This window comes from Loxodonta africana, unplaced genomic scaffold, assembly GCF_030014295.1.
Source record: "Loxodonta africana isolate mLoxAfr1 unplaced genomic scaffold, mLoxAfr1.hap2 scaffold_40, whole genome shotgun sequence".
Lineage (NCBI taxonomy): Eukaryota > Metazoa > Chordata > Mammalia > Proboscidea > Elephantidae > Loxodonta > Loxodonta africana.
In genome coordinates, this window is record NW_026975113.1 from 2,298,242 (window position 1) to 2,370,330 (window position 72,089).

Consider the following 72,089-nt stretch of genomic DNA (forward strand, 5'->3'; position numbering starts at 1 on the left):
GGACGTCATGCTTGGCAGAGTACAGGGTCAGTGGAAAAGAGGAAGACCCTCAGCGAGGTGGATTGACACAGTGGCTGCAACAATGAGCTCAAGCACAACACCTGTTATAAGGATGGCGCAGGACCAACTCTGTTTCATTCTTTTGTGCATAGGGTCTCTATGAGTCGGAACCGACTTGACAGCACCTAACAACAACAATATTCTATATTATTCTTATTCTGTATTATTCTATATTTACCTATATTGTAAATTATAAATTCTATTTTCTATATTCTACATTATATACACTCTATATTCTATATTCTTCTGTATTCTATTTTCTTCTATATTCTATATTCCTTATTCAATATTCTATGTTTTATATTCTGTATTCTATCTACATTCTAAATTCTATATTCTGTATTCTATACTCTATAATCTATGTTTTGTGTTCTATGTTCTATGTTCAATCCTCTTCTATCATCTGCTTTCTTCTATCTACTATCTTCAATCTATCTTCTATCGTCAATTTTCTTCTATATCGTATATTCTGTTCTATATTATATTTTCTATATTCTTGTGTCCTATATTCTATTATCTTCTATATTCTTCTATATTCCGTATTCTACTTTCTATATTCTATATTCCATATTGTATACCCTTCTGTATTCTTCTACATTCTATACTCTACATCGTATAATCTTCTGTATATTTTTCTTCTGTATTTAATAATCACCATTCTATTTTCTATATTCAATATTCTATCTTCTATGTTCTATATTCTGTATTCTTCTACATGCTCTATTCTATATCACATGCTGTAATCTATATTCTACAGTCTATATTTTTCTGCATTCTATATTCTTCTATATTCTATAACCTATATTCTTCAATATTCTAAATTCTATGTTCTGTATTCTGTGTTTTATATTGTATATTCTACATTCTACAGTATATATTCCATATTCTTCTGTATTTTATAATCTATATACTTCTACATTGTTTTCTATATTCTTCTACATTGTATATTTTATGTCTTATAGTCTATACTCATCAATATTCTATTTTCTATATTCTTTTATAAACTATATTCTTCTATATTCTATATTCCATATTCAACATTCTCTACTATATTCTATATACTTCTGTATTCTACTTTCCATAATCTATATTCTTCTGTATTCTATATTCTATGTTCTATAATTTATATTCATTCTACATTCTGTATTCTATATTCTTCTATATTCTGTAATTTATATACGTTTACACTCTATAGTCTCTATTCTATGTTCTGTATTGTATTATCTGTATTCTACATTCTTTATTCTATATTCTTCTATATTGTATATTTTATGTTTTATAGTCTATATTCCATTTTCCTGAATATCCTCTATTCTATATTCTTCTATATTCTATGTTCTATCCTCTATGTTCTATATTCTCTTCTCTATATTCTTCTATATTCTACAGTCTACATTATGTATTCTAAATATTTCTATATTCTTTAACTTCTCTCTTTTATATTCTGTATTCTATATCCTACATTCTATATTCTATTTTCTTGTATGTTCTGTATTCTATATCCTATGTTCTCCACTCTACATTCTATATTCTAAATTTTCCTATAGTCCGTATTCTTCTATATTCTATATTCCACGTTCTGTATTCTATAATCTATATTCTCTATCCTATGTTCCATATTCTGCATTCTAAATTCTATATTCAATATTCTTCTATATTCTTTAATCTATATTCTTCTACATTCTATATTCTGTTTTGTATATTCTATATTCTTCTATATTGTACATTTTATATATCATAGTCTACATTCCATATTCATCAATATTCTATATTCTGTATTCCATATTCTCTATCCTATATTCTATATTTTTCTATATTCTATGTTCTATATTCTGTTCTGTATATTCTATATTAGATATTCATCAATATTCTATATTCTTCTATATACTCTATTCTATATTCCATGTTCTATATTCTGCATTCTATATTCTTCTTATTCTGTATTCTATATTCTTCTATATATTATATTCTACATTCTATATCTTCTATATTCTATAATCTATGTACTTCTACATTCTATATTCTGTAATATTCTATATTGTATATTTTATATCTTACATTCTATATTCCATTTTTGTCAATATCCTGTATTCTGTATTCTATATCCTTCTATCTTCTATGTTCTATATTCTCTATTTTATATTCTATATTCTGTTCTCTATATTCTATATTCTTCTATATTCTATAATCTATAGTCTACATTCTATACTCTATATTTCATTTTCTGTATTCTGTATTTTACTGTCTACATTCTGTACTCTAAACACTTTTCTATTCTTTATTCTTCTCTATTCTTCATATTCTATGTTCTATATTGTATATAACTCTATATTCTATATTCTACTTTCTATAATCTAAATTTTTCTTTATTCTATATTCTACACTCTAAACTCTATATTCTTTTATATTCTATATTCTTCTATATTCTACATTCCTCAATAATCTATAAACTATATTCTTCTATATTGTATATCCAATATTCTTTATTCTATATTGTATATACCATAATTGTCAATGTTCTTTATTCTTCTGTATTCTATCTTCTATATTCTCTAGTCTATATTCTTCTATATTCTATATTCCAAATCCTATAATCCATATTCTTCAATATTCCTTATTCTATATTCTATCTTCTATATTTTATCTTCTATATTCTCTACTCTATATTCTTCTATATTCTCTATTCTATGTTCTTCTATATGCTATATTCTATATTCTTCTATATTCTATATTTTGTACTCTATATTCTATGCCCTATATTCTGTATTCTATATTCTTCGAAATACTGTATGCTTCTATGTTCTGTATTCCGTATTCCACATTCTGTATTCTACGTTCTATATTCAATATTCTTTTTTCTATATTTTTCCATATTCTATATTCTACGTTTTACATTCTAAACTCTACATTCTATATTCTTCTATTTCTATATTGCATATACTAAATTTTATATTCTATACTCTGTATTCTACATTCTATATCCTACTTTCAACATTCTATATTCTTCTTTATTCTATATTCTACATTCTATATTCAATATTCTGTTTGCTGTTCTATATTCTTCTGTATACCATATTCTTCTCTATTCTATATTCTGTATTCTTCTATATTCTATGGTCTTCTATAGTCTATATTTTATATTCTACATTTACTTTCTATATTCTATAATCTATATTCTGCTATATTCTCTATTCTATGTACTGTATTCTATATTCTACATTCTGCATTCTATTTTCTATAATCTATATACTTGTACATTCTGTATTCTGTATTCTATATTCTTCTATATTGTATATTTTATGTCTTATATTCTTTTTGCCATATTCATCAATATTCTATATTCTTCTAAATACTATGTTCTTCTATGTTCCATATTCTATATTCCATGTTCTATTTTTACTTTCTATATTTTATATTCTTCTATATTCTATAATCTACATTCTATATTTATCTATATTCTATAATCTATATACTTCTATATTCTATATTCTTCTATATTGTATATTTTATGTCTTATATTCTATATTCATCAATATTCTATATTCTATACTCTTCTGTATTCTATCTTCTATCCTCTACGTTCTTTATTCTATATTCTGTACTCTATATTCCATATTATATAAACTATACTGTCCTATTTTATATATTCTACATTCCATATTTTATATCCAATATTGTACATTCTATATTCTGTACACTTCTATTTTTTATATTTTATATTCTTCCACATTGTGTATACTATATTCCACACTCTACATGCCATATTCTGTATGCCTCTATGTGCTATAATCTATATTCTTCTATATTCTACATTCTATATTCTTCAGTTCACATTCTGTATTCTATATTCTGTATTCCTCTTATTTTATATTCTACATTCTAAATACTATAGTCTTTATATTTTATACTCTACATTCTAAATTCTATATTCTTCAAAAATCTATATTCTTCTATACATTCTACATTCTGTAGTCTATATTCTGCTTTATTCTATATCATGTATCCTATATTATTCTATATTCCATATTCTTGTATATTCTATATCCTCCTATATTCTATACTCTTCTATATTCTATATTCTTCTATATTCTATATACCTCTATATTCTTTTTTCCTCTATATTCTACATCCCACATTCCATATTCTATATTCAATATTCTTCTATATATTATATTCTTCTATATCTATATTCCATATTCTTTATTCCATTTTCTATATTCTTCTGTATTCTATATTCTATACTCTGCAGTCTATATTCTACATTCTTTATTCTGTATTCTATATTCTAAAATCTGTATTCTAAAATATATTTTATATTCTACATTCTATGTTATATATTCTATATTCTTCTATTTTCTATATACTGTACATATATTCTGTATTCCACATTCTACATTCTTCTATATGCTATAATCTACATTCTTATATATTTTATATTCTAGATTTTATGTTCTATATTCTCCTTTATTCTATATCATTCTATATTCTTTATTAATATTCTACATTCTATATTTTACATTCTTCTATATTCTATGTTCTATATTCTATACTCTATATTATTATATATTCTGTATCCTACATTCTGTATTCTTTATTCCGTATTCTTCAATATTCTATCTTCTATATTCTGTACTCTATATTCTTCTATAGTCTACATTCTAAATTCTGTATTTAATATTCTTCTATATTAAATATTCTGTGCTGTATAGTCTATATTCTTCTATATTTGGTATTCTTTGTACTGTGTTCTATGTTCAATCTGTCTCCTATCATCTTGTGTCTTCTATCTACTATCTTCTATTGTCTTCTATATTTGATATTATATGTTCTTCTGTTTTCTATATTCTTTTGTGTCCTGTATTCTATTGCCTTCTATATTCTCCTCTATTCTATGTTCTTCTATACTGCATATTCTGCTATATTCTATGTACTTCTATATTCTGTATTCTATATTCCATATTCTACATCTATTTTCTGTATCCTTCTATAGTCTATTCTATATTCTATATTCTTCTGTATTTTTTATTCTTCTATATTCTACATTTTATACTTTATAATCAATATTCTATGTTTTATGTCATGTGTTCTATATTCTTTTATATACTATATTCTTGTATATTCTGTATTCCATAATCTATATTCCATATTCTTCTATATTCTAAATTCTCTGTTCTTTGTTCTATATTCCTTATTCTACCTTCTATGTTGTATACTCTATATTCTTCTATATTCTATAATCTATATACTTCTACAGTCTGTATTCTGTATTCTATTTTTTATTCTTCTAAATTGTGTATTTTATATCTTAAATTCTATATTTGTCAATATTCCATATTCTTCTATATACTATATTGTATATTCCATATTCTACATTCTATATTCTACTATATTTAATATTCTATATTCTTTTTTCTTTAATCTATATTCTTCTATATTCTATATTCTACATTCTATATTCTTTATATTCCTCTATATTGTATATTTTATGACTTATATTCCATGCTCTATATTCCATTTTTGTGAATATCCTATATTCTATATTCTTCTATATTCTATTTTCTAACTTCTATGTTCTGTATTCTATATTGTATGTTCTGTGCTCTATATTCTATGCTCTTTTATATTCTATTATCTATATTCTACAGTCTGTATTATATATTCTAAATTCTTCTATATTCTTTATTCTTCTCTATTCTGTATTATATGTTTTGTGTTCCACATTCTACATTCTTCTATATTCCATATTCTACATTCTGTATTCTATATTTTTTATTCTATATTCAACATGGTAAACTCTATATTCTGTGTTCTATAATCTATATTCTTTTATATTCTATAATCTACATTCTACATTCTTCAATAATCTTATAATCTATATTCTTCTATATTGTATATTCTATATACCATATTCTTCTATATTTTATCTTCTACATTCTGTAGTCTATATTCCTCTATATGCTATATTCCACATTCTATATTTTATATGCTATGTTCTTCTACATTCTGTATTGTATATTCTTCTATAATGTATCTTCTATATTCTTTTATATTCTATAATTTTCTATATTGTATATTCCTTTATATTCAGTATTCTATATTCTTCTACATTCTATACTCTATATTCCATATTCTGTACAATTCTGTATTCAATATCTATATTCTTTTATATTCTATTTTCTTCTATATAATATATTCTTCAGTATTCTATATTCTACATTCTGTATTCTTCTATATTCTATATTTTTCTATAATCTATGTTCTATATTTATATTCTTCCATATTCTATAATCTGTATTTCTCTAATTTGTATATTCTACATTCTATATTCTAATTTCTTCTATACATTCTATATTTTGTATTCTACATTCCACATTCTACTTTGTAAATTCTATATTCTATACTCTTCTATATTCTATGTTCTATATTCTACTATATGCTATATTCTAGTATCTAGATTCTTGATCCTACATTCTATATTCTGTTTTCTGTATTCTATATTCCACATTCTACATTCTATATTCTTCTATATTCTGTATACTATAATCTTCTATATTCTATATTCTTCTATAATGTATATTCTATATCCCATATTCTTCTATATTTTATATTCTTCTATTTTCTTTATTCTATATTTTGTATTCTATATTCTATACACTATATTCCTCTGTATTCTATATTTCTCTATAGTCTATATCCTTCTATATTCTAGATTTTATTTTCTACATTATTCTATATTCTATTTTCTTTTATATTCTATATTCTATCTTCTGTGTTCTGTTCTATATTCTATATTCTTCTATATACTATATTCTTCAATATTCTATATCCCATATTCTGTATTCTATATTCTTCTATATTCTACATTCTATATTTTTGATATTATTTAATCTATATTCTTGTATATTCTATATGCTACATTCTATATTCTAAATTCTATATTCTTTGATATTCTATATACTACATTCTATATTCTTCTATTTTCTATACTATATTATTCTATATTCTGTATTGTATATTCCATATTATGCATTCTATATTCTATGTTTTTCTATATTCTACATTCTTCTATATTCTGTATTCTATACTCTATATTCTACACTCAACATTATACATTCAGAAATTTTCTATATTCTATATTCTTCTGTACGCTATATTCTGTGTTCTGTGTTCTACATTCTACACTCTATATTCTGTATTCTCTTATATTCTATAATCTATATTCTTCTGTATTCCCTTCTACATTCTAAATTCTTCTATATTCTATAATCTATGTATTTCTCCATTCTGTATTCTGTGTTCTGTATTCTATAGAACATTCTACATTTTATATATTTTATTTTGTATTCCATATATGTCATAATTCTGTATTCTATATTCTTCTATATACTATATTCTTCTACATCCTATAATTCATATTTCTTAAACTGTATTCCATATTCTATACTCTACGTTCTATATTCTGTAATCTATATTCTTCTATATTCTAAATTCTGTATTCCTCAATCTATATTCTTCTATATTCTACGTTGTGTATTCTACATTCTATGTTATATATTTTATAATCTACTACATTGTATATTTTATATTCTTCTATACTGATTATTTTATATCTTATATTGTATATTCCATTTTCGTGAATAGCCAATATTTATGTTCTATATTCTTTTATCTTTTGTGTTCTATATTCTATAATCTATATTCTATGTTCTGTTCTCTATATTCCACGATTTTATATTGTATAATCTGTATTATTCTGTATTCTATATTAAATATTCTATATACTATATTTTATATTCAACAGTCTACATTCTATATTCTTCTATGTTCTTTATTCTTCTCTATTTTATATACTATATTCTATACGATCGTTTATACTCTATATTCTTCTGTAATCTATACTCTTCTATATTCTGTATCTTATATTCTGTGCTCTATATTCCACATTCTATATTCTACGTTCTATGTCTTCTATGTTCTAACTGTATATTCTGTATTCTTCTATATACTATATTCTTCTATGTTCTGTATTTTTCTATATTCTGTATTCTATATTGTATACTCTACATTCTACACTCTATTCTAGAATCTATATTCTTCTATATTCTATAATCAATATACTTCTACATTTTATATTCTGTATTCTTTTATTTTGTATATTTTATATCTTATATTCCATATTCTATATTCTATGTTGTGTGTTCCAGACTCTGTATTCTATATCCTATATTCTACATTCTTCATTCTGTATTCTATATTCTTCTATATTGTATATTCTACATTCTATATCACCCTGTATTCTATAATCTATATTTTTCTATATTCTAGATTCTTCATTGTGCATTCAATATTCTATATTCCTTGATATTCTATAATCTATATACCTCTAAACTCTATATTCTATATTCTTGTATATTGTATATTTTTTATTCCATTTTCATCAATGTTCTATAATCTATATTTTCTGTTTTCTTTCTTCTATGATCCATGTTCTATGTTCTGTACTCTATATTCTTCTATATTCTATAATCCACATTCTGTTCTATATTCTTTATTCTATATTGTATATTCTATATACTACATTTTACATTCTAAATTCTGTTTTCTATATTCTACATTCTTCTATATTCTATATTCTCCACTCTACATTCTATATTCTAAATTTTTCTATATTCTATATTCTTCTATATTCTGTATCCTATATTTTACATTCTACATTCTTCTATATTCTAAAATCTATATTCTTCTGTATTCTATATTCTCTATTCTATGTTCTATATTCTACATTCTAAATTCTATTTTCTATATACTTCTATATGCTATAATCTATGTACTTCTACAGTCTATGTTCTGTGTTGTATATACTGTAGAGTATATACAATATTCTACGTTCTTCTATGTTGTACATTTTATATATTATATTCTATATTCCATTTTTATCGATAGTCTATATTTTTGTATGTAAGACATTCTTCTGTAATCTGTATTCCATATTCTGTATTCCATTTTTGTCAATATCCTATATTCTGTATTCTTCTATATCCCATCTTCTACGTTCTAAATTCTACATTCTATATTCTGTTCTCTATACTGTATATTCTTCTGTGTTCTAAATCTATATTCTTCTATATTCAATATTCGTCAATATTCTGTATTCTATATTCTTGTATGTACTCTATTCAATATACTATATTTCTTAGTCCATATTCTGTATTCTATATTCTTCTATATACCATATTCTATATTCTTCTATATTCTACTTTCTTCATTCTATATTCTTCTATGTTCTATAATCTGTATATTCTATATTCAATATTCTATATTCTAAATACTGTGTTCTATTTTCTATGTTTTACATATTATATTCTGTATTCTTCTATATTGTGTGTTCATAGTCTACATTCTGTATTCTACATTTTTCTGTATTCTATATCCCTCTATATTCTATATTCTGAATTCTATATTCTTTGTTTTATATTCTACATGCTAAACTCTATATTCTATTTTCTTCTATATTCTGTATTACATATTCTACATTCTCCATACTACATTCTATTTTCTATATTCCTCTGTATTCTATAATCTGTATTCTACATTCTTTATTCTATATTCCATATCCTATATTCTATATACCATATTCATCACTATTCTATATTCTTCTATAATCTATTTTCTATGTTCTGTCATCTTCTATATTCTACATTCTATTATCTTCTATATTCTGTAGTCTATATTCTTTTATAATGTACATTCTCTATTCTATATTGTTCTATATTTTATATTCTTCCATATTTTATATCCTTCTCTATACTATATTCTTCTATATTCTATAATTTATCTTCCAAATTCTATATTCTACATTCTATATTCTTCTATATTCTATATTGCATATTCTTCTATATTTTATATTCTACATTCTATAATCTACATTCTTCTATATTCTGTATTCTACAGTCTGCATTCTATATTCTAAATTCTTGTACATTTTTTATATTCTATATTTTTTGTTCTAAATTCTATATTCTAATTCTATACTCATCTATATTCTACATTCTATATTCTGTACTCTATATTCTGCTTTGTGCATTCTATATTCTATAATCTTTATTCTTCTATATGCTATATTCTACATTCTTCATTGTATATTCTAATGTTTTCTATATTCTCACTCTACATTCTATATTCTAAATTTTCTGTATTCTATATACTTCTATATTCTATAATCTATATTCTTCTGAATTCTATATTCTCTCTTGTATGCTCTGTATTCTCTATTCTATATGCTTCTGTATTGTATAATCTATATACCTCTACATTCCATATTCTGTATTCTATATTCTATGTTCTTCTATTTCACATTTTACACATTATATTCTATATTCCATATTTGTCAGTATTCTATATTTTCTATATACTATATTCTTCTTTATTTTATATTCTTTATTCCATATACTACATTCCGTATTCTGTATTGCGCAATCTATAGTCTGCATTCTATATTCTAAATTCTTCTATATTCTTTATTCCTCTCTCATTTATATTCTGTGTTCTGTATTCTATATTCTGTATTATTCTATATTCTAAATTTTTCTATACTCTATATTTATTCTATATCCTGAACTGTATATTCTGTACTGTACATTCTAAACTCTATATTCTGTATTCTTGTATATTCTATGTTCTTCTATATTCTATGCTCTACATTCTATATTCTTCTATATTCTTTAATCTATATTCTTCTACTTTCTATATCCTATTTTCTTCTATATTGTATGTCCTATATCCTGTATTCTATATTCAATATACTGTATTCATCAATATTCTATATTCTTCGATGTTCTATATTCTTCTGTATTCTGTGTTCTACATTCTCCTATAATCTATATTCTTTTATATTCTGTATTCTATCTTCTATGTTCTATATTCTTCTATATATCATATTCTTCTATATTCTATATTATTTATTCCATATTCCATATTCTACATTCAACATTCTATATTCTAAATTCTTCTATATTCTACATTCTAAAATCTATATTCTATGTTCATCTCTATTCTGTATTCTTCTATATTCTATATTCCATACTCTATTCTATATTTGATATTCTGTGTTCTATATTTTATATTCTATATTCTACTATATACTGTATTCTTCTATAGTCTGTATTCCATATTCTATAGTCTACATTCTATATTCTTCTATATTCTATATACCATATTCTTCAGTATCCTATAATCTATTTTCTATAATCTGTAGTCTATATTCTTCTATATTCTATACTCTACTTTGTATGTTCTATATTCTATATTTGATTTTTTATATTCTATATTCCTCTACATTCTCTACTCTATACTTTTCTATATTCTGTATTTATCTATATTCTGTTTTTTTATATTTCGTATTCTATATTCTACATTCAACAGTCTATATTCTGTACTCTATATTCTGTATTCTACATTCTATATTCTCTTTGTTCTATGTTCTATATACTATGTTTCTCTATATTCTGTATTTTTTATTCTCTTATATTCTATTTCCTATATTCTACATTCTATATTCTTCTGTATTCAATAATTTATATTCTTGTGTATTCTATAATCAATATACTTCTACATTCTATATTCTTTATTCTGTGTTCTTTTATTTTCCATATTTTATATCTTGTTTTATATTCATCAATATTCTATGTAGTTTATTCTTCTGTATTTATATATTCTATATTCTTCTATGTTCCATAATCTGTATTCTTCTATATTCTGTATTCTATGTTCTTTGTTCTATATACTATATTCTACATTCTGTATTCTTCTATATTCTATAATCGATGTACTTTTATTTTCTATATTCTATATTTTGTATCTTCCATTCTATATTCCATTTTCATCTTTGTTCTATGTTCTTCTATATTCTACATTCCATATTCTATATCCTATATTTTACATTCTATATTCTTCTATAGTGTACATTTTATAGGTTATATTCTATATGTCATATTCATCAATGTTCTATATTCTATATTCTTCTATATAGTATATTCTTCTATATTCTATATTGCATTTTCATCAATATCCTATATTCTGTATTCTTCTATATTCTATGTTCTATTTTCTACATTCTATGTATTACGTTCTGCTCTGTGTATTCTATATTTTTCTATATATTCTTGTATATTCTATATTCTGTATTCTATGGTCTACATTCTATATTTTAAATTCTTGTATATTCTTTATTCTTCTCTATTCTGTATTCCATGTTCTACTTTCTAAACTGTATATTCTATATTCTTCTATAATCTATATTCTCTATCCTTCTATATACTATATTCTTCTACATTCTAAATTTTATATTCCATATTCTTCTATATTATATATTCTGCATTCTAAATTCTTTATTCTATATTCTCCTACATTCTATATTCTATATAATTCTATATTGTGTATTCTATATCCTATATTCTATATACCATATTCATCACTATTCTATTTTCTTCTATGTTCTATCTTCTATATTCCCCTGTATTCTCTATTCTTCTATATTCTATATTTTTATTCTATATTCTCCTACATTCTGTATCTATGTTCTTCTATATTCTTCAATAATGTATGTTCTATATTCTACATTCTGTATTCAATATTCTGTATTCTTCAATATTCTATAATCTGTATTCTTCTACATTCTATATTCTTCTATATTGTATATTCTATACCATTTATTCTATATTCTTTATACCATATTCATCAATATTCTATATTCTGTGTTTTATCTTCTATATTCTATATTTCATATTCTATATTCTACAGCAAAGCATTATCTATATTCTACTTTCTTCTACATTGTATATTGTATATCATATGTTCTATATTCTATATACCATATTCATCAATAGTCTACATTCTATATTCTTCTATATTCTATATTCTCCTGTATTCTATATTTGAAATTCTCCTATACTCTATATTCCTCTACTTTCTTTATTCTATGCTCTGTATTGTATATTTTCCAATAATGTATATTCTATATTCTTCTATATTCAATAATCTTCTGTATTCTATAACCTTCTATATTCTATATCCTTCTTCTATGTTCTTCTATATTCAGTATATATATTCTTTTATATTCTATATTCTATGTCCTATGTTGTATATTTTTCTATATGATGTATTCTTCTATACTCTATATTCCGTATTCTGTATTCTACATTCTTCTATATTCTATATTCCATGTTATTGTATATTCTACATTCTTCTTTTTACTATCTACTATATTTTTTTATATTCTATATTCTCTTTTCTATATTATTCTATGTTCTATATTCTTCTTTATTCTGTATTTTTCTATATTCCATACTCTGTATTCTATATTCCATATTTGGTGTTCTATGTTCTATATTCTGTATTCTATATTTTTCTATATACTATATACTTCTGTATTCTATATTCCATAGTCCATATTCTATATTCTTTATTTTCTGTTCTACAGTCTGCATTCTACATTCTAAATTCTTCTATAGTCTTTATTCTTCTCTATTCTGTATTCCATATTCTATGTTCTACATTCTGCATTCTATATTCCGTTTTCTTCTATATTCTAAATTTTTCTAAGTTCTATGCCAGGCGCTCCTTGGAAACTCTATGGGGCAGTTCTACTCTGTCCTATAGGGTTGCTATGAGTCGGAATCGACTCTACGGCACTGGGTTTGTATACTTCTGTATTCTATATTCTGAGTTCTATATTCCTTATTCTATATCCTACCTTCTAAACTCTATATTCTATATTCCTCTGTAATCTATTTTCTATGTTCTTGTATATTCTATATTCCATATTCCACATTCTTCTATACTCTGTATTCTTCTATAATGTATATTCTATATTCTCGTATATTCCATATTCTTCTATAATCTATATTCTTCTATGTTCTGTATTCTCTTCTAAGTTCTATATTCTAGAGTTCTCTATATACTATATTCTTCTATATTCCATATTCCATACTCTATATTCTACATTCTGTATTCTAAATTCTTCTATATTCTGTATTCTATATTCTACATTCTAAATTGTATATTCTATGTTCTTCTATATTCTTTTATATTCTATATTTTTCTATATTCTATGTTCCATCCTCTGTATTCTATATTTGATGTTCCATGTTCTATGTTGAATATCCTATATTTCTCTATGTACTATATTTTTCTGTATTCTATATTCCATATTCTACACTCTACGTTCTATATCCTTCTATATTCCATATTCTTCTATACTCCATAATCTTCTATACTATATTCTGTAGTCTAAATTTTATATTCTATACTCTTCTCTATTCTGTATTTTTCTATATTCTCTATTCCATATTCTATATTCTACATTTTATGTTTAGTATTCTATATTCTGCATTTTAATTCTATATTCTTCTATATTCTATATTCTTTTATATTCTACTTCTATATTTTTCTATATTCTATGTACTATATTCCATGCCATGTATTCTATATTGTATATTCAATGTTCTATCTTCTAAATTTTTGTATATACTATATTTTTCTGTATGCTATATTCTATGTTCCATATTCTATACTCTGTATTCTATATGCTATATTCCTCTATGTTCCGTATTCTATATTCTGTATTTTGTGTTCTACATTCTATATTCCCTCATCTTCTATACTCTATAATCTGTATTCTTCTATATTCTATATCTTTATTTTATATTTTATATTCTATGTTCTAAATTCTATATTCTGTATTGTATAGTCTTCTATTGTCTATATTCTTCTATAACGTATATTCTATATTCTTCTGTATTCAATATTCTAATTCTATATTCTTCCATATTCTGCATTCTTCAGTTTCCTGTATTTTATATTCTTCTATATTCTAAATTCTTCTATATTCTATATTATCTATTCCTCTATATTCTATATTCTTTTTTATTCTGTGTTCTATGTTCTGTATTCTTCTATGTACTATATTCTTGTGTATTCTCTATTCCACATTCTATATTCTACATTGTATATACTATATTTTTCTATATTCTATAATCTATATTCTTCTATATTCTATATACTTTATTCTATATTTTGTATAATAAATTCTACATTCTATATTCTACAGTCTACATTCTATATTCTAAATTATTCAATATTCTTTATTCTTCTCTCTTGTATATTCTGTGTTCTATATTCTATATTCTGCACTCCACAATCTATATTCTGTATTCCATATTATATATTCTACATTCTATTTTCTATATTCTTCTATATTATATAATCTATATTCTTCTGTAGTCTGTATTCTCTATTCTATTTTCTATATTCTAAATTCTATGTTTTCTGTATTCCATATTGTATATACTTCCACATTCTATATTCTGTACACTATATTCTGTATTCTACTATATTGTACATTTTACATATTATATTCTATATTCTACGTTCCATATTGGTCAATATTGTATATTCTATATTCCATATTCTATACTTTTCTATATTTTATATTTTACATTCTATATTCCATAATCTTCTAAATTCTGTAATCTATGTTTATTATTATATACTCTGTAGTCTACATTCTACACTCTATATTCTATATACTATATTCTTATACATTTTTATTCTATATTTTTCTATATTCTATATTCCATACTCTGTATTCTATATTCCATATTTGATGTTCTATGCTCTATATTTTTGTATATGCTATATTGTTCTTTATTTCATATTTCATATTCTATATTCTATATTGCCCATTCTACATTCTCTTTTCTTCTGCATTCCTTATTCTATATTTTACATTCTGTATTCTATAATCTTATATCATCTATATTTTTGTATATTCTTTAGTCTATATTTTATATTCTGTATTTTTTATTCTACATTCTACATTCTATATTCTATATTCTATATTCTACAGTCTACATTCTAAATTCTTGTATATTTTTTGTTCTCTATTCTTTATTCTGTATTCTATTTTATAATCTACATTCTATCTTCTAAATTTGTCTATATTCTATATTATTTTCTATATTCTATATGCTTTATTCTATTTTCTACTGTCTAAATTCTATAGTCTATATTTTGCTATATTGTATATTTTTGTATATTCCACATTCTATAATCCATATTTTTCTACATTCTATGTTTTGTATTCTTCTATACCATATATTCTATATCTTATTTCCTGTATTCTATAGACCATATTTTTCAACATTCTATATTCCATATTCAATTTTCTGCATTTTATATTCATATTCTTCTACATTCTATATTCTAAATTTATATTCTATATTCTGTATTGTATAGTCTTCTATCATCTATATTCTATAATGTATGTTCTTTTTTCTTTATACTTGTATATAATATATTCTAATTCTTCTATATTCTATATCATTCTATATTCTTCAATATTCTGTATTCTATATTCTATTTTCTTTTATATCCTTCTATATTCTTATATAGTCTGCATTCTATATTCATCTATATTCTATATTCTTTTATTTTCTGTGTTCTATGTTCTATATTCTTCCATATACTCTATTTTTTTGTGTTCTATATTCTATCTTCCATATTCTATATTCTACATTCTATATTCTTCCATGTTCTGTATTCTATATTCCTCTATATTTTATATTTTACACTCTACATTCTGTATTCTACATTCTTCTATGTTCTATAATCTATATTGTTCTATATTCTATATTCTGTATTGTGTAATCTATATTCTACAGTCTACATTCGATAATCTAAATTCTTTATATTCTTTATTCTTCTCTATTCTGTAATCTATATTCTACATTATATATTCTATATTTCATTTTCTTCTATAGTCTATACTCCAAATTTTGCTATATTCTATTTTCTTCTATATTCTATGTTCTGAATTCTGTATTCTTTATTCTACATTCTAAACTCGATATTCTATACTGTTCTATAATCTACATTCTATATTCTATGTTTTATATTCCATATTCTACCGTCTATATTCTTTTATATTCTATAATCTATATTCTTCTACATTCTAAATTCTTCTATATTGTATATCCTATATATGATATTTGTCAATATTCTGTATTCTATCTTCTGTCTATAGTCTACATTCTATTGTCTGTCATCTATATTCTATGTTCTTCTATGTTCTATATTCTAAATTTATATTCTATATTCTGTATTCTATATTCTTCTGTAATGTATATTCTATAATCTGTATTCTTCTATATTCTATATTCTACTATTTTCTATATTCTTTTATGTTTTGTATTCTATCTTCCATGTTCTGTGTTCTATAATATAAATTTATTCTATAATTTATCCTATAAATACTATATTCTTCTATATTCTATATTCTTCTATTTTCTACATTCTATATTCTATGTTCTTCTATAATCTATATTTTCCTATATTCTATACTCCATACTCTGTATTCTATACTCGATGTTCTATATTATATATTTTTCTATATACTGTATTTTTCTGTATTCTATATTCTGTATTCCATTTTTCATATTCCCTTCTCTACATTCTACATTCTATATTCTATATTCTATATTTCCCTGTATTCTATATTCCATACGCTGTATTCTATATTTGATGTTCTATGTTCTATATATTATATTCTTCTGTATTCTATATTCCATATTGTATATTCTACATTCTATATTCAACATTCTGTATTCTCTATTCTATGTTCTTCTATATTCTATATTCTTCTATATTCCATATTCTTCAATGTTTTATATTCTGTATTTTACATTCTATGTTCCATAATCGTATATATTCTATAATCTATATTCTTCTGTATTCTATATTGTGAATTCTGTATTTTACATTCTCATAGTGACCCTGCAGGACAGAGTAGAACTGCCCCACAGAGTTACCAAGGAGCGCCTGGCAGATTCAAACTGCTGACCTCTTGGTCACTTAACCACTATGCCATCCGGGTTGCTATGAGCCGGAATCGACTCGACGGCAGCAGGTTTGGTGTGGTTTTGGTTTATTCTACATTCTACATTCTATACTGTATGTTCTTCTATATTCTATATTCTTCTATGTCATTATATTCTATCTTTTTCTATATTCTATATTCCATACTCCAAATTGTATACTCGATGTTCTATGGTCTATATTTTTCTATATACTGTATTTTTCTGTATTCTATATTCTGTATTCCATTTTTCATATTCCCTATACTATATTCTACATTCTATTTTCTATGTTCTTCTATATTCTATAATTTCCTCTATTCTATATTCTATGTTCTATATTCAATCTATATTTTTACATATACTATATTTTTGTGTATTTTATATTTCATATTCTATATACCATATTCAACATTTTATGTTCTTCTATATTCCATATTCTATATTCTCCTATATTTTATATTTTACATTCTACATTCTGTATTCCATAATCTTCTATATTGTATAATTTATAATCTTTTATATTCTATAACCTATATTCTTCTATGTTCTTCATTTTATATTTTACATTCTATATTCTGTATTCTATATTATACATTTTATATTCTTCTGTATTCTATATTCTAAATTTATATTCTATTTTCTTCTATGTTCTGTATTCTTTATGCTATGTTCTTCTATAATGTATATTCTATATTCTTCTTTATTCCAAATCCCTTATATACTATATTCTGCTATTTTCAAATTTCTTTAATATTCTGTAGTCTATCTTCAGTGTTCTATGTTCCATATTCTATATTTTGAATTCTCTATATTCTATAATCTATATTTTTGTATATTCTACATTCCATGGAAGAATATACACAATAGAAGACTATATAATACAGAATATGGATTATACAAGAACATATAATACAGAATTTAGAACATAGAATGTTGAGTGTAGAATACAGAATATAAAATATAGGATAAAGACTATACAATACAGATTATAGAATATAGAAAATTATGGAATGTAGAATGTAAAATATAGAAGAATACACTATATTTTATTTTCAAAATTCTTTTATATTCTGTATTCTATCTTCAGTGTTCTATGTTCCATACTCTATACTTTAAATTCTCTATATTCTATAATGTATGTTCTTCTATATTCTATATTTTTTACATTCTATATTCCGTACTGTGTATTTTATATTTGATGTTCTATATTCTATATTTTCTACCTACAATATGCTTCTATATTCTATATTGCATATTTCATATTCCATATTCAATATTCTGCATTCTATATTTTAAATTCTTCTATATTCTATGTTCTGTATTCTATATTCTGCATTCTAAATTCTATATTCTTCCATATTCTATATTCTATATTTTTCTATAGACTATATTTTTCTGTATTCTATATTTCATATTCTTCCTTCTATATTCTATATTTTCTATAATCTGTATTCTATATTCTTTTATATTGTATATTCTGTATTTTACATTCTATTTTGACTTCTATTTTCTATATTCTGTGTTTTTATACTTCATTTTATATTCTATATTTTGTATTCTATATTCTTCTATAGTCTATATTTTCTATATACTATATTCCATACTCGGTGTTCTATATTCAATGTTCTTTTTCTATATTCTATATTTTTGTATGTAATTTTCTGTATTCTGTATTCTACATTCTATACACTATGTTCTTCCATAGTCTGTATCATATATTCTTCTATATTGTATATTCTTTATATTCTATATTCCATAATCTTCTATATGCTATAATGTATATTCTATATATTATGTATTTTTTATTCTATATTTTATATTCTAAATTCTGTATTTTTCTATATTCCATTTTCTGTATTCTATATTCAATGTTTCTTTCTATGGTTTATATTTTTATAATTTCCTGTGTTCTATATTCCAAATTGCATATTCTGTATACTACATTCTACATTCTATATTCTCTTACATTCCATCTTCTATATTCTATATTCTGTATTTAATTCTACATTCTATATTAGAGAATCTTCTATATTCTGTAATCTATATTCTTCTATATTCTATGTTCCTTATTCTATATTTTATATTCTGTATTCTGCTTTGTACATACTCTATTCTATATTTATCTCTATTCTATATTTTCCTTTATTCTCTATTCCATACTCTGTATTCTATATTCCATATTCGATGTTCTATATTCTGTAGTTTTTATAGCCTATATTCTTCTGTATTCTACATTCTATAGTCCATATTCTATATTGTACATTCTAAATTCTATATTCTGTATTTTATATTCTACATTCTAAATTCTATATTCTTCTATGTTCTATATTCTTTTATATTCTATGTCTATATTTTTCCATATTCTAGGTTCTATATTCCGTACTCTGTATTCTATATTGTATATTCAAATTTCTATGTTCTATATTCTTTATTTATTTATATACTATATTTTTCTGTATGGTATAGTCTATGCTCCATATTCTATATGCTATATTCTACATTCTGTGTTCTATGTTCTATATTCTGTATTCTATATTCTTCTATATTTTACTTTCTACATTCCACACTTTTCTATATTCTATAGTTTTTATTCCATATTTTATATTCTGTATTCTACATTCTACTTTCTATATTCTAAGTTCTTCTATAATCTATATTCTGTATTGTATACTCTTCTATTGTGTATATTCTTCTATAATATATATTCCCTATTCTTCTGTATTCTATATTCTAATTCTTCTATATTCTGTATTCTTCAATATTCTGTGTTCTGCACTCTACTATATTCTTTTTCTTGCATTTTCTATAACCTTCTATATTCTTCTATTTTCTAAATTTATATTCAATATTCTTCTGTATTTTGTATTCTATATTCTGCAAGGTATATTCTATAATCTATATTCTTGTTTATAGTCTTCTATATTCCATATTCTTAGTATATTCTATATTCTACTATTTTCTATATTCTATCCTCTGTGTTCTGTGTTCCATGTTCAATATTCTTCTATGTACTATATCTTTCTATATACTATATTCCATAATCTAAATTCTGCTATATTCCACATTTTAAATTCTATGTTCTTCTATATTCTATATTTTCCTATATCCTATATTCCATACTCTCTATTCTATATTTGATGTTCCATGTTCTATATTCTATATTTTTCTCTATACTATATTCTTCTGTATTCCATATTGTACATTCTACATTCTATATTCTAAAATCTTCTATAGTCTACTTTCTCTATTCTATATGCTACATTCTATATTCTTCTATATTCTATATTTGTCTATATACTATGTTCTATATTCATTCTATTTTCTATATTTTTACATATACTATATTTTTGTGTATTCTGTATTCCATATTCTTTTACTGTATTCAACATTCTATATTCTCCTATATTCTATATTTTACATTCTACATTCTATATTCCATAATCTTCTATATTGTGTAATTTATAATCTTCTATATTCTATATTCTCCTAAATTCTTCATTCTCTGTTTTGCATTCTATATTCTCATTGTACATTTTTCAGTATTCGATTTCTAAATTTATATTCTATTTTCTTCTATATTCTGTATTCTTTATGCTATATTCTTCTATAATGTATATTCTATAATTTTTTTATTCCAAATCCTCTATAAACTATACTCTTCTATTTTAAAAGTTCTTTTATATTCTGTATTCTATCTTCAGTGTTCTATGTTCCATATTCTATATTTTAAATTCTTTATATTCTATAATCTATGTTCTTCTATATTCTATATTTTTGTACATTCTATATTCCATACTCTGTATTCTCTATTTGATGTTCTAATTTTTTTACATTCTATATTTTTCTACATACAATATTCTTCTATATTCTATATTTCATATTCTATATTGTATATTTTAAATTCTTCCATATTCTATGTTCTGTATTCTACATTCTAAATTCTTTATTCAATGTTCTTCCATATTCTTCTATATTCTATATTTTTCTGTATTCTATATTCTAAGTTCTTCCTTCTATATTCTTCTATGTTCTGTATTCTATATTCTTCTATATTGTATATTCTGTATTCTATATTCCATTATCTTCTATATTCTACAACCTGTATTCTTCTATATTCTGTGTTCTTTATACTTTATTTTATAGTCTATATTTTGCACTTTACATTCTATATTCTATGTTCTATATTCTTCTGTACTCTATATATTCTATGTTCCATACTCTGTGTTCTGTATTCAATGTTCTTTTTCTATATTCTATATTTTTCTATATAATTTTCTGTATTCTATAGTCTACATTTTATACTCTATTCTTCTATAGTCTGTCTCATATATTCTTCTATATTGTATATTCTGTATTTTACATTCTACAGTCTATTTTACAGTCTATATTCCATAGTCTTCTATATTCTATAATGTATATTATCTACATTATGTATTTTTATTCTGTTTTATATTCTGTATTCTACATTTTATATTTTCTCAATTCCATTGTCCGTATTCTATAGTCAATGTTGTTTTCTATATTGTATATATTTTTCAATTTTCTGTATCCTATTTTTTGTTTTATATATTCCATATTGCATATTCTGTATACTATATTCTACATTCTATATTCTCTTATTTTCCATCTTCTATCTTCTATATTTTATTCTACATTCTATATTCCAGAATCTTCTATATTCTATAATCTATATTTTATATTCTATATTCTGTATTCTACTTTGTACATACTCTAGTCTATATTTTTCTATATTCTCTATTCCATATTCGATGTTCTATATCCTATATTCTTCTGTATTCTATATTCCATATTCTACATTCTGCATTCCATATTCTTCTATGTTCTGTATTCTATACTTTTCTACATTCTTATTCTACTTTCTATATTGTGTTGTAATCTCTGTTCTTCTATCTGCTATATTCTATATTGTACATTCTAAATTCTATACTCAATATTCTACAGTCTACATTCTTTTCTTTATTCTAAATTTTTCAATATTCTTTATTCTTCTCTACTCTGTTCCATATTATATGTTCTCCTTTCTAAATTCTATATTCCATTTTCTTCTATATTCTGTGTTCTACATTTTATATTCTAAATTTTTCTGAATTCTATATTCTATATTTTTATTGTGTATTCTACCTTCTAATCACTATATTCTATATTCTTCTGTAATCTAATAATCTCTTATATTCTCTATTCTACCTTCTATATTCTTCTATATTTTGTAATCTGTATGCTTCTACTTTATTCTATATTCTTCAGTAGTGTATATCCTATACCCTATATTCACTATTTGTCAATATTCTATTTTCTTCTATGTTCTATATTCTGTAGTCTGTCATCTATATTCTTTATTCTTCTACATTCTGCATTCTATATGCTGTATCTTCTATATTCTAAATTTATGCTCTGTTTTCCTATATTCTGTATTCTATATTTTTCAGTATTCTATATTCTTCTATAATTATATTCTGCATTCTCGTATTTTCCATATTCCAGATTCTTCTATATACTTTTTTCTTTTATATTCTGTATTGTATTTTCTATGTTCTGTGTTCTTCTATGTACTGTATTCCTCTATAAACTATAGTCCATATTCTACATTCTACATTCTAAATTCTTCTATAGTCTATATTCTGTATTCTATATTCTTTTATATTCTATTTCTATATTTTTCCATATTCTAGGTTCTATAGTCCATACTCTGTATTCTGTATTGTATATTCAAACTTCTGTGTTCTATATTCTTTATTTTTCTATATACTATATTTTTCTGTATGGTATATTCTATGTCCCATATTCTATATTGTACATGTTATATTCTACATTCTGTATTCTTCTATATTCTACATTCTTCTGTATTTTACATTCTACATTATGTAACTTTCTATATTCTATAATCTGTATTCTATAGTCTTTATTCTATATTTTATATTCAGTATTCTACATTCTACTTTGTATATTCTAAATTCTGTATTCTATGTTCTTGTTAATCTATATTCTGTCTTGTATACTCTTCTATTGTGTATATTCTTCTATAATGTATATTCTATATTCTTCTGTATTTTATATTCTAATTCTTCTATGTTCTCTATTCTTCCATATTTTGTATTCTACTCTCTACTATATTCTTTTTCTTGTATTTTCTATAGCCTTCTATATTCTATATTCTCCTATATTCTAAATTTACGTTGATATTTTATATTCTGTAGTCTTCTGTAATGTATATTCTCTAATCTATATTCTTGTTTATATTCTTCTATGTTCCATATTCTTGTATATTCTATATTGTACTATTTTCTATATTCTTTTTTATTCCGTATTCTGCCTTCTGTATTCTATGTTCAATATTGTTCTATATACTATATCCGTCTATAGTCCGTATTCTACATTCTAAATTCTATGTTTTTCTATATTCTGTATTTTCCTATATCCTATATTCCATACTCTCTATTCTATATTTGATGTTCTATGTTCTATATTCTATATTTTTCTGTATACTATATTCTTCTGTATTCTTTATTCCATATTGTGTATTCTACATTCTATATTCTAAAATCTTCTATATTCTACATTCTGTATTCTATATTCTACATTCTATATTTTTCTATATACTATATTGAATCTTCTATTTTCTATATTTTTACATACACTATATTTTTATGTTTTGTATATTCCATATTCTTTCTACTATAGTCAACATTCTGTATTCTTCTATATTCCCTATTCTCCTATATTCTATATTTTACATTCTACATTCGTTATTCCATAATCTTCTATATTTTATAATTTATAATCTTCTATATTCTATAATCTATATTCTCTGAAACTGCTCATTCTACATTTTGCGTTCTCTATTCTGTATTCTACATCCTACATTTTATATTCTTCTGTATTCTATATTTATATTCTATTTTCTTCTATATTCTCTATTCTTTATGCTATATTCTTCTATAATGTCGAACATAGAATACAGAATTTAGAATATAGAAAGTAGAATACAGAATATAAAATACAGAATAAAGACTACAGAATACAGATTATAGAACAGAAAATTATGGAATATAGAATGTAAATTATAGAAGAATACAGATAGAATGTAGCATATAGAATATAGAATATGGAACATAGAATATACCATACAGAAAAATATAGTATATAGATAAATAAAGAATACAGAACATAGAAGTTTGAATATAGAATACAGAGTATGGAATATAGAACCTGGAATATGGAAAAATATAAAAATATAGAACATAGAAGAATATAGAATTAAAAATGTAGAATATAAAATACAGAATATAGAAGAATTTAGAAAGTAGAATATAGAATATGGACTATAGAATATAGAGGAGTATAGTATATAGAAGAACATAGAACATAAAAGATTCAATAGAGAATATAAAAGAAAAAAGAATATAGAAGAATATAGAGTATAGAAGACTGGAATATGGAAAAAAGGAGAATGTAGAATATAATTATAGAAGAATATAGAATATTGAAAAATACAGAATGCAGAATATAGGAAAACATAGAACATAAATTTAGAATATAGAAGATATAGGATATAAAATGCAGAATATAGAAGAATAAAGAATATAAATGACAGACTACAGAATATAAAGATAGAAAGTAGAAGAAAATAGAATACTGACAAATAGGGAATATAGGGTATAGTGTGTACACTACTGAAGAATATAGAATAAAGTAGAAGAATATAGATTACAAAATATAGAATGTAGAATAGAGATATCAGAGAATATTAGATTACAGAAGACTATAGAATATAGAGATTAGAAGGTAGAATATACAATAAAATATAGAATATAGAATTCAGAAAATTTTAAATATAAAATGTAGAATAGAATATAGAAGAAAATGGAATACAGAATGTAGAATGGAGAACACAGAATATGGAATAGAAAATAGAGAAGAATAAAGAATATTGAAAATTTTATAATAGAGAATGTAGACAGTGGAATTTTGAATATAGAATGTATAATACAGAATATAGCAGATAGAGTAGTATAGATTATAAGAGAATATAGAATGTAGAGTAAGAATGTAGGAAAGTATGGAATACAGAACATATAAGAATATAGCATATAGAATGCAGAACATAGAATATAGAATATGGAATACAGAATGTAGAATACAGAAGAACATAGTATATAAAAATATAGAATACAGAACATAGAATAGAACATAGAATATGGAATATAGAATACAGACTATGGACTAGAGAATATAGAAAAATAAAGAATAGAGATAAATATAGAATAGAGTAAGTGCAAAGTAGAATACAAAATGTAGAATATAAAATATAGAATAAAGAACATAGAATATAGAAGAGTATAGATTATAGAAACTAGAAGATTCTGGAATATAGAATGTAGAAATATAGACTATAGAATATAGAAGATGAATATGAGAATATAGAATGTAGAATATAGTATACAGAATATGCAATATGGAATATAGAATACAGAAAATTATAAAAAATACAGAATACAGAAAAAAGTGAATATAGAATACAGACAGTAGAATATAGAAAAAGAATTTAGAATATAGAATGTAGAATACAGAATAGAGAATGAAAAATACATAATATAGAGAATAGAAATTATATAGAAGAGTATGGAATATAGAATTTAGAATGTAAAATACAGAATACAGAAGATAGAATATATTATCCAGACTTTAGAAGAATATAGATTATAGAATGTAGAATATAGAATACAGAAAACTATATAGAAAAATATAGAATATGGAAAAAGAACATGGAATAGAGAAGAGTATGCAACATAAAATATAGAAAATACAGAATATTAATGAGAATAAAGAACATAGAATATAGAATACAATCATTAAAGTATAGAGAACACAGAATATAGAAGAATATAGGTTATAGAATACAGAAGACAATGGAATATAGAGTATTGAATGTAAAATAGGGAATATAAAATTTAGAAGAATATAGAATACGGAATGTAGAAGAATATAGAATGTAGAAGTAATAAATTAGAATATGGAATAAAGATTACAGGAAAATATAGTATACAGAAAAACAGAAAATAGAAGAATATGAAAGAACATAAAACAATTTAGGATGTAGAATAAAGAATACAGAATGTGGAAGAACTTAAAATATAGAGTGCAGTTTGTACAATATAAAATAATGGAATATGAAATATGCAATATAGAATATAGAACACTGAAGAGAGAATATAAAAGAACTTTGAAAATAGAACATGGTGTAGAGGGTTTGGAATAAAGAATGTAGAATATACATACAGAAGAATATAGGATAAAGAATACAGAATACAGAAATAGAATATAAACTTAGAATACAAAATACAGAACAATACAAAATGTACAACATATTCTATATACTGTTCTCCTATACTCTATATTTTACGTGGTACAGTCTATTCCATTATTTTCTATATCGTATCATTTATAAAATCCTGGTGTTCTATATATTCTCTTATATTTCTATTTCTATATTCTTCCATAATTCAGCTTCTATGTTCCATTCTCTGTATTATATGTTATATATTCAAAGTTCTATGTTCTACTATTTCCATTTCTCTGCGTGGTATATTCCATGTTCCATATTCTATATCCTCCATTCTGCATTCTTCTATTACACATATATTCTTCTATATTCTACTTCCTACATTCCAGAATTTTCTATATCCTGTAATCTGTAATCCACACTCTTCATTCTGTATTTTTTATTCTGTACTCTACATCGTATTTTCTGTATTTCTCTGCTCTATAATCTATATTCTGCATTGTACAGTCGTATAGTGTAGCCCTCATGGGCCCCGAATAGCGGAGCCCCGCATGGAAAACCAGGCCCGAATAAAGGAGCCCCGTACTCACAAACAAGCCCGAATCGTGGAGCCCCGGAAGCAAGAACTTGCGCGAATACAGGAGCACCAGAGGTAAGGCGAAGCCCGAAAGAAAAGTCCTGCAGGTAACAGTAGGCCCGAGTGGAGTGTCCCGGAGGCAAGAATAGGCCTGAACAGAGAGTCTCACAGGCTCGAAATAGGACCGAACAGAGTCCGCCAGGCAAGAATACACCCAAATAGAGGAGGCCAGGAGGCAACAATTGGCCAGAACACAGTCCCGGAGGCAAGAAAAAGCCCAAATAGAGTTCTGGAGACAAGAATTGGTCCAAACGGAGAGTCCCAGAGGCCAGAATAGGTTTGAACAGAAGTCCCACAGGCGAGAATACACCCAAACCGAGAACCCCATAGGCCAGCATAGGCTCGAATAGAGTCCTGCAGACAAGAATAGAACCAAAAGGAGAGTCCAGAAGGCCAGAATATGCGCGAATGGAGAGTCTAGCAGGCCAGAACAGGCCTGCACAGGGTCCCACAGGCAATCAGAGACCCAAAGTAGGGGAGCTGTGCAGACAAGAGGAGGCCCGCACAGAGTCCCCCCGGCAAAAATAGGTCTGGAGGGAGAATCCACAGGCACTAGGCACGAACAGAGCGCCAAAGGCCAAAATAGGCCGAAGGGAAGTCCTGGAGGCGAGAATATGCCCAAGCTGAGAAACCCGCAGGCCAACATAGGCCCTGAGAGTCCCAGAAGTGAGAATAGGCCCAAACGGAGAGTCCACCAGGCCAGAATAGGCCCGAATATAGGAGCCACGTAGGAAGAATAGGCCCAATTAGAGATCCACTTCAAAGAATAGGCACGAACGGAGAGTGTGGGAGGCGAGAAACGCCTGAACAGAGTGTCTTGCCGGGAGAATAGGCCCGAACGGACAAACCCGCAGACACAAATAGGAACAAATGGAGAGTGCTGCAGAACAGAATAGGCCCGAATAAAGGGGCCCTGTAAGCAAGAATAGGCCGCAATAGAGTCCCAAAGTGAAGAATAGACTCAAATGGAGATCCCTGCCTGCAAGAATACACCCAAATAGAGGAGCCCTGTAGACAAGAATAGGCCTGAATAGAGTCCTGCTGGCAAAAATAGGCCCAAACGCAGAGTCCTGGAGGCAAGATTTGGCGTGAACGGAGAGTCCCACTGGCGCGAATAGGCCTGAAGGGAAGTCCAGAATGATAGCATACACCCAAACTAAGAATCACGGAGGCCAGCATAAGCCCGAACGGAGTTCTGCAGGTAATAGTCCCAAAGGGAGAGACCCGGAGGTAAGAATAGGCCCGAACAGAGATTCTAGGAGGTAAGAGTAGGCCCAGAGGCCCGCAAGCAAGAATAGGTGCGAGTAGAGGAACCGTGAGGCAAGAGGCCAGAACAGAGCCCCCAGGACAAGAACAGGCCCAAATGGAGAATCCAACAGGCAATAAACAGGCCCAGAGTCCGGAACGCCAGAAAGGCCCAAACGGACAGTCCCACAGGCGAGAATAGGACCGAATGGAGATTCCTGGTGGCCAGAATAGGCCCAAATAGAGGAGTCCTGTAGGCAAGAATACACTTCATTAGAGACCCGCTCAAGAACAGACCTGAACGGAGAGTCTCAGAGGCCAAAAATGCCCAGGGGTCTCAGAGGCGAGAATAGCCCTAATGGACATTCCCAGAGCAAGAATAGGGGAGAACAGAGTACTGCAGGCCAGAATAGGCCTGAATAGATGAACCCCATAGGCAAGAATAGGCCCAAGTACGGTCTTCAAACCCAGGAAAGCCCCATGGCAGGTGTGGGTCAAAGTTCTCTGCCCATTCCAGTTGGCAGGGGGAGGTTTTCATCCTACAAAGCAGCAGCAGAGTTATTCATCGCCAGAGGGGTTGCATCTGCCCACAAGCTCCACCTGGCCAGGGTCCATCCCTACTGTATTGCCCATGTCAATCAACAGAAGCTAAGACCTTCCAGAGAGACTACCTGCTATTGTCTGCCCACGGGGAAGTGACGCAGCCAGAAGCCTCCCCCATTTCATCTCCAGGCTGTCTCTCAGGCCCCTCACACTTGTGTCTTAGGGGAAGAATGAAGAAATTTCTCCGAATGAACACATCCAGAGAGGGGCCATAGATACTGAGGAAGGGCACCTTGCCTACTGATACCCTAGCATAAGTGGAAAGGAGGTACCCTGCCTGCTGGCCTATTGGTTCGAACATGTCAACATCAGGGGTTGCCTACTGTGAAGTTGTTCCCTGGGTGCCCTCGACTTTGGGGCCTAAGACACAAGGGTCCATTGTGTGTCCATGGGTAAAATGGAGGGCTCTGGAGGACTTGCCAGTTAGGCTGGACCTCTCCTATTGGCTCAGTGTTTGTGACCCATCCCCATCAGAAGTTCCAACCAGCCTTCCGGTGGCTGTCTCCATGGTGTTTGGGAAAGAAGCCTTAGGCCCCCCCACTCAGCCTTCACCTGGCCTACCTGGCCTCTTTGCCCTCACCTCCCCTGCTGTGTGGATGAAAGAAAGACTGTAGGTCCGTGACCATGTGCCCTCATTTCCTTTGAAGGATTAGGCTCCTTCCTGGGTAGAAGACAGCCAAGGTCAGCCTGAGCCTAGACACCTAGTGACCTGTGACACTGCAGCCAGTGATGTTGATGTCCACGCACAGGCATCTGCAGGTGGCACATTCACAGTGGTTAGAGAAATGTAACGAGAGAACACACACTCCCCAGGGGAGGGGCCAAATGTTATGGAAAATACATGAGGTTGTGGAACTGTAGAGCCAGTCTAGGGCCCAGAGCTCCCTCCTGTATGTGGCAAAGACATATGTATGCCACCATCCATAGACTCTGGACTGGTGGGGCCCTGGACTCCCAGATTTGGGCCTTGTCTTCAGAGAAGTGACACACATGCAGTGTGCCACCAGGGGTTGTGGACCAACCGAGGGCAAAAACTTGAAAATAGGGGCTTCGGTTGACTGTGTCTCTGCTCTCCTTTGGCTGAGTGACAACCTGTGTTCCTAGAAGGCATTCATGAAATTAGGCAAATTCCATGCGTGCAGGCAAAGTGTGTGCTGAGATGACTCGGTGGAGACCAGGGTGGACTCTCCAGACCCAGGGTAGGCATCTGGCAGGTATGTGTCAATGTTCCCTGTCCATGGCACTCAGCCAGATATTTGCAAACAATGTTATCAGGGGAATTCGTCATCTCCGGAGAGTCTGCCACATTTCAGCCTGCTTCACCTGGCCAGGGTCCACCCCTGATGTATCTACCCAATCAATGACTCTCTAGACCTTCCACCTACACTACCAGATCTTCTCTGCCCATGCACAACCAGTACAGCCAGGTGCCTTCCCCTTTTGCTCTTTCCACTCTAGGCACTCTGCCAGGCACTCCAAGCTGTGAAGTGACTCAGGGGGAGAAGGAAGAGATTTCAGAGAATGAACACATCCAGAGACAGAAAGGCAAGAGTTGCTGAGTGGGGATGCCTTGCAAAGATCTGGGGAGCAACACCAGACAGCAAAATTTAGCATACGCACAAGCAACCACACACAGCCACCCAGTGACTCACAGACATGACATCATTAGCGATTGGTCCCCAGGCTCCTGGCAAACTCAGGAGTACAGCGCCAACGGAGCCATCACGACATCTCTGACAACTCCCTCCTATGTCTTTGCATCTACAGGTGTTGGGGGGTGAAAAGCAGAATGAAAGTATCAAGCGAGTTGGGGCCCTGGGTGGGGTGCTAACATGTGCAAAGAGGGCCAGACAGAAGACTGCAGTGGGTGGGGGAGGTGCAGACACTAATGGCAGAGGCACATGGGGAGCCAGAATTCAACGACTACCCCCGGTCACTGAAGGCCACAGACACCTCTATCCCAACAGGAGCGACCGTTGTGCATTCCATGGCCACATACCCCCAAAGACCCCACCACACATGGGAGCAAGCCTGGTCCAGGAGTACGTCACGAGAGGACAAGTCTTGTCTCTCTTGGCTACACCAACATTGTGAAAGTGTTCTTTCTACCAAGCCAGGAGGCATGCGTGCACTCCCCCTGAACAAGAGTAAACGACTGAAGCAACAGGTGCTTCAGAGAACGCTTCATATATCTATTCATCTAGCCTATGGCCACGTCAGTAAGTGCACATCCTAAGCAACCCGCACCTTTCCTCCTCCAGCACGTTGAGCACCAGGTGTTTGTAGGCAGAGAACTACAAAACATTATATGTGTTTCCACGGCGGACCCACATCTTCCGTCCTGGAACGTGGTGATTGGAAAACTACAGAGGCACACTCATATTCCCACTATGTGATGCCAGCTGGTTGACTGGCAAGCCCCTCCAACAGCTCAAAGGGCGTGTCTAGTGATAACAATAGGCGGAGAGTGCTCCTCGTCATCCACACTGCGCCAGCAGACTGCTCCCGCAAATTAGAGGAGCCCTGCGTACGAACCACTAACACATTGTGTAAGGCGTTTGGCAACGGCTTGCAAAGCCCGTAAAACACTGTCAAAGACATATAAAAGAACGCTTTACTAAGGAGAGAGCCTCCCCCTCCATCGACCACCACCTCGTACCATGCAAAACACTCAATGTCCAGAAGAATGTAGAGGTCTGTGCCATACCGCTTCCAGAAAATAAACTCAACACAGCTCTCTTTCACAGCTAGGAAGAGAAACTCCTGTTTCATTGCTCATCAGGTTTTGTTAAAAAAAAAACGCAAGCCCGTCTCCACCCACCACTTTTGCAAGCAAGGACAAATCACTGCAACAGTATCGGCTCCAAAAGTCATTTTTTTTCTCCTCAGAGACGAGAAAACACACCGTCTCACGGGCACGGGGCATTCGTACTCTGGGTAAACAACGAAAGTGCCTCGTTGTCCGCAGATTAAACCCGGACTGGGACAGCTCGCTACAGTGATGAAATCAAAAAACGCACAGCAAAAAACACACAAAACGAGCATGGCTAGTAGTGGGCTAGAAGGTTTTTGTAGGGATTACGTTCTTCCCCGCTCTCCAATCACATGCTGTAGGAAAGCGGCCGAAAAAGCTCCAGTGAGTGAACACCTGACATGAAAGGAACAAAAAAAAAAAAAAATGCAAGATGGTATGAATATTGTGGAAACCACACATTGCTTTCAGAAGGGAGCATGCCATTTAGACGACTCACACCGTGGTCACAACACCGCGGTCGGTCACGGGAACCCAGGGAAGATGGAAGCATCGTATAACTAAAAGCACAAAAGATGGCACAAATGCACCACGTACGCCTTCAAACAGGCAGCACATCAACGTGGGAAATCGGTGGCCCGTGGACTCAAAACCCAGAATCATGTGTTATTTGACAACAGTCACCCTACAAGCAGAGCATAACGGTAGCTATCTCGTGAACCAAACCGCGTATTTACAGTATAAGAAACAAAGCGACTCACGGCAAGACACGCACCCGCATCACACCGTTCTAAAGGAACTGCTCCTCATACATCGCGGGGTAACACGACCCCATCTCTCGCAGCCCCGGAGATCCAAGGGTACTCTGGTCGATGCACGAGACAGTGTGATGGAGCCGGCCGGGACCGTGCAACCGCTAGAGTGATTGCTTGTGCGCGCCACGGGAAGACTGCACCAACAGTGAACGCTTGAAATAACCCCCCAGCAAAAAACTTTAGAAAAAATTCCAGAAAGTGGGACCGTTCCAAAAGTACGAGCCACGCACGAACACACGTGCTTTAGGACCAGATGGAGAACAACACCCTTAAAGGCCACCAATGGGCAGACAGGGTTGCCCCGGGGACCCACGAAGCAGGACTTGCAAAAATATTCTCGGGAGGTTTAACTCTTCTGACGATCCGGGACCCGCGCGAGCGAGCACGTGGTGTTTATATAGGGCACAGCATATTTACACCACATAGACCGGCGACGAGACGGTCATGCGGAAAAAAACACGTGAAAGTTCTTAGCATGCTTTTTTCCACTCGTTTTCCTGAACCATCTCGTTCCTGTAACGTTCAGTATGCGGAAACATGGGGAGGTGGATGAGCCGGCGTGGACTGGTTGACCCGGTCGAGCAGCTGAAAACGTCTCATCCATAAAGCAGTGACTAATGCGGCAGAGACCACCCCACACCGTTTAACCTGCAGGCCCAATCCCGGGACATGGGTCTGGTGACGACGCCCCACCGAGACCGGGAAGATCGTGCCGACGCCGGGGGCGTCCTGGAACGTCGCCTCGTCCAGCGCAGCCACATCGCATCCCACGTCGTCGGCGCCGGAGCTCCGGAGGAAAACGATATAAAAGCTGCCGCCAGGTGGCAGCCGACACCCGGCGCAGGCGACAGAGGGACGAATCCGGATCGGCGGCCGGCGAGGGCGCACCGCCGGGCGCCTGGCCGCCCGGCCGCCCGGCCGCCCACCAACTAACACCACCAGCACCACCGCCGAACATGTTTTTTTTCCCACTTAATTTTATATTCCACGCGGATTTTCTTTGTATGTTGTGCTTTCTTCGTATTTTTTGTTGATTTTGTTTCTGGTGCGTTTCTTTTTCCCTTGCATTTTATGTCGATGAGAATAGTTTGTCTGCTTCGTGGTTACGTTATTATTTACCCGTCTTTCTAAATTTAAAAACTACTTTTTTGTATCGCCATGTTTTTCTCTCCGTATGGAAGGTGTATGAATACATTTTTTAGTTCCCGTTTATTATTCTAACGTTGTCTTGTTTTATACAAAAACATCGCTGTTACTCTGTTTTGTGCTTTTGTTTTAAACTTACATTGTTTTTTTGAATTTTCCTCTCTGGGTTGACTTCTGGTTGTTCTGCCCAGTGTTCTAGTCTTGAGTTGATACGTGATGTTATTGATTTTCTAGCCAAAGAACTCCCTATAGTATTTTTTGTAGTTTCGGTTTAGTTTTTACAAATTCCTTGAACTTCTGTTTATCTGGGAATGTCTTAATTTCACCTTCATATTAAGAGACAGTTTTACTGGATATATGATTCTTGGCAGACAATTTTTTCCTTCAATTTTTTAAATATGTCATCCCATTGTTTTCTTGCCTGCGTGGTTTCTGCCAAGTAGTCCGAGCTTATTCTCATTGGCTCTCCCTTGTAGTTGACTTTTTTTTTATCCCTTGCTGCTCTTATAATTGTTTCTTTATCTTTGGCTTTGGCAAGCTTGATTATAATACATCCTGGTCACTCTCTTTTAAAATCTACCTTATGTGGAGTTTGATGAGCATGTTGGATAGATATCTTCTCATATTTCACAATATTAGGGAAGTATTCTGTCAAACCTTCAATAATTTTCTCTGTATTTTCTGTTATCCCTCCCTGTCTGCTACTCCAATCACTCGTAGGTTATTTCTCTTGATAGAGTCCCACATGATTCTTAAGGTTTCTTGATTTCTTTTAATTCTCTTATCTGATTTTTCTCCAAATATATTAGTGATAAGTGATTTATCTTCCAGTTCACAAATTCTAGCTTCTACTTGCTCAATTTTGCTCCTCTGACTTTCTATTGAGTTGTCTAATTCTTTAAATTTATTGTTACTCTTCTGAATTTCTGATTGCTGCCTGTCTATGGATTTTTCCAGCTTATTAAACTTTTCATTATGTTCCTGAATAATCTTTCTAATTTCTTCAATTGCTTTATCTGTGTGTTCCTTGGCTTGTTCTGCATATTGATTACTTCCTGATGACTTGAAGGGTCCTGTATATTAAATTTTGTATTGTGCCTCTGGTAATTCCAGGAATACATTTTCATCTAGAAGATCCCTGGATACTTTGTTTTGAGAGTCTGTTGAGGTGATCATGGTCTGTTTCTTTATGTGACTTGATATTGACTGTTGTCTCCAAGCCATCTATAAGTTATTGTATTAGTTTATGCTTGCTTACTGCGTCATAGCTGTTTGCTTTGTTTTGTTTTGGTATACCCCTATGGGTTGCTTGAGTGAGCTAGCTTTATTATTTTCACCTTTGAAGCTCTGGGGTCCTGTCCCCAGCTGGCTAGAGCCGTGATCAGGTATATCAGTCTAGGAGTCCAGTCAGTTTTCTTGTATGAATTCAGCTCAGGTTTCCAGGTAGCTGATATCAAGTGTGTGGTACAGGCTCTGTCCTACAGTCTTACAGGGGCAGGGGTGATCCGTGTATATACCGGTATCTGATTGCAGCAGGGGGTCGTGCTCTGAACAAGGCAGGGGGCTGAGAACCGACCCCCGATTTACTCTGAGGAAAACGTGTCTGTATTAACTAGAGCATCCTGGGGGGTGGGTTCTGCAGATGAACCATGGGCACCCAAAGTTTTTGGTTGTAAGGACTGGGAGATACCAGCTATCTCTGGACCCCTGTCGTGGGTGGCTGGGTGATCTGAGTGGAATTACCAGTCCTTAGGTACCAGTTTTTAGGTACCTGATGTGGGTAGGTGAGGACACCTTGTTTAATACAGAAAGCAATGCCAAATGTCAAACACCCACCTTTCCACTGCACAGCTGAAATGGCTGCAGTTTGCCAACAAGGGCCTATTCTCCTGAAATAGGCCCACACAGGTCCATGCAGAAGGGAAAGGTGCTCAAGGACCATGGACGGTTGATGCCTGGACAGCAGCCTCTTCTGTCCTGAGCTCCCCTGGTTAACGGACTAGCAAATTATCTTTTCCCCCATTACACATTTTTTCTTTCCCCAAGGCCAGAAGGATGGCTCTAGGTGCTCAACAGGGCAATATCAGGCCCAGAGATTCAACCATTGAAGCCGGCTTGGGGGTGGAGGGGTGCGGTAAAATATACGCTAGTACTTAGCTTTTGCTGAGAGTTCCGTTCTCCTCAGGTTCTGGAGGTGTGAGTAGGCTGTGTGACTGGCTGCTTCTCCCTGACGAAACAGCAGTGAAATTATAGTACCAGCCCGCTGCAGCAGCCGTTCTGGGAATGGTGCCTGAGGGCTTCCCGCGATGCAGGTCCGGTAAACCCTCTCTGCTTCTGAAAGGTCTCTTCCCCCTCCTGCCCCTCAGTGCGTTGTCTAAGCTTGCCTTTGATGATGAGGACTTCCAGCTTGTCACAAATATACTCGTTCACTTGTTTTTTCAGGTCTTTGTTGTAAAGAGGGCTAGGCGGAAGCGTCAGTCTATTCCACCATCTTGGCTCCATCTCCCAAAGTTCCAATCCAAGGGGATCCACCCAGCCGGGCCATTTCACCCCTCAGCCAGGAAGATCCTGTCTACCCCGCTGGAGCCCTGGAGCACCATGCCGGCCAGCCGGTGTGTCCGGATAGAGATCCCCTCTCGTTGGGAGGCAGGCAGGCGAGCAGGTGGGTGGGCGGGCAAACCACTCGGGGGGGCCCTGGGAGGGAGGACCCAGGGAGACAGGCCGGACTCAGGGAAATTGAGCGGAGGCCCTGGGCTGCCGTGGCCTGTGCGCGTTCGCTGGGATCGCTTCCCATCTCGTTGGCGCCGCAGAGCTCCAGAGGGGAACGATATAGAAGCGGCCGCAAGGTGACGGCCAACAACTGGAGCGAAGGGCGGCGGGGCGGAACCAGGTCCACCTGGGCACCTGCCAGGGCTTGGGGGTGGGGGAGGGGACAGACTCGCCTAGGCCTCCGGGGAAACCTCTCAGGAGCGTCATGGGGCGCGCGCCACTGAAAGGGCCAAACGGGTAGGCGCCCAAGGGGATGAGCGTCCACCGGGGGCGGGAGGGAGAGCACGTCCCAAGTGTGGGATGGGCAGGTGTTCTCCGATCCGTATCCTTTGGACGGACGCGACAAACGAAACGAGATGAGGTTTTCCTCCTCGTTCTTTGAGTTCCCGCGTGGCACAGCAGGCAGACTGGGAAACGTTTTTCCCCGTCGTCCCTGTTGCCGAGCCAACGGTAGGCGTGAAGCAGGTTGAACGGGCAAATTGCGTTCCGAGGGAGGGGGGGAGCCATGCGTTTGCCGGCATCCTCGTCACAAGAGAAAACCACGGCCACCACTGAGAGCGTTCTTCCTCACTGCTTTTCATCCTTCCGCGACGCCGGCGGACAAATGGGGGGGCAGCCGGGAACTCCTTCCCAAAGCTGGTACGGATGGGCTCTGGGCCCCCCGGTCCGACTGCGGAAAACATCTCACCGAGGGAGGCCCGACTTAGGTCTAGCAGAGGCTCGGCGGCCCGGCCGCGAACGCCCAACCAGAGGCTCTCAGGAGGCTCCGCCTGAGTGAGTGGTCTCCAGGCTCGCGGGAGGACTCAGGAAGGTGGCGTCTCCGGGGCGGGGGGAAAGGGAGCGGGGTGAGTCGGCGTCGCGAGCATGAGAGCGCGGGCGGACAGGAGGGCGTGCTGAGTCGTGGGGGGTGGAGGGCCGGAGGGGGGTTGGGGGTAGGGGACCGAGAGTGGGGCGGTGGGGGAGTAGGAGGGTGGGGCGGTGGGGAACCATGCGCGTTGGGGCCGGGGCCTGGGGTGCTGAGGGGGGCGGGGATTTGGCAAACGTTCCGGGTGCCCTGGTGCGTGCGTGTGTGTGCACGCGTGTGTGCGTGTGTCTGAGCGCGCATCTATGTGTGTGCGTGTCCCTGTGTGTGCACGCGTCTGTGTGTGTGCGTGGCTCTGCGTGTGTGCATGTGTGCACGCAGGTCTGTGTGCGTCCCCATGTGCGTGTCTGTGTGTGCGCTCATCTGTGCGTGTGCATGTGCGTGCGCATCTGTGCTTGTGTGTGCCTGTGTGTGAGCATCTGCGTGTGTGTGCGTGACTGTGTGTGTGCGTGTGTGCGTGCGTGCCCGTGTGTGTGCCTGTGTGCATCTGTGTGGGTGTGAGTGTGCGTCTGGGTGGGTGTGAGTGCGTGTCTGTGCGTGTGCGCCTGCGTGTGTGTGCATGTGCATGTCTGTGTGTACGTGTCTGAGCACATCTGCGTATCTGTGTGCACGTCTGTGTGCACATATGTGGGCAAGTCCGTGTGTGTGTCTGTGTGTGCACGCCTGTGGATGTGAGTCCGTGTCTGTGTGTGTGCATCTGTGTGTGCGTGTGTGCGTGTCTCTGCGTGTGAGTGCATCTCTGTGCACGTGCGTGCCCTGTGTGCGTGCGTCTGCGCACGTCTGCGCGTGTCTGTGTGTGCTCCTGTACCTGTGTATGCGTGCTCACACGTCCGTGTGTGCATCTTTGTGTGCGTGCGTGTCTGAGTGGATATGAGTGCGCGTCTGCGTGTGCGTGCGTGCGTGTGTGTGCGTGTCTGTGCATGAGTGTATGTCTGAGCATATGCGTCTGTGCGTGCATCTGTGCACGTCTGCGCGTGTCTGTGCCTGCTTGCGTGCGTGTATCTGCACGCTCGCTCAGGCGGACGGCAAGCCCGCGTCGTCACCCTCGGTCCATCGAACGGGAGCCCCCTTGGCCGGATGGAGAAGCTTGTCTCCGCGCCCACGGGGAGAATCGCAACAGAAACCATAAGGCTGCACCCCAGTGGCGCTAGCGCCGCCTGCCGACAAGGGCCGCTGTTGCCGATCCCCCTGCCCGACCCCCACCCCCCAACTCAGCCCGAGGTGAAGGCCGGGGCCATATTCAGCTTGGGGGGGTTGTAAGGCCAAGGGTAGTGTCGCCGTTCCCACGTTGCACGCGTTACCATGCCACGAACGCCTCCTGGGAAGCGGGAGGAACAAGGTGTGTGAAGTTCGTGCCGTGCTCGGACCCGACCGACCGTCGTCGTGGAAAGCTCACGGCGGACTGGACATCTGACGGGTCACTCCCTGTCCGAGGGACCTCCTGAGATATGTAGGAGGGGAAGGGTACAGTAGGCTGGTTTGGGTGGAAGACATCCCATCCCCGGGAGGCTTCAATCGACGGGAAGACGGGGCCGGGAAGGCACCGGTTTCAAATTGGACGATGGCTGAACTTAGGTGACGGGTACGTGGACTCTTCCGTCTTCGCCCGTGTTCGCGACTCTCTACAGGGGGATCTTTCCGGAAAGCGGGTGATGGGTGCGCATGCCATCGTCCCGTGAAGATGCGCTACTATGAAGGGGCTCTAAACGCAGGCCGTCCTTGGGGGCGGTTTATTTTTTCTCAGTCGGGGGAAACCTCCCACATGGAGAGAAACACCCGAGTTTGAACGGTGCTCGCGTGGGGAGTAGGGCATGGCAGTGAAGACTCACGTTCGTCATCATTCTCATTTCTGTTTAGATAACTCTCTGCACTGCTGCCCTCGCTTGCCATCGAGCGGGTCGGGACTCGGAGCGACCCTAGGGGAGAGAGTCGATCCACCCCACGGGCTTCCAGAGGAGCAGCCGGTGGATCTGAACCGCCGACGTTTCAGTTGGCAGCTGAGCTCCGAGCCGCCACGCCGCAGGGCTCCGTCTTTGCACTCGGTCTCCAGTACTCGGTGAGTTGGTTTCGCCTGAGGAGCTGAACGGCTCTCGGAGAGGAAAACCCGGTTTCAGAAAAGGAAGGAAAGAGAGAGAGAGGTAGATGGAAAGGAAGACGGAGAGGGAGAGGGAGGGAGAGTGTGAGGAAGAGGAGTACCTCGATGTTGAGCCACCCCAGTGACAGCGTTAGGTAGAAAAGAGTGGTAGGCGCGTACGTGCGCACGAACATGGCTGCAGGTACGGACACGCAGGCACGTACACGCGCCTGTGCGGAGACGGTGCGTCCACATGTGCGTACTCGTACGCATGTGCCTGCCCGTGCGTACTCGCGCAGGAACACGTGCGTAGGTGAGTATGCGCATACAGGTGCACCTGCGCCGGTACACGCCCCCCTGGGCGGGTCCGTGCGCACGCACCCGGTGTTAGGTAGCTGCCTCGAGGGCTGCGGTTTCTACTCCACTGACTCCTTTCAGTTGAGACAGGACGTCTCCGAGTGTGTGCGCCACCCAAAGGCGGTCCTCGAGGGACGATGGCACCCTCGGTCGTTCGAACCCCTGCGCCCTTGGACGGATGGGGAAACTCTCTTCGATGTCACGGAGGCGGTCCCGACTGAAACCGGAGGGGCACATGCTGGCGGTGCTAGCCCCGCCGCCGTCGAGGACCACTGGCGCCACCCCCCTCCACCGCCCACCCTCACCCCCAACCCCACCCAGCCTGCGCCCTTTCCGTCGGCCCCATGCTGGTGATATCCAGATCCAGCCCAATGTGGCCGCCAGGTGGCACCCACCAGGCGGGGAAGAGGTTTGGAGATGGTGGAGGTGGTGGGGGCGGTGGGGGGCTGTGGGGGGTGGGGAGCGGAGGAGGAGGAGGAGGACGGACGGAAGGACGGAAATGCTCCCGCGCGCATGGGCTTGCATACACGCCCCGCAGAGTGTCCTCTGGAGACATGGATGCACGCCTGGAGCACGCGGAAACACGGAGACACACGCACACAGCAGATGCACGAATGGAACGCTCAGGAGATGCAGAGGTAGACGCGGGCAGGCGGAACACGTGGGAATGCAGACACACGTCACCCCCGCGCACACGATACACGGAGCATGCAGGCACGGTCCGCATGTGCACGCGCTGCACGGGATGCTCGGGGATGCGGACACGGATGTGGCCCTGTACACGTGGCACCCACAAGCAGGCGTCACGCGGGCTCAGAGACACAGCCGGCGACACATGCGGACAGACTGAGCACCCAAAACACGGGCGGACGAAGCGAATGTACGAGCACCTCCCGCACCGTGCACAAGCGTGACGTCCCTAAGCCGCCGTGCCACACTCGCACGCTCAGACGGACGTGGACGCACAGTGCGCCCGCGCCACCCACGGGCACGGCAGGCACTCCGTGCGGTGCCGACGCGACGCACCACGGCACCCCGCGGTGCACAGGGGGATGCCCACGTGGAAGACACTGCACGGGCAAACGCCCGCGGCCCCCCGAACACGCCTTGTTTTGCATTTTTGCTTTTTTGTCTTGCCTTCTGTTTTTGCCTTTTTCCTTGTTTTTTGTCTTTTTCCCTTTCCCTTTTGCCTTTTGTGTTACCTTTTTGCCTTGACTTTTTCTCTTTTAACATTGCCTTTTTCATTGTCTTTTTGTCTTTATGACTTGATTTTTTGCCTTTTTACCATATTTCCTTGCCTTTTTGCCTTTTTCTCTTGTCTTTTTGCCTTTTCCCTTTTTGCTTTGCATTTTACCTCTCGCCTTGCCTTTTGACTTTTTGCATCTTTGCCTTTTTTCCATCTGCCTTATCTTTTTGCTTTTTTGTTTTTTTGCCTTACCTTTTTGCCTTGCCTTTTTTCCCTTTTTGCATTCCGTTTTAGCTTTTTGCCTTCTCTTTTTGACATTTTTCCTCTTTGCCTTTTTTCCTTTTTGTCTTATCTTTTTGTGTTTTTCCTTTCCTTTATTCCTTTTTGCCTTGCCTTTTGCTTTTTTTCTTTTTGCCTTGCCTTTTTTCCTATTTGCTTTTTTGCCTTTTTGCTTTGCCTTTTTCCTTTTTGCCTTGCCTTGCCTTTTTGCCTTGCCTTTTTGCATTTTTTCCTGCCTTTATTCCTTATTGCCTTGCCTTTTGGTCTTTTTTTTACCTTGCTTTTTTCCCTTTTTGCCTTTTCCCTTGTCTTTTATCCTTTTTCCTGGTCTTTTTGCCCTTTTCCCTTGTCTCTTTGCCTTTTTCCCTTTTTTCCTTTCCTTTTTGCCTTTTGTCTTGCCTTTTTGCTTTGACTTTTTCCCTTTTTACCTTGCCTTTTTGTCTTTATGATTTACCTGTTTGCCTTTTTACTGGTTTGCCTTCCCTTTTTGCCTTTTTACCATGTTGCCTTGCCTCTTTGCCTCTTTGTCTTGCCTTTTTGCCTTACCTTTATTCTTTTTTCCCTTTCTGCTTTTTTGCTTAGACTTTTTGCTTTTTTGCCTTTTTATCTTGCCTCGCCTTGCCTTTTTGTTGTGCCTTTTTGCCTTTTTCCCTTGTCTTTTTGCTGTTTGCCTTTTTTTGTTGCCTTTTTTCCATTTTAAATTTTGCCTTATCTCTTTTCCTTTTAGCATTTTTCATTGCCTTTTTGCATTTTGCTTTGTCTTTTAGCCTTTATTCCTTTCCTTGCATTGTCTTTTTCCCTTTTTCCTTTATCCTTGCCTTGCCTCACTTTGCATTTTTGCCTTTTTGTCTTGTCTTGTGTTTTTGCCTTTTTGTCTTGACTTGCCTTTTGCCTTTTTTCCTTGTCTTTTTGCCTTTTTCCCTTGTCTTTTTTGCCTTTTGCCTTGCTTTTTTCTTTGACTTTTTCCCTTTATACCATACCTTTTTCATTGCCTTTTGCTTTTATGATTTACCTTTTTGCCTTTTTACTGGTTTGCCTTCCTTTTTTGCTTTTTTACCTTAGTGCCTTGCCTTTTTGCACTTTTGCCTTGCCTTTTTGCCTTTTTCCTTGCCTTTATTTCTTTTTGCCTTGCCTTTTTGCCTTTTTTCTTTTTCCTTGCCTTTTTTGCTTTTTCCTCTGCCTTTCACTTTTTTGCCTTTCTACCTTGCCTTGCCTTGCCTTTTTGCCTTTCCTTTTTCCCTTTTTCCCTTGTCTTTTTGGCTTTTTGCCTTCTTTCCTCGCCTTTTTCCATTTGAACTTTTGCCTTATTTCTTTTCTTTTTACACTTTCCATTGCCTTTTTGCTTTGTCTTTTAGTCTTTATTCTTTCCTTGCTTTGCATTTTTGCCTTTTTGTCTTGCCTTGTGGTTTTGGCTTTTTGTCTTGACGTGCCTTTTGACTTTTTGCTCTTTTGCCTTTTCTCCTTGTCTTTTTGCCTTTTTCCTTGCCTTTTTGCTTTTTGTCTTGCCTATTTGCCTTAACTTTTTCCCTTTTTACCTTGCCTTTTTCATAGCCTTTTTACCTTTATGATTTGTCTTTTTAACCGTTTGCCTTCCCTATTTGCCTTTTTACCATATTGCCTTCCTTTTTTCCTCTTTTGCCTTGTCTTTATCCCTTGTATTTTTAGATATTTGTCTTTTGTCCATTTTAACTTTTGCATTATCTCTTTTCCTTTTTGCATTGCCTTTTGACTTTTTGCTTTGCCTTCTAGCCTTTATTCCTTTCCTTTCATTGCCTTTTTGCCTTTTTACCTTTTTGTCTTTTTCCTTTCCTTGCCTTGCTTTGCGTTTTTGTCTTTTTGTCTTGGCTTGTGTTTTTGCCTTGACTTGCCTTTTGACTTCTTGACTTTTTGCTTTCTATTTTTACCTTTTTCCCTTGTCTTTTTGCCTTTTTCCCTTTGTGCCTTTTGGCCTTGACTTTTTCCCTTGTAACCTTGCCTTTTTGCCTTTATGACTTACCTTTTTGTCTTTTTACCAGTTTGCCTTCCCTTTTTGCCTTTTAACTGTATTGCCTTTCCTTTTTGCCTTTTCTCTTTTTGCCTTGCATTTTACCTTTTTGCCTTGGATTTTGACATTTTGCCTCTTAGCCTTTTTTCCACTTGCCTTATCTTTATGCCTTTTTGTCCTTTTGCCTTGCCTTTTTGCCTTTTTTCCTTGTCTTTTTGCCTTTTTAACCTATTGCCTTGCCTTTTTGCCTTTTCCCTTTTTACCTTGCATTTTAACTTTTTTCCTTGACTTTGAACTTTTTGCCTCATTGCCTTTTTTCCATTTGCCTTATCTTTTTGCCTTTTTGTCCTTTTGCCTTGCGTTTTTGCCTTGCGTTTTTGCCTGTTTGCCTTCCCTTTTCCCTTTTTTGCCCTCTGTTTTAGCTTTTTGCCTTGTCTTTTTGACTTTTCCCTCTTTGCCTTTTTCTTTGCCTTTTTGCCTTTTTTCCTGCCTTTATTCCTTTTTGCCTTTTTTCTTTTTGACTTGCCTTTTTCCTTTCTGCTTCTTTGCTTTTCCTTTTCTTTATGCCTTTTTCCCTTGTCTTTTTGCTTTTTGCCTTTTTCCTTGCCTTTTTTCCATTTTAGCTTTTCCCTTATGTCTTTTCCTTTTTGCATTTCTGCATTGAGTTTTTCCCTTTTTGCTTTGCCTTTTAGCCTTTATTCCTTTCTTTGCATTGTCTTTTTGCCTTTTTCCTTGCTTTGCCTTGTATTTTTGCCTTTTTGTCCTGTCTTGTGTTTTTGCCTTTTTGTCTTGACTTGCCTTTTGCCTTTTTTCCTTGTCTTTTTGCTTTTTTCCCTTGTCTTTTTTCTTTTCTTTTTTGCCTTTAATCTTGACTCTTTCCCTTTTTACCTTGCCTTCTCCATTGCCTTTTGGCCTTTAGTATTTGTCTTTTTGCTAGTTTGCCATCCCCTTTTGCCTTTTTACTGTATTGCCTTGCCTTTTTGCCTTTTTGTCATGCCTTTTTGTCTTTTTCCCTTGCCTTTTGACTTTTTGCCTCTTCACCTGTTTACTTTTTTCTTTCTGCCTTATCTTTTTGCCGTTTTGTCTTTTGCCTTGCCTTTTTGCCTTTTTCCCTTCCCTTTTTCCTTTTTACCTTTCCTTTTTTGTCTTTTTGCCTTTGTGCATTTCCTTTTTCCCTTTTCTCTTTGGATTTTTGCCTTCTTTCCTTACCTTTTTTTCCTTTAACCTTTTGCCTTATCTCTTTTCCTTTTTGCATTTTTGCATTGCCTTTTTGTTTTTGCTTTGCCTTGTAGCCTTTATTCCTTTCCTTTCATTGTCTTTTTACTTTTTTATCTGTTTGCCTTTTTCCTTGCCTTGCTTTGTGGTTTTGCCTTTTTGTCTTGCCTTACTTTTTTGCCTTTCTGTCTTCACTTGCCTTTTGACTTTTTATCTTGATTTTTTGCCTTTTTCTCTTGTCTTTTTCCCTTTTCCCTTTTTGCCTTTGTGGTGCCTTTTTACCTTGCTTTTTTCCTTATTTGCCTTCCCTTTTCCCTTTTGTTTTAGCTGTTTGCCTTCTCTTTTTGACTTTTTCCCTCTTTTCCTTTTTGCCTTTTTGCCCTTTTGCCTTGCCTTTTTGCCTTTTTTCCTGGGTTTTATTCCTTTTTGCCTTGCCTTTTTTACTTTTTACCTTTTTGCTTTGCGTTTTTCTTTTTTGCTTTTTTGTCTTTTTTCTTGCCTTTTTTCCTTTCTGCAATTTTACATTGCCTTTTTGCTTTGCCTTTTAGCTTTTTGCCTTTCCTTGCATTGCTTTTTGCCTTTTTACCTTTCTGCCTTTTTCCTTGCCTTGCCTTCTGTTTTTGCCTTTTTGCTTTGCCTTGCATTTTTTCCTTTTTGCCTTGACTTGCCTTTGACTTATTGCCTATTTGCCTTTTTCCGTTTTTGCGTTTCCTCTTTGCCTTTAGGCCTTTTTGCCTTTAATTTTGCATTTTTGCCTTGCCTTGCCAAGCCTTTTTGCCCTTTCGACTTTTTGCCCTGCCATCCCTTTTTGCCTTGCTTTACCTTGCCTTTTTGCCATTTTTGCTTTCCTTTCCTTGCCTTTTTACCTTTTTGCCTAACCTTCTCTTGCCTTTTTGCCTTTACCTTTTTACCTTCTCTTGCCAGGCCTTTTTACCTTTTTCCCTTTTTTCTTGCCTTGCGTTTCATTTTTCCCTTGCCTTTTTGCCTCTTTTTCTTGGCTTTTTGCCTTTTTAAATTGACTTGCCTTTTTCCCTTTTGCCTTGCCTTTGCACATTTTTCGTTTTTGCCTTGCCTTTTTGCTTTTCCTTGCTTTGCCTTTTGTCCTTTTTGCCTTCATGTCTTGCCTTTTTGCCTGTTTACCTTATATCCTTTTTACCTTACTGCCTTGCCTTTTTGCCTTCATGTCTTGACTTTTTGACCTTTTGCCATTGAAAGAAACAGAAACCGAATGAAGGTTTTCTCATTCTGACTGCTTTCTTGAGAGGACTGGATGAAGTCAGAGAGCTCTTTCACTGAGAAACATGCAGGGTGATGTTGCCCCTGTGCTCTCTTGGAAAAGAGTGTGTAGTTACACACTTTTAACTGTGGAAAAGCACTTGGGTTTGTTAGGATTTCACCATGCACTTTGTTTTCCCTGTGCAAATACTTCCTTTCAAAATCTCTTAACCCTAACACTGCATACTTTTTCTGCTTCAAGAACAGGGCTACCGCCATTGACTTTCCTGAGGAAAGCTTATGTTTGCAATGGTCAGACTTACTGCGCTCATTGCAGAAAAGAGAAAAGAATAGACATTCTCAAATAATACCTGCTTTTCTCAGAGGAGTGGATGAAGTCAGGAAGTTCTTTCTTTCACTGAGAAACATGCAGACTGATGTTGCCTCTGTGCTCTCTTACTTGGAAAAGAGTGTATAGATTAAAAACTGTAGAAAGGTACTTGGGCTTGTTAGGATTTCACCAAGCACTTTGTCTTTCCTGGGCAGCCACCTGCTTTCACAATCTCTTAACGCTAACTCTACGTACTCGTTCCACTTCCAGAAGAGAGGTACCGCAATATAGGTTCCTGAGGAAACCTTCCATTTGCAAAGGGCAGATCTGCCAAGCTCATTGCAGGAAAGTGAAACCAAATGATGGTTTTCTCATTCTAACTGCTCTCCTCAGAGGAATGGAAGAACTCAGAGTGTTCTCTCTTTCACTGAGACTCATGGAGGTTGATGTTGCTTCTGTGCTCTCTTAATTGGAAAACAGTGTATAGTTACACACTTTGAACTGTGGAAAGGCACCAGGGTTTGTTAGAATTTCACCATGCACTTTGTTTTCCTTGGTCAACAACTTGCTTTCACAACTCTTAATGAAAACACTACATACTTTTTCTGCTTCAACAACAGGACTACCACAATGGATTTTTCTTGAGGGAAGTTTCTTTTGCAAGGGTCAGATTTTCTGAGCTCATTGCTGGAAAGAGAAAATAACAGACAGTCTCTCATAATACCTGCTTTTCTCAGAGGAGTGGATGAAGTCAGCGAGTTCTTTCTTTCACTGAGTAACATGCAGACTGATTTTGCCTCCTCGCCCACTTACTTGCTAAAGAGTGTAGATTTATACACTTTGAACTGTGGAAAGGCACTTGAGCTTGTTAGGATTTCACCATGCACTTATTTTTTCTGGGCTAAAAAGTGCTTTAACAATCTCTTAACGCTAACTCTACATGCTCGTTCCACTTCCAGAAGAGGGCTACCGCAATGGAGTTTTCCTGAGGAAACATTTCATTTCCAAAGGGCAGATCTGCCGAGCTCCTTGCAATGCAATAAGGCAAAAATGCAAGACATGTCACGGTAAAAAGGCAAAAAAGCAAAAAGGCAATACAAAAATGCAAAAAAGCAGAAAGACCAAAAGCGAAGGCAAAAATGCAAGACGAAAGAAAAAAGGGGAAACAGTAAAAAGGCCAGGGAAAAAGGAAGAAAAGCATGGCCAAAAGGCAAAAAGGCATCACTAGGCAAGGCAAGTCATGGCAAAGAAAAAGGCTATGCAAGGCACGGCAAAAAAAGGAAAAAAGGCCAGTCAAGGCAAAAATGGCAAAAAGCAAGGCAAGCAATATAAAAAGGTAAAAATGCAAAAAGAGAAGGCAAAAAGGAAGACAATAAAGCAAACAGAGAAAAAGACAAGGCATTAAGGCAAAAAGGCAAGGCATGAAGGCAAAAAGGAAATGCAAATAGGGTAAAAGGCAAGACAAAAAGGCAAGGCAAAAAGGAAAGTCAAAAAGACAAAATGGCAAGGCAAAAAGACAAAAACACAAGGCATGAAGGCAAGGCTTGAAGGCAAAAAGGCAAGGTGAAAAATCAAAAAGTCAAGGGAAAAAGGCAAAAAAGCAAAGCACTGCAAAAAGGCAAAAAGAAAAGACAGGGAAAGGCGAAAAGGCAGGAAGGGAAAAAGTCAAAACGCAAGTCAAGACAAAAAGGCAAAAACACAAGACAAGACAAAAAGACAAAAATGAAAAGCAAGGCAAGGAAAAATGTGAAAAAGGAAAAAAGGCAATACAAAATGCAAAAAGGAAAAGAGGTAAGGCAAAAGTTAAAATGGAAAAAAGGAAAGGAAAAAAGCAAAAGCCAAAAAGACAAGGGAAAAAGACAGGGCAAAAAGGTAAGGCAAGGAAAGGTAAAAAGGCAAAAAAGTAAAAAGAAAGAAAACAGGCAAGGCAAAAAGGAATAAAGGCAAGGCAAAAGGAAAAAAGGCAAAGAGGGAAAAAGTAAAAAACACAAGGCAAAAAGCTAAAACGGAAGGCAAAACAGGGAAAAAGGGAAGGCAAAAAGAGAAAAAGGCAAGGCAAAAAGGCAAGGCAAAAGGACAAAAAGGCAAAAAGATAAGGCAAAAGGGCAAAAGGCAAATAGGGGAAAAGTCAAAAGACAATTCAAAAAGGTAAAATGCAAGGCAAAAGGGAAAAGGCAAAAAGGCAAGGCAATACAGTAAAAAGGCAAAAAGTGAAGGCAAATCGGTAAAAAGGCAAGTCATAAAGGCAAAAAGGCAATGAAAACGGCAAGGTTGAAAGGGAAAAAGTCAAGGCAAAAAGGAAAGGGAAAAAGGGAACAAGGCAAAAACACAAGGAAAGACAAAAAGGCAAAACATAAAACAAGGCAAGGGAAGGAAAAAGGCAAAAAAGTAAAAAGGCAAAAAGACAATGAAAGGAAAGGAATAAAGGCTAAAAGGCAAAGCAAAAAGGCAAAAGCCAATGCAAAAATGCAAAAAGGAAGAGAGATAAGGCAAAAGCAAAAATGGAAAAAAGGCAAAAATCCAAAAAGCCAAGGGAAAGGCAAGCAAAAAGGCAAAAAGGCAAGGCAAGGCAAGATAAAAATTCAAAAAAGGAAAAAGGGAAGTCAAAAAGAAAAATGGCAAAAAGGCAAGTCAAAATGGAAAAAAGGTAAGGCAAAAAGGCAAGGCAAAAGGGCAAAAATGCAAAAAGATAAGGCAAAGAGAGAAAAAGTCAAAAACAGGGGCCAAAAAACTGAAAGGAAAGGCAAAAAGGGAAAAGGTAAGGGGAAAAGGCAAGGAAAAAAGGCAAAAAAGAAAGGCAAAAGGACAAAAAGACCACAAAGAAGCAAAAGGTAAAAAGGCAGAGTCAAAAAGCCAAAAAGACAAGGGAAAAAGGCAAAAAGGGAAAAAAGGCAAGGCAAGGTAAAAAGGCACAAAACCAAAAAGGCAAAGCAAAAAGGCAAAAAAGCAAAAGGGAAAAATGCAAAAAGGCAAGGCAAAAGTATATATAGCCAAAAAGGTAAGGCTAACGTAAAAAAGGAAAAGAGGCAAAAAGTCAAAAGACAAGGCTAAAAGGTAAAACACAAGGTAAAAAGGAAAAAGGTAAAAAGGGAAGACAAAAAGGGAAAAGGCAAGGCAATATGGTAAAAAGGCAAAAAGGGAAGGCAAACTGGTAAAAAGGCAAGTCATAACGGCAAAAAGGCAATGAAAAAAGCAAAGTTAAAAGGGAAAAGTCAAGGCAAAAAGGCAACACACAGGGCAAAAAGGAAAGGGAAAAAGGCAAAAACACAAGGGAAGACAAAAAGGCTAAAACGCAAAGCAAGGCAAGGCAAGCGAAAAGGCTAAAAGGTAAAAAAGTAAAAAGACAAAAGGCAATGAAAGGAAAAGAACAAAGCCTAAAAGGCAAAGCAAAAAGGCAATGCCAAAATGCAAATAGGAAGAGATAAGGCAAAAGTTAAAATGGAAAAAAGGCAAAAATCCAAAAAGACAAAGGAAAAGGCAAGGTAAAGCAAGGTAAAAATGCAAAACAGCAAAAAGAAAAAAAGGAAGGCAAAAAGAAAAAAGGCAAAACGGCAAGGCAAGGAAAGGAATAAAGACTAAAAGGCAAAGCAAAAGGCAATGCAAAAATGCCTAAGTAAAGCACTATTGAAGTAAAAGAACAAAGTAGGAGGACTCCTACTACTTGACCTTAGAGCCTACTATACAGCTATGGTAGTCAAAAAAACTGGTACTGATACAACGGCAGACACTTTGACCAGTGGAACAGAACTGAGAGCCCAGACGGAAGTCCACCCACCTGGTCACTGTATCTTTGACAAAGGTCCAAAGCCTGTTAAATGGGGAAAAGATAGTCTTTATAATAAATGGTGCCGTCAAAACTGGATGTCCACCTGTAAAAAAATGAAATGAGACCCATATGTCACACCATAAACAAAACTAATTCAAATGGATCAAAGACCTGAATATAAAACCCCAAACTATAAAGATCATAGAAGAAAAACCAGAGTCAACACTAGAGGCCCAAATACATGGCATAAATAGCATACAAACCATAACTAACAATACAAAAACAACAGAAGATAAGCTAGATAACTGGGATCTTCTAAAAATTAAACACTTACGCTCATCAAAAGACTTCACCAAAAGGGTAAAAAGACAACCTACACGCTGGGAAAAAAACTGTCTATAGCAAATCTGACAAAGGTCTAATCTCTAAAATCTATAGGAAAACCCAATACCTCTACAACAAAAAATAATCCAATTTAAAAAAATGGGCAAAGGATATGAATAGACACTTCACTAAAGAAGACATTCAGGCAGCTAACAGACATATGAGGAAATGCTCGAGATGACTAACCATTAAAAAAAAAAAATTTTAGAGAAACGCAAATCAAAACTACAATGAGATACCGTCTCACCGTGACATTACTGGCACAAATCCAAAAAACTGAAAATAACAAATGTTGGAGAGGCCGCAGAGAGACTGGACCTCTTATGCACTGCTGGTGGGAAAGTAAAATGGTGCAACCAGTTTGGAAAACGTTACGGCAGCTTCCCTAAAAAGCTAGAAATAGAAATACCTTATGACACAGCTATCCTACTCCTAGGAATATATCCTAGAGAAATAAGAGCCATCCCACAAACAGACACATGCACACCTATGTTCACTGCAGCATTATTCACAATAGCAAAAAGATGGAAAAAACTTAAGTGCCATCAACAGTTGAATGGATAAACCACTATAGTACATACACACAATGGAATACTATGCAACAACAAAGAACAATGATGAATCTGTGAAATATCTCACAACATGGATGAATCTGGAGGGCATTACGCTGAGTGTAAAAAATTAATCACAAAAGGACAAATACTGCACGAGACCACTATTATAAAAACTCATAAAAAGGCTTACACACAGCAAGAAACAATCCTAGGAAGGGGAGGGTTGGGGAAGGAAAAATGCCAACTAGACAATAGATAAGTGGTAAATTTGGTGAACAGTAAGACAATACACAATTCTGGGGAATTCAGCACAACTTGACAAAGGCAAGGACATGGAAGCTTCATAGATCCAAACTCTCTGAGGGACTGAATTACTGGGCTGTGGGCTGGCGACCACAGCCTCGGGGGACATCTATCTCAATCGACATAACATAGTTTATAAAGAAAATGTTCTACATCCTACTTTGGTGAGTAGCTTCTGGCATTTTAAGAGCTTGTGAGTGGCCATCTAAGATACTCCACTGGTCCCACCCCATCTGGAGCAAGGGAAAATGAAGAAAACCAAAGACACAAGGGAAAGATTAGTCCAAAGGACTAATGGACCACAACTACCACAGCCTCCACCAGACTGAGTCTAGCACAACTACGTGTTGCCTGGCTACCACCACGTACTGCTCTGACAGGGATCACAATACAGGGTCCTGGACACAGCTGGAGAAAAATGTACAACAAAATTCTAACTCACAAAAAAAGACTAGACTTACTGGTCTGACAGAGCCTGGAGAAACACCCAGAGTATGCCCCCTGGACACACTTTAAATTCAGTACTGAAGTCATTCCTGAGGTTCACCCTTCAGCCAAAGATCAGACAGGCTCATAAAACAAAATGAGAGTAAATAGTCACACAAACCCAGGGGCAAGGATGAGATGGGAGGAGGGGACAGGAAATCTGGTAATAGGGAACCCAAGGTTGAGAAGGGAGACCGTTGATATGTTATGGGGTTGGTAACTAATGTCACAAAACAATATGTGTATTAATTGTTTAATGAGCAACGAATCTGCTCTGTAAACCTTCATCTAAATGACAATACAAAAAAAGAAAAAGGTCAAATGAAAAAAGAAATCATACAACACATTGCATTGGGCAAATCTGTTGCAAAAGATCTCTTTAAAGTGTTAAAAACAAAGACCTCACTTTTAGGACTAAGGTGGACCCCACCAAAGCCATGATATTTTTAATTGCCACATATGCATGCAAAAGCAGGACAAGGAATAAAAATTACTGAAGAAAAATTTTTCCATTTGAATTATGGCATTGGCAAAGGGTATTGAAAAAAAGTTTTGTTTTTTTTTTTTATTGACTATACCATGGACTGCCAGGAGGGTGAAAAAATCTGTCTTCAAAAAAGTACAGAATGAGTGCTCCTTAGAAATGAAGATGGCGAGACTTCAAGTACTTTAGACATGTTATTATAAGAGACAAGTACCTTGAGAGAGATATCATGATTGCTAAAGCAGAAGATCTACAAAAAATAGGAGGATCCTCAACAAGATGAATTGACACAGTGCCTACCACAATGGGCTCAAACATAGCAACAATTGTGAGGGTGGCGCAGGACCCATGTTTCTGTCCTTTGTACATGGGGTCGCTATGAGTCGAACTGACTTGAAGGCACTGTTTAACAACAAAATTAACAAAATTTTTTATGATTTAAAGCCTTCCTCTTTTTCTTGCGTTGTTACAATCTACCCTAACTGACACAATTTTTCCTCCCAAAGGGCAGCTAACACTTATTGAGAGCTCATTGTAGGCCACGTGGTGACCTTGAATTGTTTTATACATACTTCATTTCATTCTGAAAATAACCTTATCAAGTAAGAACAATTGTTATTTATATCTCATGAATGGAGAAATTTATCGATAGAGAGTTTGGGAAACTTAACCAGGCTGACATGTAAATCTGGAGTTACAACCTGGCTAGCTGACACAGAACACTGTGCTACTCATTTTCGGGTTAGTGATACTAGCTAGCAGTATTTGAACTACTTCCTAGTGCCCCCGAATAGTGTGCATGCTCTTATACACGTCTATATCATTCCTTTACACTTTCTTTCATGTATATTGCAAGTGTCACAAGAATCACCTCTTTTCGAACTGCATTCCTGATTCACTAAAATAATTAAGCATTCATTACTATGAACACATAATTCTGTATATTGCTCCATTATAAGAGAAATTACTATCTATGATATTTGTTGGTTTCTTTGTTTCCTCCACAGTAAGCTTTTTCATCCTAATAAGGACCAAAATTTTGACTAGTGTAGAACCTAGGATAAGCGTACCTATAATAAATGGATGTTAATCAATTATACTCATCCAACCATTTGTACAGGGTATAAAATGAAAAACCAAACCTGATGACGGTGAGTTGATTCTGATTCCTAGCGACCCTATAGGATAGAATAGAATTGCCCCATAGGGTTTCCACAGAGGACCTGGTGGATTTGAACTGCCAACCTTTTGGTTAGCAGCCATAGCAATTAACATCTACACCATCAGGACTTCTGTACACGGTGTATTAATAAATAATTATAATTGGATTTTTTCTCAGTTTTTTTTAAGGGAAAAAGAGTTCCATATCTTGGGAGGTAATAATAATAATAAATTTGTGGTGAAATCTAAAAGGGAGAATTCTATAACACTGCAGGAAATATTAATCATAAAGAGAAGTAGGGAAGAGTGAATCACACTGAATTTGTTTAAAATGCTATAAGAAAGTCAGTTAATTGAAAGAACAGATTAGGTAAACAGGAACATAGGAGCAATAATCTTTATTTAATGTTTACATCAAAATTTTAAAAATTTTTCCTCATTTTTTGAAAACAGTGACAATCTTTTTGAATGTATCCTTGAAAACTTGTTTCACTTGCTGGTTTCTTAGACTATAAATGAAGAGATTTAATAAAGGAGCAAATGAAGCATAGATAACAGCTATACCTTTGGATAAAGTCACCCTTTCTTTTGCTGATGGCTTCATGTAAATGAAGATACAGCTACCATAAGTAAGGGAAACTACAATCATGTGGGCAGAACAAGTGGAAAAAGCGTTCTTTTCTGAGTAGGAGAGATTTTTAGAATGGTCTTGATTATATATGTATAGGAAAAAATCAGTAACAGCAATGTGACCACAAGTATTATAGCTGATAAAAACAAATGAAATTAATTCTAGGAAGTGAGTGTCTATGCAAGACATCTGTAAAGTAGAAGTGTCACACATGAAATGATCCATTACTTTGGAAGCACAGAGTTCTAGTTTCAGCCCTATGACCAACGGTGGAAAGGTAATCAGAAAGCCAGCTGTTCATGAACTGAGTACCAGTTGGTAGCACACTTGGCTTCTCATAATGATGGGATAATGCAACGGTTTGCAGATGTCTGCATAAGGGTCATAAGACATGACAGGCAGAAGGTGAAACTCTGTAACACATATTAAGAGGAAAAAGAACAATTGAGATGCACAACCATTGCAGGAAATGATTTTGTTTTTAGTCACAATGCTTGTCAGAAATCTAGGAATAGATATTGTTGTCAATAAGATTTCCAAGTGGGGGAAATTTCAGAGAAAAAAAATACATTGGCATCTTGAGGCGAAGATCCAACAGCGCGAGGGGGATGATAGCTAAGTTCCCCATCACACTCAAAATGTAATTGAGAAAGAGAAATATAAAAATCACAATTTGCAACTCTGGGTCATCTGTCAGTCCCAAGAGAATGAACTCTATCTCCTCTGACTGGTTCTTCATTTCACTTATGAATCCTATTAAATCGACATTGGGAAAAAAACACAAAAGCAGAAATAACAGGATCTTTTTTAAAGCTACTATCAGAAAAAACTTGATAACCAGAAATGTAAACAAGTGTAAATATTTGTCACAGTTTGACAAAGCAGGTGATCCCTAAAATTATAGTACAGATCAGCCTAAACATCTTCTAATTCACTGTACCGTATACATTAAAGTTTTACTTATTACAATACGAAGTTCTTTCTTCTCTTTCTCCTTTGGACTTGAAAAGTGATTTAAATATTGGCTAATCATTTCCAAATAATCTGAATTCTGCTTAAATGTTCTAAATAGAGAGAGGATAAGTATTATTTGAGATGTGTTTTCTGTGTACGTTTAATAAATTATTGCAATAAGTTTTTATAAAATTTTGCCAACTTTGCCAGTGTCAATTTACTACGCATGTTCAACATCTTTTACTTTATGAAAAGACTTTTTAAATTTATCAAACATATAGAATTATTAGGAGTTATATATTTTCCGTAAGTATGATCAAAATTCTCCAGTATACGCCATTAATTTTTTAGCTTTGATGCAGTATTGCTCCATTGTTCCTTTGACTTATTTTCTTCAATGATTATTTTTTCTGATTCCAAATCATCAGTCTTCTCATAATCTGTTGCATTCGAACTCATCATTTTGAAATATCTTCAAGACACAGTTAGTAATTTCAAAAGTCTAAATAAAGTAGGGAAAGAAATGTAGCTATAGGAAAAACAAACACAATCAATTATTTTCTTATTTTTCTTTGTCTTGGATTCAATCTATAAGGTCTTAAATATTACTTTTTTCCTGTTTGTTCAGACTGCAGTAAATAATTTTGTCTTCTTAGTCTAATGATGAGGGTGATATTAATTACTAGGAATAAGGAGTTTCATTAAATCTTTTTGTTAGTCTAGGACTAGTATAGAAGTGAGAGTCAGTAGTCACTTGTGATCCTAATTATATTATTTCTGACACTCAACTTCACTTTTCTTAAATACATAAGTAAAAAATTTCTCTATAAATGAATAGGCCCATTGTTTGCTACATAGTTAATCGTATACTTTATGTTCAGTAGACTACTGTCTTGTATGTATATCCATGGTGGAAAAGAGATATTTTCTCTTTATTTTAATGAAGATGTTGAAGTGCTATCTGAACATTCATGTATTTAATTTCAGAGTTAATATACAGGTCCCATTGGGTATTGAAATTAGGGTATTTTTCTATCTCTAAATCAATTACCTTATTCATTTTAAAAATCATTCCACTAGGTTATTAATATATACATCTTACTTGAATAAAAATGTTTGACCCTTGCATAGAAGGATGTGTTTCCCCTAATTTCATTTTTTCTCACTCTACTTAATGTAGCAAAAATGTGTATTTTCTTATAAAATTTTTGTTTTGGTTTTGAATGACAGCTATTGACAATCTGAGGTGCTATAGGAAACACTGGTGGCATGCTGTTTAAGAGCTATGGCTCTTAACCAAAAAGGTCAGCAGTTCGAATCCACCAGACTCTCCTTGGAAACCCTATGGGGCAGCTCTACTTTGTCCTACAGGGTCGCTGTGAGTTGGAACCAACTCAACGGCAATGGTTTTATAGCAATTTATAGCAATAATAATCTACCATGTCCCTATTTTCAAGTATTTTTCCCCAATATTTTATATTTATATTTGAGTTTCTTTTTGGTTTTGGAAAATAGGTTAGATGATAGTTAGAGAGATGTAGGTGATTAGATAGATAGATAGACAGACCGATAGATAGATAGATGATAGATAATAGATAGATGATAGGTAATAGATAGATGATAGATAGATGATTGATAGACAGACCGACCAACCGACAGACAGACCAACTGACAGACAGACAGATAGATAGATGATAGGCAGGTATATAGATTCAAATTGCCCTGGTGGCACAGTGATTAAGAGCTACGGTGAATCCACAAGTCACTCCTTGGAAATCCTATAAGGCAGTTCTACTATGTCCTATAGGGTTGCTATGAGTCATAATCAACTAGATGGTAAAGGGTTTGGGTTTTTTTTTTTTTTTTGCTTTGGAAAATAGATTAGATAGATAGCTAGATGATAGATTGGGAGATCGACAGATACATTGGCAGATAGATTCAAACTAATGATTTCAGTAAATCTCAAAATCTGAAGTCAAGGATAGCAGCCATTTTTGTTTTATTCCTTGACCACTAAAAAGATCATAAACTGAGTGATCACAAGTGTTTATTTATCAAGAATGTGTTCCAGTACTTTCATTTCTTCAACTCTCAGTTTTGCTCTACACTCAGTCAGAAAGAGAACAGAGTCAGTTCAACAATATTTGCTAACATCATGTGGCTAGATGACAAATCTACATGCTGGTTTCAAGAATCTGTAAAATAGATGCTATTTTTGCTCTTCAAAATTCCTGAAGGAGTACAATTTCATGTAGTTAAAAAATCTATCATGGGAGGCGAGGCCAAGATGGCTGACTAGGTAGAAGCCACCTTGGATCCCTCTTGCAAAAAGACTCGGAAAAACAAGTGTATTGATCACATACATTACAATCTACGAACCCTGACCGATGAATACAAAGCTAAGGAGTTGACCTGAGTGACAGAGACTCAGCCAGCACAAGCAGGCTGCACACTGACGCGGCTAAGGAGAGAAGGAGCAACTACGGGAAATCAGCGACTGTTTTCGGAGCCTGAAGCCAGTGTCCCAGTCAGAAAAACCTTGGCCCCGGGCTTTGGACTGGGGGCAGGGGAGCGGAGCAAGGTATCCCGAGAGAGCAGAAACATGGGACGCAGCCCTAGCCCCAAGAAGTGACCTCAGGGTAAGCCCAGCCAGTGCACGCCGGCAGCGCAGCAACACGGCTGACAGGAGGAGAAGTCACCGGAAGGCAGAGACTGGTTTTGGAACCTGTAGTGTGGCATCCCAGCCGGGGAACTTTGGCGCTGGGCTTTGGACTGGGAGCAGAGGAACTGACCACGGCTTCTGATACAGCACAGGCACAGGATGCGGGCCTGACCCTCGGGGGCAATCTCAACCCAGCCAATGCACACAGGCTACAGGCCCCTTGGGAATCTAAGATAAAACAGTCATCTCCAAGCAAGATAAGTAACTTTGTCTATATTCCTGGGTGCTACTCTCTGCTACCTATCTGATCCCTCCCCTCCCGTTCCCAGGGGGCTTCATTAACATTGGAATTTCCTGGGCCAGAGAGTGAAGTGCTCTGTGGTTTTTTTGTTTTGTTTTTGTCTTTTCCTAACCCATTCTCCTGGCCTGAGAGAAGCAGCTACAAAAAAAAACCAGGGACCAAAAATCCTTCCCTGACTCCCCAAAATTGGACCAAAAATACAGAACCAGCTCCAGCCAAGCATTTGCGATCCACAGTCTTGGGCTTTCATCCCTACAGGGAACAAAGTGGCTATTATAAAGCAAAGGCAATTCTGATAGTGATCTGACTGTAAATGTTTTAGCAGATTACTGGAAAGACAAGTTTCCCAGGTCTGATATCTCTACCTATTAAACAGAGCCCTCACTGACCTACAAGGGGGAACTGAGGGCTGAAGCTCCACGCAAACCACCTAGCCTCCTGCTGTATGGGTCTGAAGATAATGACACCTACTTTTTTTAACCAATCTGTAGAGGTACATGCATTTGGTGCCTAAGGTATAGCTGCAGAGCCCACCCACAAAAGTGCTTTAGGAAGAGAGACACCACTTACCTCACTGGCACTTGGGGGAAGCCTGTCAGTATCCTGCCCCCCCGGAGTATGACCCCCTGCTGCTACTAGAATCTGGTGCACACAACTATCACCACTACTCCTCTCAGTTAATAGGTGACAGTCTACCCCACACACTTGGTGGCCCAAAATCAGATTCTACTCAAGAATAGTGAATAGACTCTTAGGCTTATATATCTGGTAACAGCCCAAACCACCTGGTAATAGGACATAAGTGATTCAAAGGCTACAACAATCAAGACAGCACGATCTAGTAACCCATCTACATATATTGAAAGAAAACAAAACAAGGTAAGACTCAGTGAGCAAATATAAAATAAATCATTACAATGTCTTATAGATGGCTCGGAGACAGTAGTTGATATCAAACCACATAAAGAAGCAGATCATGATTGCTTCTACAGCTCCCCAAATTAAAGAATCAAAATCTTTCCCAAATGAAGATACAATCCTGGAATTGCCAGATGCAGAATATAAAAAACTAATATACAGAATGTTTCAAGACATCAGGGATGACCTCATAAATGAAATAAGGCAATCTACACAAAAGGCCAAGGAACACACTGATAAAGCAGTTGAAGAAATCAAAAAGATTATTCAAGAACATAGTGGAAAAATTAATAAGCTGAAAGAATCCATAGAGAGACAGCATTCAGAAACCAAAAAGATTAACAGTAAAATTACAGAATTAGACAACTCAATAGGAAGTCAGAGGAGCAGAATCGAGCAATTGGAATGCAGAGTGGGGGAGTTGGTGGATAAGGCAATTGACACCAATATAGTTGAAGAAAAATCTGAAAAAAGAATCAAAAAAAAAAAAGGAAGAAACCCTAAAAATCATGTGGGACTCTATCAGGAAGAATAACTTGCGTGTGATTGGAGTTCCAGAACGGGGAGGAATAACAGAAAATACAGAGAGAATAGTTGAAGATCTGTTGGCAGGAAACTTCCCTGACATCATGAAAGATATCATGATGACATCATGAAAGGATATCTATCCAAGATGCTCATCGAACACCATAGAAGGTTGATCCAAAAAGAAAATTACCAAGACATATTATCATCATACTTTCCAAAACCAAAGATAAAGAGAAAATTTTAAAAGCAGCCAGGGATAAAAGAGAGGTGCACTACAAAGGAGAATCAATAAGTTCAGACTACTCAGCAGAAACCAGGCAGTCAAGAAGGCAATGGGATGACATATATAGAGCACTGAAGGAGAAAAATGCCAGCCAAGGATCATATATCCAGCAAAACTCTCTCTCAAATATGAAGGTGAAATTAAAATATTTACAGAGAAACGCAAGCTTAGAAAATTTGCAAAAACCAAACCAAAGCTACAAGAAATACTAAAGGAAATTGTTCGGTCAGAAAATCAATAATGTCAGATACCAGCACAACACAAGGTCACAGAACAGAACATCCTGATATCAACTCAAATAGGGAAATCACAAAAACAAATTAAGATTAATTTTAAAAAGAAAAAAATGCTCAAAACGGGGAATCATTGAAGTCATTATGCAAAAGATCACAATACTCAAAAAGAGGGACTAAATACAGGAGGCATAGAGCTGACATATGGAGAGGGAAACAAGGCGATATAGGAGAATACAAGTTAGGTTTTTACTTAGAAAAATAGGGGTAAATATTGAGGTAACCTCAAAGAGGCCTAACAATTCCATAACTCAAAATAAAAACCAAGAAAAACATAACGACTCAGCAAACATAAATTCGACTACTAGGAAAATGAGGAACACACAATTTACAAGGAAAAACATCTCAGCACAAAAAAGCAAGTGGAAAAATGAAATTGTCAACACACACAAAAAGGCATCAAAATGATACTTATCTATAATTACACTGAATGTAAATGGACTAAATACACCAATAAAGAGACAGAGAGTTTCAGTTGGATAAAGAAACAAAATCCGTTTATATGCTGCCTACAAGAGACACACCTTCGACTTAGAGACACAAACAAACAAAAACTCAAAGGATGGAAAAAATATATCAAGAAAGCAATACGCAAAAAAGAGCAGGAGTAGCAATATTAATTTCCGACAAAATAGACTTTAAAGTTAAATCCACCACAAAGCATAAAGAAGGACACTACATAATGATTAAAGAGACAATTGACCAGGAAGATATAACCATATTAAATATTTATGCACCCAAAGACGGGGCTGCAAAATACATAAAACAAACTTTAACAGAACTGAAAAGTGAGATAGACACCTCCACAATTATAGTAGGAGACTTCAACACACCACTTTCAGAGAAGGGTAGGACTTCCAGTAAGAAGCTCGATAGAGACACGGAACACCTAATTGCTACAATCAACCAACTTGACCTCATAGACTTATACAGAACACTCCACACAACAGCTGCAAAGTATACTTTTTTTCTAGTGCCCATGGGAACATTCTCTAGAATAGATCACATATTAGGTCATAAAACAAACCTTTGCAGAATCCAAAACATAGAAATATTACAAAGCACCTTCTCAGACCATAAGGCCCTAAAGGTGGAAATCAATAACAGAAAAATAAGGGAAAAGAAATGAAATACTTGGAAACTGAACAATACCCTGCTCAAAAAAGACTGGGTTATAGAAGACATTAAGGAGGCAATAAAGAAATTCATAGAATGCAACGAGAATGAAAACACTTCCTATCAAAACCTCTGGGACACAGTGAAAGCAGTGCTCAAAGGTCAATTTATATCGACAAATGCACACATACATAAAGAAGAAAGAGCCAAAATCAGAGAACTGTCCCTACAACTTGAAAAAATAGAAAGCGAACAACACAAGCATCCATCAGGCACCAGAAGAAGACAAATAATAAAAATTACAGCTGAACTAAATGAATTAGAGAACAGAAAAACAATTGAAAGAATTAACAAAGTCAAAAGCTGGTTCTTTGAAAAAATTAACAAAATTGATAAACCATTGGCCAGACTGACTAAACAAATACAGGAAAGGAAACAAATAACCCGAATAACAAACGAGATGGGCCACATCACAACAGACCCAACTGAAATTAAAAGAATCACATGAGATTATTATGAAAAATTGTACTCTAACAAATTTGCAAACCTAGAAGAAATGGATGAATTCCTGGAAAAACACTACCTACCTAAACTAACACATTCAGAAGTAGAACAACTAAATAGACCCATAAAAAAAAAAGAGATTGAAAAGGTAATCAAAAAACTCCCAACAAAAAAAAAAAAACCCTGGCACGGACAGCTTCACTGCAGAGTTCTACCAAACTTTCAGAGAACAGTTAACACCACTACTACTAAAGGTATTTCAAAGCATAGAAAATATTGGAATACTACCCAACTCATTCTATGAAGCCACCATCTCCCTAATAACAAAACCAAGTAAAGACATCACACAAAAAAGAAAATTACCGACCTATATCCCTCATGAACATAGATGCAAAAATCCTCAACAAAATTCTAGCCAATAGAATTCAACAACATATCAAAAAAATAATCCACCACAACCAAGTGGAATTTATACCAGGTAATAATCCACCATATCAATAAAACAAAAGACAAAAACCACATGATCTTATCAATTGATGCAGAAAAGGCTTTTGACAAAGTCCAACACCCATTCATGATAAAAACTCTCAGCAAAATAGGAATTGAAGGAAAATTCCTCAACATAATAAAGGGCATCTATACAAAGCCAACAGCCAGCATCATTCTAAATGGAGAGAGTCTTAAGGCATTTCCCTTGAGAACGGGAACCAGACAAGGATGCCCTTTATCACCGCTCTTATTCAACATTGTGCTAGAGGTTCTAGCCAGAGCAATTAGGCTAGGCAAAGAAATAAAGGGCATCCGGATTGGCAAGGAAGAAGTAAAATTATCTCTATTTGTAGATGACATGATCTTCTACACAGAAAACCCTAAGGAATCCTCCAGAAAACTACTGAAACTAATAGAAGAGTTCAGCAGAGTATCGGGAGTATCGGGATACAAGATAAACATACAAATATCAGTTGGATTTCTCTACACCAACAAAAAGTACATCAAAGAGGAAATTACCAAATCAATGCCATTTACAGTAGCACCCAAGAAGATAAAATACTTAGGAATAAATCTTATCAAAGATGTAAAAGACCTATACAAAGAAAACTACAAGGTACTACTGCAAGAAACTGAAAGGGACCTACATAAGTGGAAAAACATACCTTGCTCAGGGATAGGAAGAGTTAACATGGTAAAAATGTCTATTCTACCAAAAGCCATCTATACATACAATGCACTTCCGATCCAAATTCCAATGACATTTCTTAATGTGATGGAGAAACAAATCACCAACTTCATATGGAAGGGAAAGAAGCCCCAGATAAGTAAAGCATTACTGAAAAAGAAGAAGAAAGTGGGAGGCCTCAGTCTACCTGATTTTAGAACATATTATACAGCCACAGTAATCAAAACAGCCTGGTACTGGTACAACAACAGACACGTAGACCAAAGGAACAGAATTGAGAACCCAGATATAAATCCATCCACACATGAGCAGCTGATATTTGACAAAGGCCCAGTGTCAGTTAATTGGGGAAAAGATAGTCTTTTTAATAAACGGTGCTGGCATAACTGGATATCCATTTGCAAAAAATTGAAACAGGACCCATACCTCACACCATGCACAAAAACTAACTCCAAATGGATCAAAGAACTAAACATGAAGTCTAAAACGATAAAGATCATGGAAAAAAAAAAATAGGGACAACCTTAGGAGCCCTGATACAAGGCATAAACAGAATACAAAACATTACCAAAAATGATGAAGAGAAACCAGATAACTGGGAGCTCCTAAAAATCAAACACCTATGCTCATCTAAAGAAAAAAGACTTCACCAAAAGAGGAAAAAGACCACCTAGAGATTGGGAAAAAAATTTCAGCTATGACTTCTCCGACCAGCGCCTGATCTCTAAAATCTATATGATTCTGTTAAAGTTCAACCACAAAAAGACAAACAACCCAATCAAAAAGTGGGCAAAGGAGATGAACATGCACTTCACTAAAGAAGGTATTTAGGCAGCTAACAGATACATGAGAAAATGCTCTTGATCATTAGCCATTAGAGAAATGCAAATTAAAACTATGAAGAGATTCCATCTCACTCCAACAAGGCTGGCATTAATCCAAAAAACACAAAATAATAAATGTTGGAGAGGCTGCGGAGAGATTGGAACTCTTATACACTGCTGGTGGGAATATAAAATGGTACAACCAATTTGGAAATCCATCTGGCATTATCTTAAACAGTTAGAAATAAAACTACCATACAACCCAGAAATCCCACTCCTCCGAATATACCCTAGAGAAATAAGAGCCTTTACATGAACAGATATATGCACACCCACGTTTATTGAAGCACTGTTTACGATAGCAAAAAGCTGGAAGCAACCGAAGTGTCCATCAATGGATGAATGGTTAAATAAATTATGGTATATTCACACAATGCAATACTATGCATCGATAAAGAACAGTGAAGAATCTGTGAAACATTTCATAACATGGAGGAACCTGGAAGGCATTACACTGAGTGAACTTAGATGCAAAAGGATAAATATTGTATAAGACCACTATTATAAGATCTTGAGAAAAAAAATAGCATAAACTGAGAAGAACACATACTTTCGTGGTTTCGAGAGGGGGGAGGGAGGGAGGGTGGGAGAGGGTTTTTTACTGATTAATTAGTAGATAAGAACTACTTTAGGTGAAGGGAAGGACAATACTCAATACAGGGAAGTTCAGCTCAACTGGACTGGACCAAAAGCAAAGAATTTTCCAGGAAAAACTGAATGCTTCAAAGGCCAGCAGGGCAAGGGCGGAGATTTGGGGACTATCGCTTAAGGGGACTTCTAAATCCATTGGCAAAATAAATTCTATTATGAAAACATTCTGCATCCCACTTTGAAATGTGGCGTCTGGGGTCTTAAATGCTAACAAGTGGCCATCTAAGATGCATCAATTGGTCTCAACCCACCTGGATCAAAGGAGAATGAAGAACACCAAGGTCACACAGTAACTATGAGCCCAAGAGACAGAAAGGGCTACATGAACTAGAGACTTACATCATCCTGAGACCAGAAGAACTAGATGGTGCCCAGCCACAATCGATGACTGCCCTGACAGGGAGCACAACAGAGAACCCCTGAGGGAGCAGGAGAACAGTGGGATGCAGACCCCAAATTCTCATAAAAAGACCAGACTTAATGGTCTGACTGAGACTAGAAGAATCCCGGAGGTCATGGTCCCCAAACCTTCTCTTGCCCCAGGGCAGGAACCATTCCTGAAGACAACTCATCAGACATGGAAGGGACTGGACAATGGGTTGGAGAGAGATTCTGATGAAGAGTGAGCTACTTGTATCAGGTGGCCACTTGAGACTGTGTTGGCATCTCCTGTCTGGAGGGGAGATGGGAGGGTAGAGAGTTTTAGAAACTGGTAAAATGGTCACGAAAGGAGAGACTGGAAGGAGGGAGTGGGCTGGCTCATTAGGGTGAGAGTAAATGGGAGTATGTAGTAAGGTGTATGTAAGCTTATATGTGACTGACTTGATTTGTAAACTTTCACTTAAAGCACAATAAAAATTATTTTTTAAAAAATCTATTATGCTACAGTTTATATGTATCCCTGTATATTCAGGCAGGTTTGAGTACTGCATCTACATATAGAAAATATGTGATGCCTGAGATGTCAATGGTAATTACCATTGTATTTGTAGAGTTGTCTAATTTTATTATCTAGACATTTATTCCAAATTACAAGTGACTTGCCATATGCAGGGAGTGTGGATACTCTTTTTCCCCTAAGGGCATATGGTATAAACAAAAGTCAAACAATAAATGATGAATATTATTGCTTTTGTAATATTAGAAAACATTCAATTATTTGAATAAGAACTTTAATTCCAGTGTTTTTCTTGAGAAGGATTTAAGTCAAAGGGGCAATTGGGAAAGTATACCCATCTGTTAATATTTCCCAATTTCACATACTCTACAAAAATCACAGGACCAGGATACTATCGATAACTCAATTAGAATATGCTTTCTAATTGCCAGATAGAATTTTTCTCTACTTTTTTCCCTTAATTACTTAAACTTAAATGAAAATATGCTTTTCTAAGAGAAGGATATTTTAGGAACGCTCTCAGATTAAAGGAACCCACTTTTCATAACAAAGAATGACTATGTTTGCAATTGTGCACAAAATTGCACACTTGCTACAGTTTTATCAGTTTGTTCATAAGAGACTCAAGGGAGTTAATTAAAATAAAAGGAAGGAAGAAAAAGTAATCTCTTATGGAGACTGGTGTTGAGGATCTACCAATTACATATAATAATAATAAGCTAAAAATTGTAAATTGCTTTAAATACAAATCTGAGGGGACATTACTCCAATAGATAACTAGAAATGATTTAAACACTACATAACATGTCAACAAGATTCTGATGCTTCACTACCCTGAATCTTTATGAATCATTCTTCTGATCAGAGGTTTTATCTCAAACAGGAAACATTTTCTGGACTCCATTATGCAATATATTAAGATTCCGTTAGCTAGATTGTTGCCCAACCAAGTACTTGGGAACAAATATTTGTGTTCTTGTTAGTTACCATCAGTTGGTTGCGACTCAGCGACATCACGTACAACAGAAAGAAACACAGCCTATCTTTCCCTATTCACAAAATCACCGCTATGTTTGAGCCCTTTTTTGCAGCTGCTGTGTCAATCCATCTAGTTGAGAATCTTCTTTTTCTCTGACCCTCTACTTTTCCAAGCATGATGTCCTTCTCAAGGTACTGGTCCCACCTGATAACATGTCCAAAGCACGTGAGATAATGTGTCACCATGCTTGCTTCTAAGGGGCATTCTGGCTGAACTTCTTCCAAGAAGGATTTGTTCATTCTTCTGTCAGTCCGTGGTATTCTTTGCCAACACCATAATTCAAAGTCATCAATTCTTCTTTGATCTTCCTTATTCAGCCTCCTGGTTTCGCCTGCATATGAGGTGATTTAAAATACTATGGCTTGGGTCAGACACATCTTGGCCCTTAAAGTAACATCTTTGCTTTTGAACACTTTAAAGAGGTATTTTGCAACAGATTTTCCCAGTACAATGCATCCTTTGATTTCTTGACTGCTGCTTCCATGGGCATTACTGTGAATCCAAGTAAAATGAAATCCTTGACAACTTCAATCTTTTCTCCATTTATCATGATACTGCTAATTGGTCCAGTTGTGAAGAGTTTTGGATTTGGGTTTTTGTTATTGTTGTTGTTTTTTATTTTGAGGTGTAATCCATACTGAAGGCTCTAGTCTTCGATATTCATCAGTAAGTGCTTGAAGTCCTATTGGCTTTCAGCAAGTAAGGTCACGTCCTCTGCATATCACAGGTTGTTAATGATTCTTCCTCCAATCCAGATGTAACATTCTTCTTAATATACTCCATCTTCTTGGATTATTTGCTCAGCATACAGATTTAATAAATATGGTGAAAGGATATGACCCTGATATACACCTTTTCTGACTTTAAACCTTGCTGAATCCCCTTGTTCTGTTTGAACAACTGCCTCTTGGTCCACGTACAGTTTCCTTACAAGCACAATTCAGTGTTCTGGAATTCCCATTCTTTGTAGTGTTATCCATAATTTGTTATGATCTACACAGCAACGATAACCCTTGTTTTATGTCCTCTTCTTAGTCCAGTTTGAATTTCTGGCAGTTCCCATAATGTACTGTCGCCACTGCTTTTGAATGATCTTCAGCAAAATTTTACTTGTGTGTGATATTAATGATATTGTTTGATAATTTCCACTTTCTGTGGGATCACCGTTCATTGGAATGGGCACTTTTGTTTGGCCAGGAAGCTGTCTTCCAAATTTCTTGGTATAGACAGGTGAACACCTCTAGTACTGCATCCATTTGTTGAAACAACTCAATTGGTAGTCCTTAATTCCTAGACCCTTTTTTCTTAATGCCTTCAGTGCAGCTTGGACTTCTTCCTTCACTACCATTGGTTCTTGGCCATGGTTGATCATTGACCAATTCTTTTTGATACAGTGGCTCTGTGTATTCCTTCCATCTTCTTTTGATGCTTCCTCCATTGTTCAGTATTTTCGCAGCAGAATCCTTCAATATTGCAACTCAAGGCTTGAATTTATTCTTCAGTTCTTTCAGCTTGAGAAATGCTGAGTGTGTTCTTTCCATTTGGTTTCTAATACCATGTCTTTGTACATTTCCCTATAATACTTTACTATGTCTTCTCAAGCCACCCTTTGAAATCTTCTGTTCAACTATTTTACTTCATCATTCCTTCCATTCGCTTTAGCTACTCAAAATTCAAGAGCAAGTTTCAGAGTCTCTTCTGACATCCATTTTGATCTTTCCTTTTTTTTAATGAACTTTTATTGAGCTTCAAATGAACGTTTAAAAATCAAGTCAGACTGTCACATATAAGTTTATATACACCTTACGCAGTACTCCCACTTGCTCTCGCCCTAATGAGTCAGCCCTTCCAGTCTCTCCTTTCATGACAATTTTGCCAGCTTCCAACTCTCTCTATCCTCCCATCCCCCCTGCAGACAGGAGATGCCAACACAGTCTCAAGTGTCCACCTGATATAAATAGCTCACTCTTCATCAGCATCTCTCTCCTACCCATTGTCCAGTCCCTTTCTTGTCTGATAAGTTGTCTTCGGGAATGGTTCCTGTCCTGGGCCAACAGAAGTTTTGGGGACCATGACCGCTCGGGTTCCTCTTGTCTCAGTCAGACCATTAAGTATGGTCTTTTTGTGAGAATTTGGGGTCTGCATCCCACTGATCTCCTGCTCCCTCAGGGGTTCTCTGTTGTGCTCCCTGTCAGGGCAGTCATCAGTTGTGGCCGGGCACCAACTAGTTCTTCTGGTCTCAGGATGATGTAGGTCTCTGGTTCATGTGGCCCTTTCTGTCTCTTGGGCTCTTAGTCATCGTGTGATCTTGGTGTTCTTCATTCTCCTTTGATCCAGGTGGGTTGAGACCAATTGATGCATCTTAGATGGCCACTTGTAAGCATTTAAGACCCCAGATGCCACATTTCAAGGTGGGATGCAGAATGTTTTCATAATAGAATTATTTTGCCAATTGACTTAGAAGTCCCCTTAAACCATGGTCCCCAAACCCCAGCCCTTGCTCGATATTTTTCTATTACTGACAGCATTGTACTACAGGATAGATCTTGAAATGTTCTTTTTGAAGATGAATGTGATGCTGTCCCTCTTTAATTTTTCATTCCTGGCATAGTAGACCATACGATTGCCTTAACCCAAACAGCAACTACTAGTTCTTTTCAGCTATCTAATGCCTAGGATATTGATCATTATACATTTCATATAATTTTTGTTGACTTTCAATTTCCCTAGATTCATACTTCATAAATTCCATACTGATTGTTAGTGGATGTTCGCAGCTGGTTCTTCCAATTCTGAGTCATGCCATATCAGCAAATGAAGGTCCTGAAAGCTTGACTCCATCTACGTCATTAAGGTCGAGTGTACCTTGAGGAGGCAGCTTTTCCCCAGTCACACTCTGAGTGCCTTCCAACCTGAGGTGCTTGCAATCTTCCAGCATTATAAGAGACAAGCTTCAGCTGTTATTCATAAGTTTTTCACTGTCTAATTTTTTTTCACAAGTTGTTATTTAGGATGACACAAGCCTAGTAGAACGACAAGCCTAGTGGTACGATTATCAATATGATAGCAATTTTTACAACGTACTGAAACATCTTTTCTCTTGACCTTTTCTTTTGATAAATTATGAGCATTTTGTGAGCAAAGAGAACATTTTGCTCAGAATTGCCTGCCAAATGGCTTGATGTAGATCACTCAGTCAGTAAAATGTTTGTTAAATGAATCAACAAATGGATGGAAGAATTTTGAATTGAGATGACACTGTCTCTGTGAGTTTCAATGACTCTGCGTACCTGAATCTAAAAGTTCCACCCAACCTCCTTTGCCAACAGAAGCATCCCTCTTCCTCTACCTCATGAGATTGGTCATGTATTATTTAGAACTCACTGATTACCTCACCTGAAGTAGTTACCTTTAAAATTCTTCTTATGAGTGTATTTACCACTCCTAGACTGTCTTTAAGTGTATAACATGTATCAGGCCTGCCATTATCCATGGGATGAAAAATTCTTACTTAGAAGGAGAGCATAGATATTAAAAGTTTTACAATATTTTGCTCATTAATTTGATCATAAATATGAAAAATTATTTTGAAATGGATTCTCATAACAAAAGTCATGGAAGGAAACACATGATTTTACACTGAGCTCATTGTATTAAAATGAGTGTATTTATCAGAAACCCTGGATTCACTAGGCCACCTTAAGTAGGTAGGAAGGATTCTAGTGGATTTATCAGGTGGTTAATAATCTGATGACTCAAGGGTAACCTACAACAAAAGAAGTAAAATGTCATAAACACCTCAATATACAGTTTTAACTGATGAGATATATTTGTTAGAATGCATTCATCACGTTCAAGCTATTCATTAACCTCAAAATTATGTTCCCTACCAGGTGGCTATTATGCAAAGGCAAATCTGTTAGAGGTCTGACTGTAATTGTTTCAGCTGTGTGATGGAGAGGCAGGTTTTGGAGGTCTGATACTGCTCTACTTATTAAACAGAGCCTTCACCTACCCACAGTACAGACCGGAGGGCTGAGGCTTAATCCATGCCACCTAGCACCACGCGAAAGGGGTCTGAGGATAATGGTGCCTACCAGTCATTAAGGATATAAGCATTGGGTGCCTAAGGCACAGCTTAAGAGCCCACCCAACAGAGCACTCTAGAGAACAGAGACACCGCATCCTCACTGACACTTGGGGGAAAGCTATCAGCACCCTACCCTCCTCAGGGTGCTACCCCATGCCGCTACCAGAAACCAGTGTATACAACCATCACCACTACTCCTCTAAGATAGTAGGTGAGAGCTTAAACCACACAGTAGGTGGCTGACTGTCAGGACACCTGAGCTGATTCTATTAAAGAACAGTGAATGGACTCATAGGCTTATATACCCGGTAATAGTTCTAACCATCTGGTAACAGGATATTAGTGCTTCAAGGGCTCCAAAGACCAAGTTAGCGTACTCTAGTAGCCTATCTGAGTATATCGAAACAAAATAAAACAAAAAGGACACTGTGAGCAAACATAAAATAAATTATTACAATAACTTACAGATGGCTCAGAGACAGCAGTCGATATCAAATCACATAAAGAAGCAGACCATGATTGCTTCTACAAATTCCCAAAATAGAGAATCAAGGTCTCTCCCAGAGGAAGATGTATCCTGGAATTGCCAGATGTAGAATACAGAAGATAAGCACACAGAACACTTCAAGACTTCAGGGACAACATCAGGAATGAAATCAGACAATGTACAAAAAAAGCCAAAGAACACACAGATAAAGGAGTTGAAGAAATTAAAAAGATTATTCAAGAACATAATGAAAAATTTAATAAGCTGCAAGAATCCATAAGAATCCACAGAGAGACAGCATTCAGAAATCCAAAAGATTAACAATAAAATGACAGAATTAGACAAATCAATAGGAAGTCAGAGAAGCAGAATTGAGGAATTGAAATGCAGAATTGTGGAGATGGCAGATAAGGCACTTGGCACCAATGTAGTTGAAGAAAAATCAGATAAAAGAATTTAGAAAAATGAAGAAACACTAAGAATCAAGTAGGACTCTATCAAGAACAACTTGTGTGTGATTAGAATTCCAGAAGAAGAAGGGATAACAGAAAATACAGAGAGAATTATTGAAGATTTGTTGGCAGAAAACTTCCCTGACATGGCGGAAAATGATAGGATATCTATCCAAGATGCTCATCGAACCACATAAAAGGCAGATCCCAAAAGAAAATCATCAAGACATATTATCATCAAAATTGCAAAACCAAAGATAAAGAGAAAATTTTAAGAGCAGCCAGGGATAAATGAAAAGTTACCTACAAAGCAGAATGAATACGAATAAGTTCCGACTAC